Source organism: Bombina bombina, chromosome 3, assembly GCF_027579735.1.
Source record: "Bombina bombina isolate aBomBom1 chromosome 3, aBomBom1.pri, whole genome shotgun sequence".
Lineage (NCBI taxonomy): Eukaryota > Metazoa > Chordata > Amphibia > Anura > Bombinatoridae > Bombina > Bombina bombina.
In genome coordinates, this window is record NC_069501.1 from 163,471,815 (window position 1) to 163,543,903 (window position 72,089).

At 40.1% G+C, this 72,089-nt stretch overlaps 1 protein-coding gene across 1 annotated transcript; it reads right to left on the reverse strand.

Annotated features, from left to right (window-relative positions):
- Window positions 1-15,297: 15,297 nt before the first annotated feature.
- LOC128652256 (uncharacterized) lies at window positions 15,298-37,571 on the reverse strand. The gene is made up of 6 exons (XM_053705192.1): window positions 37,443-37,571; window positions 36,695-36,827; window positions 23,014-23,147; window positions 18,875-20,546; window positions 16,214-16,374; window positions 15,298-15,425 (listed from the first exon to the last, which is right to left on the reverse strand). The coding sequence occupies exons 1-6, from the start codon at window positions 37,569-37,571 to the stop codon at window positions 15,408-15,410; spliced, it is 2,247 nt and encodes a 748-aa protein (XP_053561167.1). The 3' UTR covers window positions 15,298-15,407.
- Window positions 37,572-72,089: the final 34,518 nt, after the last annotated feature.

Below are 72,089 nucleotides of genomic sequence, written 5' to 3' on the forward strand. Positions count from 1 at the left end.
AATATAATTATTATTTATAGTGTAGCTATATTAGGGTTTATTTTAAAGGTAAGTATTTAGTTTTAAATAGGATTAACTTAGTTAATAATAGCAATATTATTTAGATTTATTTAATTAATATTTAAGTTAGGGGGGTGTTAGGGTTAGTGTTAGACTTAGGTTTAGGGGTTAATAATTTTATTACAGTGGCGGCAGTGTAGTGGGGGGCAGGATGGGGGTTAATAAATTTATTATAGGTGGCGACGGTGTAGGGGGGGCAGGATAGGGGTTAATAAATTTAATATAGGTTGCGGCGGGTTCAGGGAGCGGCGGTTTAGGGGTTAAACTATTTATTTGCGGCGAGGTGCGGGATCAGCAGGATAGGGGTTAATAACTTTATTATAGAGGGCGACGGTATAGGGGGGGCAGGATAGGGGTTACTAGGTATAATGTAGGTGGCAGCGATGTCCGGGAGCGGCGGTTTAGGGGTTAATACATTTATAAGACTTGCGGCGGGGTCTAGGAGCGGCGGTTTAGGGGTCAGTAACTTTATTTAGTTGCGGGGGGCTCCGGGGGCGCCGGTATAGGTGGTAGAACAGTGTAGTTTAGTGTGAGTGCTTAGTGACAGGCTAGCAAGAAAGCTGTCAAACAGCCGAAGAGCAGCGAGATCGGATGAGTGAAAACTCTCACAGTCCGCTGCTCATCGCCCCGCGGCTTTTTGACAGCTTTACTTGATAACTTAGGCGAATTTTTTCAGGTCCGCGGCGGCGATGTGAGGCAAGCTTAGGCGGGCGTATTGGGTCGACGAAGGCAGGAAAGTTGACACGTTGATAACTACCCCCCTATTTGTGCTCCCAGTTATGACAATATTTATTTCGGCTGGTTGGAGCAGAAGTTTGTCTTTGGTGAACAACATAATAAATATAATGAACATGTTTTACTGTTGCTCAGGTATACTGACGATGTGCTCATTTTGTGGAGAGGAGAAGTGACCCTGTTTAAGCAGTTAATGGATGAACTTAACAGCAATGAAATCAATCAACTAATATCATATAGCCCTTTTTTGCCTTTTTTGTAATGTGACTATATCTATGCAATGTGATTACAAAAGGCACAATCTCCCCTTTTTTTCTCTTCTGTTATACATGTTCTGTTAAACATAGTGATATGGGTCATGTTTTTGCAAAAGATTGTGATTGGACCTGATTCATATATCTATAAATACCTTCACTTACTTCTACATCTTTATATCTTTGATAAGAACCTTAGGACACACTCACCAGTATAAAATTAGTCACCTCCCTACTCTTGTGGGAAAATATAGTAATAAATGTACCTCTGTGGCAAACTACTGTTATTGCCATATTGATCCATGTGTGATAAATATCTAATGCATTTCCTTTATCTTGGTTAACTGTTAATATATATTCATGGTAGGAATGTGTTCACATATGTGGCGTGGTATTACAATTGGCGTGGTATTTTTTTTTTCCATAAGCCAAAACTCCGCTAGCGTTAAGCTTTTTGCGCCATTTGGGTTGTGCTGGTATCCTGGTTCCCCAAAAACTTATTTTGCACTATCGTTAACTCGAATACCGCAAAAAAAATTAAGCTTTCATATGCGCATGCATGTATTACCCCATAGAGATCAATGGAGATAAAAGGGAATTAAAACCAAACACCCAAGATCACGCAAATTCCTTCATATTTTCACATTCGCCATAGTCAATTGGAAAAAAAATTGTTGGGAAAAAAATTGTTGGAAAAAAATATATATCTATCGCACAAACAACATAGCATATTTGCATTAACAAATGTTAAATATTTACAGTAAATACATAGGGGCATATTTATCAAGCTCTGTATGGAGCTTGAAGCCCCGTGTTTCTGGCGAGCCTTCAGACTCGCCAGAAACACCAGTTATGAAGCAGCGGTCTAAAGACTGCTGCTCCATAACCTGTCCGCCTGATCTGAGGATTGATTGACACCCCCCTTCTAGCAGCCGATTGGCCGCTAATCTGCAGGGGGCGGCATTGCACCAGCAGTTCACAAGAGCTGCTGGTGTAATGCTGAATATGGAGAGCGTATTGCTCTCTGCATTCAGCGAGGTCTGTCGGACCTGATCAGCAATGTCGGATCATGTCCGACAGGCCTTTCATAAATAGGGGCCATAGTTAATATCTTTATAAAATATGAATATTGCATAAAAATGTTTTATCATGTTTTATCATCTTTAGCAATGTATATGTATGTGTCTCAATATTAAAGCCATTTGCCTGTCTTTTATTTCTAACACCAGAGATCTCTAATCTTTGGGCCCTTATAACTTTTTTGTCTAATATTTTTTTTTTTTTATATATATTTTTTATTAGACAGTGTTAATATACGTGTAACTGTACTTTTTAATGTATTTTTGATGGGTTTTATGAACCTTTTTGTTTCTGAAAACAGTTTTACACATTTTTGAGATTTTGGTAATGATTGAAGTGTAAAGGGAGATTGTAAAGGGTTATGTGTAAACATGTAGCATCAGATATAGTAATAATTGACATGGTAATCTCAATGGTATGATTCACCCATTCTTATTTTTCAAGTACGATGCGGTTACTGTTTACCCACACTGAGATATGTCATTATTATTATTTATTTATAAAGCGCCAACAGATTCCGCAACACTGCTCATGGGTACAGAAAAAAAGTACAACGGAGAAACAATATAATAAAAGACAACATTTTACAGACAAATATAGGGGGAATTGAGGGCCCTATTCCCAAGTGAACTTACAATCTAGATGGGTAGGAGGATGGGAAACAGCAGGTGGGGACTGCAAAGGTGAGAATGATATTGTGAAGAGATAGATGAGGGCAACTGTTAGGTAAGTGAAATTCATTTGTTACTGAGTCGGTTATAAGCTTCCCTGAACAAAAAAGGTCTTTAGGGAACGTTTAAAAAGGACAGGTTAGGGGAAAGTCTGATAGTTCGAGGAAGTGCGTTCCAGAGGGTTGGTGCTGCATGAGAGAAGTCCTGTAGTCTAGCATGAGAGGAGGTGATGGTAGAGGACGCAAGGAGCAGGTCATTGTTGGATCTTAGGGGGCGGGCTGGAGTATATTTGCTGATGAGAAATACCCACATGGGCTCTGTTATTATGAGCCGATTAAGAGGAGGGTGTGTCTGGCACAGATGACTGTGATTGGACTATCCAATAGGTGTGTTCATGCCTACTCCAAGTTAATTGACTAGCTCATTCTTTAAATACACAGAGAACTGGGCAGCTGCCGCCTTTGACAAAGCAGTGGCGAACCGCACTGCTACTCTGATCTATGATTTTGTTTCAATGATATCTGCTACATTCATAACACACTCAGCATAGCGCTCTGTAATAATCTTCTATCTAATAAGTCTAGGCTGACCATATTGCCGCTTTAAAAAGGGACACATATGAAAAATACATATGTCAGGGTTCTTATACAAAACATTTCTTTAAACAGCCCTGAAAATAGCCCTGACATATGTATTTTTCATATGTGTCCCTTTTTAAAGCGGCAATATAGTCACCCTAAATAAGTCTCATTTGGAACTCTAGATTAAATTTGAATCTAATATTGGTTATTTATTCAATAAGCGAAATTAGATATTCTCTGTATTCAAGGCCACTTTTACAGGGGAAAACTACAACACATTCTTCAACATTATATTTTGAATTTTAACTTGCATATTTCCTATGGTTCTGCAGTACAATTTCACACTGAGATTTAATTAAGTGCTTGGGTGCTCTATGGTAAAGAATTTTCTAAAAAAAATAATAATATTTATTTTGGAGATTAATAGCCCTGTTTCTATTTAAGGTTTAATATCCGTTTACAGAGATTTTGAATATATTTTTTTCTTGTGTTGCTTCTAAAAAAAGAACAAATGTATTTTTTAGATGTTTACATATACATGATAGAAATGTCTTTGTGTTTATGTCCTTATAAAGGGACATGACATTTATAATTAAAATGTTATGATTTAGACAGAGCTCACTATATTAAAAAACAACAACTTTATAATGTATTTACATTATCAAATTAACCTCTGCATGCTCTCATGGAAAGGAACAAAGTTTTAAAGTATCTAGAACATGCAGTACAAATTTAAGGAAAATGCACAATAATACAGTAAAATAGCTGCAATTTAACAGTTACCCCTAATAAGTATTTAAGACAACAGACATGAATAGACTTATTAAATATATATATATATACCTCCTAAAAAAGTACAAAACTGCACATAGTGTAGTATATTTAGCTACTTTTATTTGTGCATAATTAACCTTCAGAAAATCTTCCATAAAGGATCATGTACACAACTGTGGAAACGTATTGACACTGGTTAGGTCTCTTTCTGCACAGAGAAGAAGCAGCTCCAGTTTGAGGCTTGACAAAGGCCCCATAACAGAACAAAACACAAAAGTTATCAAGAATGTCATAAGAGCCCCAAAAAGTTATCTAAGGTGGCACAGAGAGAATTGAAAAAAGAACATTTCAAATATAAAAAATTCTTAAATATCTATCAAAAATACAAACAAACACACAATTGTAAGAATGTTCTGAGCAAACAACAGATGTTTCTAAGTGACAACTTGGTGAAAGTCCCCATAGAGCTCCAGTTTAATACTCTGGACATAGGGCCCCATGTATTAAAAGGCAGACAGAAAGCTTCTCAACTTGCGAACTAACAACTATAAATTAACACAAAGAAAGGGATCCACATAGAGTAATACTTTAAATCACATTCCCCTGTAATTGATGGATAGTAGTGGTTACTGAGAAAAGATAGAGAGTTCTCAGCATCTTTTTGCCAAGGAGTCATCTGGAAGCACTTAGGGACCAAGGGATCATTTAGAGATTCTGGCTGGACAGGCAATCTATACTGATGCCTTACAGTGAGGTCACATAAAAAGGGACAAATATGAAAAATACATATGTCAGGGTTCTTATACAAAACATTTCTTTAAACAGCCCTGAAAATAGCCCTGACATATGTATTTTTCATATGTGTCCCTTTTTAAAGCGGCAATATAGTCACCCTAAATAAGTCTCATTTGGAACTCTAGATTAAATTTGAATCTAATATTGGTTATTTATTCAATAAGCGAAATTAGATATTCTCTGTATTCAAGGCCACTTTTACAGGGGAAAACTACAACACATTCTTCAACATTATATTTTGAATTTTAACTTGCATATTTCCTATGGTTCTGCAGTACAATTTCACACTGAGATTTAATTAAGTGCTTGGGTGCTCTATGGTAAAGAATTTTCTAAAAAAAATAATAATATTTATTTTGGAGATTAATAGCCCTGTTTCTATTTAAGGTTTAATATCCGTTTACAGAGATTTTGAATATATTTTTTTCTTGTGTTGCTTCTAAAAAAAGAACAAATGTATTTTTTAGATGTTTACATATACATGATAGAAATGTCTTTGTGTTTATGTCCTTATAAAGGGACATGACATTTATAATTAAAATGTTATGATTTAGACAGAGCTCACTATATTAAAAAACAACAACTTTATAATGTATTTACATTATCAAATTAACCTCTGCATGCTCTCATGGAAAGGAACAAAGTTTTAAAGTATCTAGAACATGCAGTACAAATTTAAGGAAAATGCACAATAATACAGTAAAATAGCTGCAATTTAACAGTTACCCCTAATAAGTATTTAAGACAACAGACATGAATAGAATTATTAAATATATATATATATATATACCTCCTAAAAAAGTACAAAACTGCACATAGTGTAGTATATTTAGCTACTTTTATTTGTGCATAATTAACCTTCAGAAAATCTTCCATAAAGGATCATGTACACAACTGTGGAAACGTATTGACACTGGTTAGGTCTCTTTCTGCACAGAGAAGAAGCAGCTCCAGTTTGAGGCTTGACAAAGGCCCCATAACAGAACAAAACACAAAAGTTATCAAGAATGTCATAAGAGCCCCAAAAAGTTATCTAAGGTGGCACAGAGAGAATTGAAAAAAGAACATTTCAAATATAAAAAATTCTTAAATATCTATCAAAAATACAAACAAACACACAATTGTAAGAATGTTCTGAGCAAACAACAGATGTTTCTAAGTGACAACTTGGTGAAAGTCCCCATAGAGCTCCAGTTTAATACTCTGGACATAGGGCCCCATGTATTAAAAGGCAGACAGAAAGCTTCTCAACTTGCGAACTAACAACTATAAATTAACACAAAGAAAGGGATCCACATAGAGTAATACTTTAAATCACATTCCCCTGTAATTGATGGATAGTAGTGGTTACTGAGAAAAGATGGAGAGTTCTCAGCATCTTTTTGCCAAGGAGTCATCTGGAAGCACTTAGGGATCAAGGGATCATTTAGAGATTCTGGCTGGACAGGCAATCTATACTGATGCCTTACAGTGAGGTCAGTGAAGCTCTAGAGCCAATAATTTTGCAGTCACAGACCTTCTTTGGACTCTTTAAACTACTTTCTAAGGTCCATTTTTTGCCATCTAGTAGTTCCAGTCAGTTTTGGGCATCTTTGTTGGAATGAGTCAGTTTAATTTTTCATGCCATCTGATTGCTGTTTTAAATGTACTGTTTACTATTCTTTCATTGTATGTATGTATACCTAACACACCAGAACTTATATTATATAATATAACCTCTTATTTCCTGTTACAATGATGTCTCTCACACCATATAAATCACATGTGGTTCCACATTTGTTTTGCAATTAGGTAAATAATGATAACTATTGATGATAGTGATGATAACTTTGCATATTCACATCAATCGAAACTCATTAGTTTTCACCTCAATTTTGATACAAAGAACTTTAAAGGGACAGTCAAGTCCAAAAAAACCTTTCATGATTTAAATAGGGCATGCAATTTTAAACAACTTCCCAATTTACTTTTATCACCAATTTTGCTTTTTTCTCTTGGTATTCTTAGTTGAAAGCTAAAACTAGGAGGTTCATATGCTAATTTCTTAGACCTTGAAGACTGCCTCTAATCTGAATGCATTTTGACCACTAGAGGGCATTTGTTCACATGTTTCATATAGATAACATTGAGCTCAGGCACGTAAAGTGACCTAGGACTGAGCACTGATTGGCTAAACTGCATGTCTGTCAAAAGAACTGAAATAAGGGGGCAGTCAGCAGAAGCTTAGATACAAGATAATTACAGAGGTAAAAAGTATATTAATATAACTGTGTTGGTTGTGCAAAACTGGGGAACGAGTAATAAAGGGATTATCTTTCTTTTTAAACAACAAAAATTCTGGTGTTGACTGTCCCTTTAAGTGTGTTTTTTTTTTTTTAGTGGTGGGTTTGGGGTGTTAGAAAAAAAAAACGGCACTGAAAAGTTCCTTTACATTGCGGTCTATATGTGGCTGTGTTATTTTTTTAAATATATATACGTATATGCTTATATACATATACTGTATATGTATGTGTTAATGTGTGTATATAGACATATAAACACATAAATATATGTGTATATAAGCATATACATTTATATTTAGATTTGCGGCCCCTCGTCGCACGACTTAACCCCTTTGCTGCGCTATTTCTCATGCTGTGTCTTACGGCATTAGAACGAGGCTCCCATTGGAGTCTATGGAACTCGCTCATGTTTGCATTGCACCTCACTTGTAATACCAGCAAACATTTGCATTCACCGGTATTACTCAGTTGAGCTCAAATATCTATTTCACGTAAGTGATATTTTGCACTCAACTTGTAATCTGGCTCTTAGTGGTTATTGTTTTGGCTCTTTAACATTCAGATGCTGGATATCAAGTACATCAACAACTGAACATTGGAAACTGATGCCCATAAATATGTTTTGAAGTTTAGGATAACCTCTATTTGGATGCTAAGATTCAAACATTAGAATAACACATTCTATACCCAAATGTTATATTTGATATTAAATAATACATTTCATAAATGGTAAATTAAAAATATTCAACATACATTGAAAATAAAGAAAAGTAGCCAATATGCTATTTTGTTTTCAAATATGCTGAACCCTTTATCTTTCTACTAAAAAATCAGAAATATCTTATATAGTGCTCTGAATTCCAGTTAAAAAAAATGAGAAATACTTTATGACTAAAGCATTTTTAAATAGTATTTTACACTGAAAAAACATAAATGTAGTCTACTAGTTTTTGTTTTAGAAAAGGAATTGATGCGCACTGTCGGACCATAAAACATTTTGGCTGCAAAATTTACAAAGGATAAAAAAAAATCATGTTGTTGTTTGGCATGCGCCGTATTAAAATTTCTATAAAACCCCATTGTTGCATTCTGATTGTTTTTTATGCCATTTAAAGGATACACACCGAAAAAAATATTTTATCTGAAAAGTGCAATGTCTACTGAAAAACTGCACTGTATGACTTGTCTGGCTAAGTTAAAGAAAGACTAGCGATATTGATGTTTAAATGCAAAGATTGCTAACTTTTAATAACAGCCAGATCTCAGGGGGGAGAAAAGGCTCACTACTCACCTTGACAAGATGGGAGGTGTGTGACTTGAATGCCAGATCTAATTACAACACTCTATATGAAATACACTGTTCATGATAAGCATTTTGCAGTAACTATTAATTAGTCTGGCTTGCTATCTCTACAAATCACAACAATCAGTTGCCCTCATTAATCATTTCCACAATCTGAAATTGATATAAAGTTTTAAAATTATTGATAATAAAAAAAGAAATCAATAACCCGCATCCTAATCCATCAAAAGCACCATGCAAACATATAGTAACGTAAAGTAAAAATGTGTAAAGGGACATTGCAGACTAAATTGAACTGCACACATTAGTGCAACATTTTGAATAGAAGCATTTTTGCAATAAACTTGTACCAGCAACAAGGCTTCTATCTAGATATGCTCTGTTCACCAGCATTTTAAGCAGAAAATGTGCTCATAGAGGCAGTTGTACCTTTTGTCACATGGCCAATGAGTTTACATGATGCAAGCTGACACTGATTCTCTGAGCAGACACACTGTGCTGGTGTAGTTATTAGTGTAGGGAGCATACCTAGGTATTCTTCATGTGTACCGGTACATAGTAGTGATAATATCTAACATCACTTTTATAATAATAATAAATGGACATAATCATGTTGTACTAATTGAATATTAATGTTGTATACAGAGCTCCTACGTGGAAGTCATTATTGGCTCCACTTTTACTTTCAACTATAATCAACATCGCGTTAGTTATATTCTTGTAGATAGATGTTGAAAGATCAAGAGCTCAAAGCTAAAGATTGCAAGACTTGATTAGTACTTTTATATTATGTTTTAGAATCTCTATGCCATCTGCTAATATAGATGATTTACATACAGACTTTTTTCATGCATTACAGTTTTGATGATTTTTTAAAGTAGAAATGAAACTTTCATGAATCAGATAGAACATGTATTTTTAAACAACTTTACAATTTACTCACCTAATAAATTTTTGTTCAGAACAGCCAATAGAATGCGAGTTCAATACGATTGGCTGTTTGGATCAGCCAATCGGATTGAACTTCAATCTGATTGGCTGATTGCATCAGCCAATCAGCTTTTTTCTACCTTAATTCTGATTGGCTGATAGAATTCTATCAGCCAATCGGAATTGAATGGACGCCATCTTGGATGACGTCCCTTAAAGGAACCCTCATTCGTCGTTAGTCCATCGGTAGAAGAGGATGGCTCCGCGTCGGCTCCTTTAAAGATAGCTCTGCTCCGCTCCGGATGGATGAAGATTGAAGACGCTGCCTGAATGAACACTTCTACCGGATGGAGGACCTCTTCTTGCCCCGCTTGGATGAAGACTTCTACCGGATGATGGACCTCCTCTGCGCACCTTGGATGAAGAATTCGGCTCGGCTGAGTGAAGACGACTCAAGGTAGGGAGATCTTCAGGGGGTTAGCAATAGGTTTTTTTAAGGGGGGTTTGGGTGGGTTAGAGTAGGGGTATGTGGGTGGTGGGTTGTAATGTTGGGGGGGTATTGTATTTTTATTTTCATGCAGAAGAGCTGATTACTTTTGTATTTTAGAATAGGGTAGGGAATTTCTTATTTTGGGGGGCTTTTTTATTTTATTAGGGGGCTTAGATTAGGTGTAATTAGTTTAAACTGCTTGTAATTCTTTTTTATTTTTTGTAATTTAGTGGGGGGTTTTTTGTATTATAGAATAGTTTATTTTATTGTATTTCATTTTATGTAATTGTAGGTAATTTATTTAATTAATTTAATGATAGTGTAGTGTTAGGTTTAATTGTAACTTAGGTTAGGATTTATTTTACAGGTAATTTTGTACTTAGTTTAACTAGGTAGCTATTAAATAGTTATTAACTATTTAATAGCTATTGTACCTAGTTAAAGTAAATACAAAGTTGCCTGTAAAATAAATATAAATCCTAAAATAGCTACAATGTAACTATTAGTTATATTGTAGCTATATTAGAGTTTATTTTATAGGTAAGTATTTAGTTTTAAATAGGAATAATTTAGTTAATTTAGGAATATTATTTCGTTTGATTTAAATTATATTTAACTTAGGGGGGTGTTAGGGTTAGGGTTAGAGTTAGGTTTAGGGGTTAATACATTTTTTATAGTGGCGGCGAGGTCCGGTCGGCAGATTAGGGGTTAATAAGTGTAGTTAGGTAGCGGCGACGTTGGGGGGGCAGATTAGGGGTTAATAAATATAATATAGGTGTCGGCGGTGTTAGGGGCAGCAGATTAGGGGTTCATAGGGATAATGTAGGTGGCGGCGGTGTCCGGTCGGCAGATTAGGGGTTAAAACATTTTATTACAGTGGCAGCGATGTGGGGGGGCCTCGGTTTAGGGGTACATAGGTAGTTTATGGGTGCTAGTGTACTTTAGAGCACAGTAGTTAAGAGCTTTATATTCCGGCGTTAGCCCATAAAGCTCTTAACTACTGACTTTTTTTTGCGGTTGGATTCTTGTCGGTAGAGGCTCTACCGCTCACTTCTCCCAAGACTCCAAATACCAGCGTTAGGCAGATCCCATTGAAAAGATAGGATACGCAATTGGCGTAAGGGGATCTGTGGTAGCCTGGAATCGTGGTAGGGCAGTTAGCGGTAGACCTGTACCTGCCTGACTCTAAATACCAGCGGGCAGCCAAAAGCAGCATTAGGACCCCTTAACGCTGCTTTTGACGGCTAACGCAGAACTCTAAATCTAGGTGTAAGTACAGGGAGTGCAGAATTATTAGGCAAATGAGTATTTTGACCACATCATCCTCTTTATGCATGTTGTCTTACTCCAAGCTGTATAGGCTCGAAAGCCTACTACCAATTAAGCATATTAGGTGATGTGCATCTCTGTAATGAGAAGGGGTGTGGTCTAATGACATCAACACCCTATATCAGGTGTGCATAATTATTAGGCAACTTCCTTTCCTTTGGCAAAATGGGCCAAAAGAAGGACTTGACAGGCTCAGAAAAGTCAAAAATAGTGAGATATCTTGCAGAGGGATGCAGCACTCTTAAAATTGCAAAGCTTCTGAAGCGTGATCATTGAACAATCAAGCGTTTCATTCAAAATAGTCAACAGGGTTGCAAGAAGCATGTGGAAAAACCAAGGCGCAAAATAACTGCCCATGAACTGAGAAAAGTCAAGCGTGCAGCTGCCAAGATGCCACTTGCCACCAGTTTGGCCATATTTCAGAGCTGCAACATCACTGGAGTGCCCAAAAGCACAAGGTGTGCAATACTCAGAGACATGGCCAAGGTAAGAAAGGCTGAAAGACGACCACCACTGAACAAGACACACAAGCTGAAACGTCAAGACTGGGCCAAGAAATATCTCAAGACTGATTTTTCTAAGGTTTTATGGACTGATGAATGGGAGTGAGTCTTGATGGGCCAGATGGATGGGCCTGTGGCTGGATTGGTAAAGGGCAGAGAGCTCCAGTCTGACTCAGACGCCAGCAAGGTGGAGGTGGAGTACTGGTTTGGGCTGGTATCATCAAAGATGAGCTTGTGGGGACTTTTCGGGTTGAGGATGGAGTCAAGCTCAACTCCCAGTCCTACTGACAGTTTCTGGAAGACACCTTCTTCAAGCAGTGGTACAGGAAGAAGTCTGCATCCTTCAAGAAAAACATGATTTTCATGCAGGACAATGCTCCATCACATGCGTCCAAGTACTCCACAGCGTGGCTGGCAAGAAAGGGTATAAAAGAAGAAAATCTAATGACATGGCCTCCTTGTTCACCTGATCTGAACCCCATTGAGAACCTGTGGTCCATCATCAAATGTGAGATTTACAAGGAGGGAAAACAGTACACCTCTCTGAACAGTGTCTGGGAGGCTGTGGTTGCTGCTGCACGCAATGTTGATGGTGAACAGATCAAAACACTGACAGAATCCATGGATGGCAGGCTTTTGAGTGTCCTTGCAAAGAAAGGTGGCTATATTGGTCACTGATTTGTTTTTGTTTTGTTTTTGAATGTCAGAAATGTATATTTGTGAATGTTGAGATGTTATATTGGTTTCACTGGTAAAAATAAATCATTGAAATAGGTATATATTTGTTTTTTGTTAAGTTGCCTAATAATTATGTACAGTAATAGTCACCTGCACACACAGATATCCCCCTAAAATATATATAACTAAAAACAAACTAAAAACTACTTCCAAAACTATTCAGCTTTGATATTAATGAGATTTTTGGGTTCATTGAGAACATGGTTGTTGTTCAATAATAAAATTAATCCTCAAAAATACAACTTGCCTAATAATTCTGCACTCCCTGTATTTACAATGGGTAGTTTTGATACCGTAAGGGTTTGATTTGTTTACTTCCGGGTGACACTAGTGGGAAACCGGATGTGATGTATTGTTGGCGCCTTTTTTGAACAGGAAGTAGGAGGTTACTGTGTATTAGTTTACTTATTTAAACTTGTGTGTTACTGTACACTTTATGTTCTGAGGAAGGGGAGGTTTACTCCCCGAAACGTCAATAAATTTGACTCACTTTGAAGAAATCCTGTTTGTTTGCTGTTATTGCGAAGCTATTATATTTACACAGAACATTCAGGTGGTTGGCCTTAGGAGGGCGGATTCACATCAAGTGTGGCTATATATATATATATATATATATATATATATATATATTTTTATATATATATATATATATATATATATATATATATATATAAATATATATATATCAGTGTAACATTTGGTGCAACTTTTTATTTAGCCCTAACCCTTTACACGAGAACCTCAGTCGATCTAACACAATGAGCCCAAATTTAGTTTGCGTTTACTTTCAACTTGTAATATGCGCACATGATGGCAAAGGTGCAATATTTTAATATCATGTGCGTGCCACTTGTAATTTAGGTGAAATGCTTGTGCAATATTAAATTCAGATAGCGTATTATGTCCGCCTTCAGCAATGTCCAGTGGACATGATTCCCTACAGCAAATCAACTGATACAGTATATGGAGCCCCTGGGGTTTTAAGGGATTAAATGCTTACCGGATCCTTCTTCACAGAGGAGAGGATTTAACATAACTTAATTAAATAACTATGTACATGAGAATGTAGTGCGAAATAACCACAGACAAACTTTTTATGGGAAAAATTTTGTGACCGTCACAGGCCATAAAATTTTATTAACCTAACAAACTAGATAGAACTGATAGAACTGAAAATATATATGGCGGCATAGAGATCAGCTACCCAGAACAGCAGGAGATCACCGGCCCAACGGGAACAGCAGCAGAGGAGTCTCTGCCCTAAGGAGATGACGCTGAGGGGTTGCAGAGATCACGTGACCATCCCTCAAAAGGGAGGAAGGAGGGTTACCGTCACGTGCACGTGAGGGCCTACCCTCCTCCCCGGAAGTCTGGCCATCACTCACCCCTAGCGACCTTCTCCTGCGCAACCGGACCGAGGATCTCCCGCCGCCAGGGTGAAAAAAGATCTTCCACCTAGATAAGGATTCCCTGTTACCAAGCCGTGTAAACCGCATAACAGGGAGAGGAGATCCATATCCTACAGTAATGGCTTATTGGGCCTAGGGTGAGTAGCCATAGCCCTGCCATTAAGGTGCCGTCGAAAATACAACATCATTAAAACATTACAAAAGGGGAAGGGAGGGAGGGAAAAAACTGCTTCAGCCAGGATCCGGAGAAGAAGAGGAAGTTGCAAGGGAGAACTTGGCTTATCTACTGGTAAGGAGGGGCCTACCCTAAATTGCAACAATGTTGCACCCAGCACCTTCCCTCTCTCTTCTAACCCACTCTCCTACAGCCTTAACCCTTAGACTGCTCCAGGCTTATACTAAGCCCTACACTGCATTAAGGGATTAAATGCTTACCGGATCCTTCTTCACAGAGGAGAGGATTTAACATAACTTAATTAAATAACTATGTACATGAGAATGTAGTGCGAAATAACCACAGACAAACTTTTTATGGGAAAAATTTTGTGACCGTCACAGGCCATAAAATTTTATTAACCTAACAAACTAGATAGAACTGATAGAACTGAAAATATATATGGCGGCATAGAGATCAGCTACCCAGAACAGCAGGAGATCACCGGCCCAACGGGAACAGCAGCAGAGGAGTCTCTGCCCTAAGGAGATGACGCTGAGGGGTTGCAGAGATCACGTGACCATCCCTCAAAAGGGAGGAAGGAGGGTTACCGTCACGTGCACGTGAGGGCCTACCCTCCTCCCCGGAAGTCTGGCCATCACTCACCCCTAGCGACCTTCTCCTGCGCAACCGGACCGAGGATCTCCCGCCACAAGGAAGCATTTTAATGGTACCCTTGCCGCCAACGCACAACCCGATTTACAGGAGGGGTAACAGAGCTCTCTGAATGTCCCCTATGAATAAATCCAGCCCCACATCAGAAAGGTGAACTTTATCCCTTCTATATAGCTCGGTTCTATCAGCCGAAATGGCTTCGTGCCGTACCACGAAGCCACCTGACCCAGTGACGGTTTTCGCTACAGACGCATTGATCTTCTTCCTAACCCGGTATGCCGCCGTATGGGCCGACATATGCCTCCAGTGGAGACGGGGTATTATATGGGACCACCCTATCAGGACCCCCGGGATGCGTACTCTTAGCCACCCAATGTCTGCCTGCATAACCTTAATCAACTGTAAAACTGGTATGGCCCCCACATCGTTACCCCCTAGGTGAAGAATAATAATGTGAGGCTTCCCCCAGCGTACCAGGGCCTCAGATATGGTTCCTGCTAATTGGGGCCAGCACATCCCCCTATCACCCAACCACCTAACGGATGCCTTGTTGGAAGGGAGACCTAGGGATTGGCCAAATGGGAGGGACGCACAGCGTAGGGAGGCCCAGTGGACAAAGGAGTGGCCCACAATCCAGATTCGCTTCACCCCGGGGGTAGTGCCTGTGGAGACAAACATTTTAGTATCCTGAATTAACATCTAAACATTAAACAATTGGACGGACATAGGTTCTGAAACAATTGGACCGCCAACGCCCAATACGTTTTATGTCCTCGCACGAGGAGCCCGCTTGCGCAGCGTTAGTCGCGGCCCCTATGCGAAAAGAGTGCGGGGCCAGTCTGCTAGCGTCCAGCCCCGCCTGGACTGCCGCCAATTTTAGGACCCTACCGAACTGAAATTTGGAAAGGGATCTGCCGTCCGCATGGACCAGGAATTGCCCCGGGCCAGGCGGCCTTTGAGCCAGGTAAAGATTAACGCAGTTAACCGGGCAGCATGCGCTGTTCACCTGAGGGTGAACGGGGATCCAGGTTCCCTTACCTTCCTGATCTGTCTTTGATCGCGGCAGAAAAAGAAGTAAGGAATCAGGGGCAGCTCTAACATGTTGCAATTGTATACCTGCCCCAGACGCCTGCTTGGAGGGTGCTACTACCTCACTAACTCTAAGAGCGGCGGCAAAGGCCAGATTAAACGCAGTTTTGAAGAGTAGGGCTTCAAAATCTGATCTACAGACCACGTCGAGCGCCAAGAGCAAACGCTCCAGGCGGTCGCGGGTGATGGGTTCGCGCGTGTCTATTTTCCGCTGCTGCGATCTGCCCCAACCCTTGATCACCTGCCTAATAAAAAAGGAATTGGTTGGGTCAGGAATGGCTAATGCCCTATAGAAAAATGAGAGGGCGGCCAATTTGGATTGTATTGCCCCCTGACGGGCCCCAGAGGCATGCAAACTCACCAGCCAATCATGTAAGTTGTCCCTAGACCCCTGAGCAGCGTCGGCTCCCCTGGACGCACAGAAATTGTCCCATTCAGACCACATGCGGGCATAGGCGTGCCAAGTGGATGGTGCTAAGGAGGAGCGGACCAACGGCAGTAAGGCTATCCAGGAAGGACGAGCTGCCAAAGGAAATCAGGACAGCGTAAGCCCACGGCTGCAGCTGTGGGGGCTAACTTGCGAAATGTCGCCCATTCGAATCGTGACAGGGCGTCAGCTACAACATTGTCGACGCCCGGGACATGACGGGCCTGGAACTGGATGTTAAGGTCCAGACAGCGCAACACCAGGTGGCGCAGCAAGGTAATGACCTTTGCTGAGGTGGCTGACAAGTTATTGATCGCAAAGACAACACTGATGTTGTCTGTCCAGAACACAACAGTCCCGTTCGACAACTTCCCACCCCACAGCTCGACCGCCAAGACCACGGGGAATAGCTCCAGGAGAGTCAGGTTTCGAGTAAGGCCCGCCGGGGCCCAGGACTCCGGCCAGGGCTCCGCGCTCCACTCTCCCTGGAAATAGGCCCCGTAACCGTGCGATCCAGCTGCGTCAGTGAAAAGGTGCAGTAACTGGCTAGACATGGGAGGGGTACGCCAGACCCGAATCCCGTTAAATCGCGTGAGAAACTGTTCCCAGACTACCAGGTCAGCCAGCAATTCACTCCCTAGGGTTATCTTTGATTTCGGGTTTGACCTACCACTAAGCTGTCTTTCCAGTCTACGGTTAAAAACCCGACCCATGGGGATAACTCTGCAAGCGAAATTAAGCAAACCTAACAGGGATTGTAACTGTTTCAGGGAAATAACTGCATTAGAGACTGCCGCTCTGACCGCCTCAAGCATGCCCTGAACTTTATCAGGTGGCAACCTACAGAGCCGAGCCTGGGTGTCGATTTCGATTCCCAGGAAGACTAAACAGGACGCGGGGCCTTGCGTTTTGTCCTCTGCTAGGGGCACCCCGAAATGTCTCATGACGCTGCGCATGATGTTCATTGTGGATAAACAATCATCGGAGCCTGCCCTCCCTACAATGAGAAAATCGTCCAGGTAGTGTGCTATGGGATCGCTGCCCACTTCTGAAGCTACGACCCAATGAAGGAAACTACTGAACGCTTCAAACAAGGCGCATGACAAAGAGCAGCCCATGGGCAGGCAGCGATCCACGTAGTACACACCTGCAAACTTACAACCCATTAGATGGAAAACTGAGGGGTGGAGTGGAAGAAGCCTAAATGCCGACTCAATGTCTAGTTTCGCCAATAGAGCACCATGACCCGCCCTCCTGACCAGGTCTAGTGCGCTATCAAAGGATTGATAGCGCACCGAGCTGAGTTGGGGGTCAATGGCATCATTGACTGAGCTACCTTTTGGGTACGACAGGTGCTGAATGAGGCGAAACTTCCCTGGCTCTTTCTTGGGAACCACCCCCAACGGGGAAATGACCAAATCAGGTAAAGGTGGGGCAGCAAAGGGGCCCGCCATTCGCCCTAAAGTCACTTCTTTATTAATTTTATCCCTCACTACTTGGGGGTGTTGGTATGCTGAAATAAGGTTCCTATTAAATCTCTTACCCTTGATTTGCCTAAATGTGGGGATATGAAAACCAAATGAAAAAACCCTCCCATAACATACGTGCCGCCGCCTGGTCTGGGTAACCCCACAACCATGGTGCCATGGCATGTACATTAATTGGCGTTTCCGCCTTTCTGGCCCAAGTTTGCTGAAGGGGGCTTATTGGCCTGGTCCCTTCGCTTGATGCAGTCACTGCCAGGGTGTGGACCAGAGCAGTACCTGCAGACATGTCTGAAGGTGCATGCGCTACCCTTGTCGCATTTTTTGTCCTGGAAGGGCCAGCAGGTTCCCCCCCGTTTCCTGCTTCTGGTATTGCGAAAGGACTGCTGCGCTGATTGCTGAGTTGAAGTTGCAGCAGCGGGTGCACCCCCTTTTGGGTCCATTCGCTGCCACAACTGGTTATCAGTAGAGTCAAATGTCAGGGAAGGATTTCCTGCCATTTTCCTCCTGAACTCAGCATCATATTCCCTCCACACACCTTCACTGTGATTACGCTGAATCCAGTGAATAGTGTCCGTGTATTTTAGGATAGGCAAACTCTGGGAGGGGTACTTTTCGATATAACAGGAGGAAAAAACCCTGAAGCACTGGAGCCACTCATCAAAAGTGTCTGGGCGTTTAAATTTTTTAGGCCCTGTTCCCTCAGCGCTCTTCTCTCTCTGCCTATACGCCTCCACCGAAAGGTCAAATATATTAACATATTTTCCACGGTGGATTCTACTGACCACCTTTTTGCGCAGGTGTCTATGCAATGAGTATATTTTTCCTGGGCTTGCGTCCCCGTAAAGGGCTGCTCGCCTTTCGGAGATGGCCCTGGTAGGGAGAGGTTCAGCTGGCACCTCTGTAGATGGGTTTTGCGGGGCGGGGTTACTGGCGCTATCCTGCTTAGTATCTGGCTTGACCCCCCTCTTTAAAATTTTCTTAATCATTCTAAACATTTTCTTCTGACCTGCCCCTTGTAAACCCAAGGAAGAGTCAGTCTCAGACCCTGAGTCAGAAGAGGATGAGTCAGAGGAAGAAAGGTCATTGTGTGTAAATAAAGCATTCTCACCGTGACTAATGGCAGGAGGTCCCTGACCCATGCTGGAAACGGGCTGGCCTGCTGGCTGGTTTTGGAGGGCGAGTCCTGAAGACCCTTGCTGTGCAGTGGAAGTGGTGGCTGCTGCTCCTGCTGTAATGCTGCCTGGTACTCCTGCATCCGCCCCACTCATGACTGTGGCAGTGTTGGTCCGTGTTTTTGCTGCACTTTGTGATCCAATTGCCCCCTGCAAAAGAGAAAGAATTTGGCGAGCACTTTGCCCAATGGATGTGTCTGGATTATCAGTAGCAAGGGGTGGATGAGCTATATGAAGTGGTGTATGAAATCCCTGACTCACTGACTGTCCATTCGCAGATGTCTGAGCATTCACACCCTGCTGGTCTACAATAGGGTTATGGCATGCCTGGCTTATTGATTGTGCATGGTTTAATGAGTGTGCATGAGCGCCCTGCGTGGCTGCCATGGGGGAGTGGATACCCTGATCAAGGGGTTGTACTCCTTGTATGCCTAAAGTAATGGGATGTTGTAGCTGGCTTAAAGATTGCACATTCGCATTATGTATGCCAACCAGGGGTGTATTATATCCCTGAGGAGCTGCTTGTACGTTCACACCATTCAAAGCCGCATTCACACCAATGGGGGATGGTAAATGATGAGATGGTAAATGATGCTCAATGTTTTGATTAACATGCATACTTTGAACATTGCCTTGATTCACATGCAGGCTATTATTAGACACAATATCATGCGGCTGAGCGGCCGCTTGCACTAAACCACTATCAGCCCTGTGTGGGTTAATAATATCGGGAGCGGCCTGCTGAACGGCATTTGCGTTATCTCCCATTTGTATAAACTGTAATGGCCTCATTGCCCTGGAAGGGTTAACTCTGCGTGTCCCCCTACCCCTATCACTGGCTATCTGCCTGGTACTACCTCTTATGATGGAGCGACCCCTTTGATGCCCCTGAGGATTAACATTCAAATGTGCCGTTCGCTTGCGCAGTTTGCTTGCGCTGCTAATGCCCCTCCGACCCCCCACTGATAACCCGCCAACGGCCAAGGACGGCTCTCGGTGCTCACCTGCAAGTGGCGTTGCCCCGGGAGCCGATGTCCTTGTGACCGCGCGGGAATCTGCCAAGCCGGAAGTGCCGATGTCCGCTTCCGGTGACGTCACTAACATGGCGTTGACACCGGAAGTCGGACCCGGACCACGCGGCTGGCGAAGGAGATCACTAGGCCCCGGGGGGAGCAGCATAGGCCCTGAGATGGCATGGGCCTCGGGTATGGTGCGACCAGGGGCAAGTCCGGGTGTTGAGGGCTGAGGGGCCATGTTCCGGCCGGGCTGGGGACCGCGTGTTGCCACGTGTGGTGCCTCAATGAGGGGTGTGAAAGGGCGATGCCTGCTGGGGGTAGTTAAAGCAGGATCCGGATCCTGACTAGAAGGATCAGGAGGGAAAACAGCTGGTGTGACACTGGGCCCTGGGGAGGCTGCAGCCATAGCGGATATTATGTTTTTCAATAGGTCAGAAACTGCTGACATAGCAGCAGGGGGTACAGCACTTAAAAATGAGGCCTGTACACTATCAAGAGGTAAATTAGCCTGCTGGGTCTGCAATGCTTGAGGTCTGGGGGATTCCTGAGCTAACTCAATATCAATAGATCCCTGCTCTTCCACATTATGAACCTGGGCTGACACAACAGTAGTATATTGAGTTGGGGGAATGATATCTAAATCATCCTCAGAAATAGATTGAAAACTTATCTTTATTTTTTCTTTTGCAGGTGCAGGAGGTTCCTGTTCCGACTGGTAACGTCTGGGAGGCAGAGTAGAACGCCTGGAACGATGCATAGCTGCACTGGTGATGACAGAACTGCTAAGAAAAAACTGTTTCAGCCAGGATCCGGAGAAGAAGAGGAAGTTGCAAGGGAGAACTTGGCTTATCTACTGGTAAGGAGGGGCCTACCCTAAATTGCAACAATGTTGCACCCAGCACCTTCCCTCTCTCTTCTAACCCACTCTCCTACAGCCTTAACCCTTAGACTGCTCCAGGCTTATACTAAGCCCTACACTGCATTTCTGTTCAGCTGAATTCTGACAAAAATATTTGTTTATTAACGGAAAAGTTTTAATCCAAATGAATGAAGAAACTGATTTAGTGCTGTACCATCAGTTGTTGTTTTTTTTTTTTTTTTTCTTTTGTTTTGTTTTTTGTTTATTTATTAAAATGGCTGCATGTATTGCATTTTGAAATGAGCGTGAAAAATATAGATTTTTTTGCACCTTGCAGAATACAAATGCACGTATATATATATATATATATATATATATATATATATATATATATATATATATATATATAAAAAAACAAGTCCAGTATTAATCGCACACTCCAACGTATACAACTCCCTGGAGCACTGCTAAACACTGATACAGAGATCCAGACTATATCCCAGAGCTGGCCTGAATCCTCAAAATATACAGCAGGCCTACACAGGTAAGTGGCAAAAAATCAGCTTTTTCTTAGAAAAAAATATGAATTGGCCTGTTGCCAAATGTTTCAGCTCACGTTGGAGCTTTCCTCACGTGGAGGCCCAAGTAGACATAAAGTGCAAAGCAATAAAACATCCTTATATACCCTTATAAAGCACAAATTAAACCCACCTGTGTGAATCAATCTCCAGAGCAAACACATCGTTTGCACTGTTTATAGGCCACGCCCATCACTAGCCGCCCCTATTATTAACGTCATCAGCATCAGACACAGTTACCAAGGCAACCTGTAAACACCACTGGGCACCAATGATCCATACACAATCGTCATGAAGACACACCCACCAGGGCATGTACTGCTATCTGTCATAACTCTTATCAGATCAGCCCACAGTATTATGTACAGGATTACGTAGGCAAACAGTATTAATAACAAAATGAGAGTTCTGGAGACAGAGTCAGAGCAACTTATAATCCTACATATTGTGTACTTATATACAAACAAGCTGCATTAGGCATTCGAGCATTCTAGCTAGATAGTGATGCAAAGCATAAGCACATTTAACAGACTCTCTTGATATTACATTAACTAAATATTGTGCAATATACTTAATTAATTCTAGCATCATAATAAAACACTTATGGAGATTTACACATTGCTGTGTCTATACCTGATGGAGCCATAACCATCTGTATTTGCAGCATTTCACATCATTTCATGTCCCAAGAAATAGGTAGAAACATATGCCCATATCAGCATAAGAGTACTGAGGACTTAGATACCCATAAGAGTCCATAATAATAAGCAAATCAAAACTTGATTGTAGTCTTCATCCACATTAGTCTGTTATTGTCTGGCACTAGGTAAACAATAGCAGCACGCATAAACAGCACTACTATTCAGTCACCTTGGGGACATAGTGTCCAGACATGTAGTCTTGATTGTAGTATCCATCCTCATAGTTAAATGGACAGTCTACTCAAAATTAAACTTTCATGATTCAGATAGGGCGTGTAATTTTAAACAACTTTCCAATTTACTTCTATTATCTAATTTGCTCAATTCTTTAGATATCCTTTGTTGAAAAAATAGCAATGCACATGTCTGAGCCAATCACACGAGGCCTCTATGTGCAGCAACCAATAAGCAGCTACTGAGCATATCTAGATATGCTTTTCAGCAAGTGATATCAAGAGAATGAAGCAAATTAGATAATAGAAGTAAATTAGAAAGTTGTTTAAAATGGCATGCTCTTTCTAAATCATGAAAGAAAAAATGTGGGTTTCATGTCCCTTTAAGTTGTAAAAAAAACACTCAACTATCTATAGCAGCAAGCATAATCAACACTGCTATTCAATCCCCTCGTTTCAGGGGTGGTAGATGATCAATTAGCATAGTTCTCGGTGAGGAGATTGAGTGTCCAGCCTGCACAAAATGCCTTGCTACAGGTTAATCTGAATCTCCTTTGTCAATAGCCGACTTATGGTTTGCAAGTCTTTCTCTGAATGAAGTTGTCGTTTTACCAATATAGCAAAGGGAACACGGACAAATCAACATATATATAACGTATTCTGATGTGCATGTTAATCTGTGTTGAATGTTGAACACATTATTAGTATGGAGATACACAATTGCCACATCAGAAACATCCCAGTTTACCCTTGGGTAACCATGTCTATTTTCTGTAACAGTGCATAGGATCCGCAAGGACCAGTAAGTCTCAAAAGGTAAAGTGTTGTCTGACTGGATAATGGACCAGTTGTCTTTCACCACCAACTCCACAAACTGAGATGCTGGGGTGTACGTAGTGATATAATTGAGACATACATCTGGTTCCTTAGATTTCCTAATAATAGTTGAATTGATGAGTTGTTTCGGATATGCTCTGGATAAAAACTTTCTTGACATCTCTTCCAGTTGAGTAATTTTATGGGTATATAGGATGTTATTGCGTACAACCCGTAGGAACTGAGAAGAGCTTACCCCATTCTTTTGAAAGCTAGGATGATAGCTGTTTTAATGCAAGATAGAATTCGTATCTGTTGTTTTATTGTATAGTGTGGTTTGTAGTGAACATCCCTCACTGCTGACTGATTTAAAGATTTCTAGGTCAAGAAAAAGTATCGTGGCTAGATCTGCTTCAATCTTGAATCTAATTTGTATAACCCAGATATATATTTGTATAATCTCTCATCATTGATGAGAAGAGCAGTTGACTGGTTAGGGGAAACAGAATACTTTTATGATTAGAATACAGAAACAGAATACATTAGAAAAAATAACCGTCAGGAATTAGTGTTGCATACAGATTTGTCAGATATAGACAGTAAAATTAAGAATAATATCATGTATAAATATATTCTGAAAGCATGGAATATAACTAGTAAGATTCTTCAATTCTCATCCAAAAGCTCAATATTTTTACCCATAAAAGGGAACCCAGAATTTGGTCCTGGAAGAGATAACGCTATTTTCACAGAATGGGGGAGAAGGGGGATAACTAAAATAGGGGACTTACTAGACCCATTAAAAAAATCAATATGTACATTTGATGAATTAAAGTATAAGTATAATTTACCTGAGTCGCATAACTATGCATACATTCAAATATCACATTATATAATAAACATCATTAAAACATATTCATCCTTTATATGGGAATGTCATCCCTTACAAAATATGGTAGAAGATTTAAAAAAAAAAAATGTTCATATTCAGGATTATACAAATCATTAATAAAATAAAATTTAACTAATATAAGGGGAAAGATGATAGAAGGTTGGCAAAAAGAAGCCTCCATACATTTAAATGTGTTAGAAATGGAAAAAAGTTTGAAAACTATTATAGCCACCACATATGATTCATATTTTAGGGAATCGCAGATTAAAATATTACATAGATACTATATAACACCAAAAATTGCCTCAAAATGGTTTAAATGTGAAAAGAGATGTATTAGATGCAACTATATGGAGCCTAATTTAAAACATCTTCTATGGGATTGCCCAAAAATAAAACAATTCTGGGCAAAGATTAGTTTTTGGGCGAGTAAGGTTTTTGGTATAACATCACCCTAAGTTTCTTGAATATAATACTTGCATTAAATAGTCAAGTCAAAAGGAAAATGTAAAAATGATGACTATGTGTAATACTCCTGACCAATATAAAATTGGTTTTGTTGCTCTTGTGTTTTAAGTCTCAGCAAAATGGTTATATTTACTAAGATCATAAACTGTGAGCTAATTAGTAACAAATACAGTAATGAATGACACTGGAAAAGAAACAACGTGTGTTTATTATAACACAGGTTTCCTATGAGCAGTGTTAGAATAGCAGTCTCAAGTTTCTGCTTAATGACTTGGTTAGAGGTATAATGTTCAGCAGGAATAATCACTTCAACAAGTTGTAACAGGTGTTTCAATAGTATCGCAAACAAACTTCACACACTCTCACTGGATTAAAATATTTACAAGTCCCACACATTCTTTCACATCCTTTTGGAAGCATATATGAATATATCTGGTTGTTCAGTTACAGGTTAGTACGAATAGTGCTTACGAGTTCTTAGAGGATTTATCGGCATATAATCTTACCACTTCAGTCTCTAAGTAAGCGATCACAGTACCTTTGTCTTGGGAGGAATATACCTGATGTGAGAAAAGATCCGGAGGTTTGTTTGTCCGACAGCGTGTGGAGAAGTGAGAAGCCGATGAGAGTGTGACTTACTTCCGGTTGCGGTTAGGATGATCCGATACACAGCTGATGCTGGAATCTCACACAGAGCTAAATATTGCGGCTGCAAAAAAGGCTGAATAGCTGAATGTGATAAAGGTTGATTTGAATAAACCTCAAGGTGTAAAACCTAGTAAAGGTTATAACAAGCTGAATAATTCAAAGGATAAATAAACAGAGACCTGGTCTTAAGAACTATGAATATAAAGCTAAACTCTTAACAGAGCAGGCTTAAACAAAGTACATCAATTAACAGGCAGTTTGAATATGGCAATGTGAGGTTTAAATAGGGTTTGGCTGTTGGTAGGAGGGATCAGTCCTTAAAGGTATATTACATCTCCCCCCCGTTAAGGAATCACCCCCGGTGATTCAGGGTGAGGTTTAGATGGGTAACGGAGATGAAAACGCCTAAGGAGTCTTGGAGCGTTAATCTCCGAGTGATGTTGCCAAGAATTCTCTTCTGGTCCATAACCCTTCCATTGAATCAGATATTCCAATCTCCTTCTCCTAATGCGAGAATCTAGGATTCTTTCTACCTCAAACTCTTCTTGATTGTTTAGGAGTATGGGAGGAGGAACTGTCAAATCTAATCTGTTTCGGTCTGAAGTATACGGTTTTAATAATGAGACATGAAATGTATTATGTATTTTGTAATGTTGTGGTAGCTTTAATCTCACTGCATTAAGATTGATGATCTTGTCAATTGAAAAAGGTCCTATATACTGATTAGCTAATTTTTTACTTGGTATCTGTAACCTTAGATATTTAGTAGAAAGAAGTACCTGATCACCTAACTTATAGTCTGGTGAGGGTCTGTGTCTTTGGTCATAATAATGTTTTTGTCTGTCTTTAGCTTGAACGAGGTGTGCCTTTATTTGTTCTAATCGATCTTGTAAGGTGTTGAGATAAGTTGTAGCACCTGGAGAATTGACTGGAGTATTTGAAAGAGTGATTGATGTGGGGTGATAACCATATGTGGCAAAAAATGGGGACATCTTTGTTGAAGAGGATAGAGAGTTATTGTATGAAAATTCTGCCAAAGGGAGGTATGTTACCCAATCATCTTGTAAATGTGTAATATAACACCTGAGGTACTGTTCTAACGTTTGATTTAATCGTTCGGTTAACCCATTGGTTTGTGGGTGGAATGCTGTGGAGTATCGTGTGTCAATCTTTAGTGACTTACAGAGTGATCTCCAAAAAGCGGAGGTGAATTGAGTACCCCTGTCAGTTATAATGGTAGATGGTAAACCATGTAGGCGAACAATAGCTCTAATGAATGCTTTTGCTGTTATAAAGGCACTAGGAAGAGCCTTTAAAGGTGTGAAGTGAGCTAATTTGGTTAATTGATCTACTACAACAAATATTGTATTATAATGTTGTGAATCTGGTAAATCAACAATGAAGTCCATGGATATGGTACTCCATGGTCTATCAGGAATCGGCAGTGACGTCAGGTAACCTATAGGTTTCCTATGCTCAGCCTTGTTTCTGGCACAGACATCACAGCCTATGACGTAGTTAGAAATAGTCTTTTCCATATGAGGCCACCAAAAGTTCCTTTTAGTTAACTCAATGGTCTTTTGGATTCCTGTATGTCCAGATAATACATTGTCATGGGTATTGTTCAATATGAGTTGTCGTTGAGACTCAGGAATGAATAATCTTCCATTATGGTAAAATAATCCTGTTGTTGAATCCTTAACGCACTCTGGTGGTATTGAAGTCTCATCTTTCAGAGCTGATAATATTTCAGTCTCTAAACCAGTGAGTGCTCCCAAAAATTTTTCATCTGGTATAATTGGTGTTGAGATGTGTTGTGGCAAACTGGAATCAAACTGTCTTGATAAAGCGTCAGCTTTCGCATTTGCACTTCCTGGTCGGTATGTTATTAAAAAGTTGAACCGATCCATAAAAAGTGCCCATCTTACTTGACGAGAAGAAAGTGTCTTGTTAGTCCTTAAGTATTCTAGGTTCTTATGATCGGTATAAATCAGAAAGGGTTCTTTAGTTCCTTCTAAGAGGTGTCGCCAATGTTCTAGTGAACGTTTTATAGCTAGTAACTCTTTGTCACCAACAGAATAATTACTTTCGGCTGGTAAGAAAGTCTTTGAATAGAAAGCAATGGGATGAATCAGTTTGGTGTCCCTGCTCTGTTGTGACAATACTGCTCCAATTCCAGAATTGGAAGCATCTACTTCCAATATGAATGCTTGATTGTAGTCTGGCAAAGTTAAAACTGGTGCTGAGGTGAATAGCTCTTTTAGCTTAGTAAAAGCTTCTTGGGACTCTTTTGTCCAACAGAATTTATGATTGATACTAGTTAGTTGAGATAGTGGTTTTACAACTGAGGAAAACCCTTTGATAAATTTCCTGTAAAAATTTGCAAACCCCAGAAACCTCTGGAGTGAGCGTGTGGTAGTGGGTTTTGGCCATTCTATAATAGCCTGAATCTTTTGTTGATCCATCTCAATCTTGTTGGGTTTTAGAATATAACCCAGGAATTTTATTTCTGATGTATGAAAGATACATTTTTCTAACTTAGCATATAACTTATTTTGTCTAAGTCTAGTTAAAACCCAACGAACGTGTTTCTCATGTTCAGCCATATTTTTTGAATATATTAAGATATCATCCAAATAGATTATGACGCAAACATCTGTGAGATCGTGGAATATCTCATTTATGAAATGCTGGAAGGTTGCCGGAGCATTGCATAATCCGAAGGGCATAACGTTATATTGGAACAATCCGTATCTGGTGCGGAAAGCAGTCTTCCACTCATCACCCTTCTTGATACGGATTAGATTATAAGCTCCTTTTAAATCCAGTTTTGAAAATACAGTGGCCCCCGTAAGTCTTTCTAGTAACTCAGGGATTAAAGGGAGTGGATATCGGTTCTTTACTGTGATCTTATTTAGAGCTCTGTAGTCGATAATTGGACGTAAAGTTCCATCTTTGTTTTTTACAAAGAATATCCCAGCCGCTGCTGGAGAGGTTGAATGAGTAATGAAACCCTTTCTCAGATTATCATCCAAATAGGTACGTAAATCTTGGAGCTCATTTTGGTTCATTGGATAAATTTTGCCATGAGGTATTTGTGATCCTGGAATAATGTCAATGGGGCAGTCAAATGCTCTATGTGGAGGCAAATTTTCAGCTTCTTTCAAATCGAATACGTCTGCCAGATCCTGATATACACATGGAATACCCTGCTCCATAGTAGCTATAGAACAGTGAGGATAACAAGTCTTAGTACAATAGGTTGAGTTTAGGTTTACTGTGTTTTGTGTCCAATCTATTTCAGGATTATGAATAACTAACCATGTATAACCTAAGATGACTGAGTGCTGTGCTATAGGTATAATATCAAAAGTTACATATTCAGTGTGTGCCTTGGATGTGGTTATTAAAAGTGGTATGGTGTGATGAGTGATTGGTCCATTCTGAATGAATGCACCATCAATTAACTTCACAAAAACTGGGTTTGTTTTGCACACAGTGGGTATTTTATTCTTTTTTACATAATCAGTGTCAATATAATTTCCAGTCGCCCCAGAATCTATTAGTCCTTCAGTCTGTAGGTTGTCTTGATCCCACTGTAAGGAAAGGTGAATAGTTAGATGTTGTGTCTTAGAGGTGTTATATATTTGTTTGATAGATTCTGTCTTACCCTTTCTTTGTTTTGATAGTAATGGACATTCACTAACAGAGTGTTCCTTATGTGCACAATATAAACAGAGATTTGACAATCTTCGTCTTATCTTTTCTTCTGAGGTAAGTGGACCCCTTATAGTTCCTATTTCCATAGGTATAGGGTTAGATAAAGTCTTTTCTTGTGATGTAGGTGAGGGATAAGTGCGTCTAGAGAGTGTCTCATAAACTGATTTTTCTACTTTGCGCTCTCTTAGACGTCTGTCCAGAGTAATGCAGACTTTTATGAGAGCTGATAATGTCTCAGGCATTTCTATTCGTGAGAGTTCATCTTTTAAGCTCTCAGATAATCCCAGCCTGAACTGATTTCTGAGGCTGAGCTCATTCCATTTGGAGTCTGAAGCCCACATCTGAAAGTCAGTGATGAACTCTTCCACGGTTCTTTTGTCCTGTTTAAGAGCTCGCAGTTTGGTCTCTGCGTTAATCTGTGTGTTAGTGTCCTCATATAAGATAGACATTGCAGAGAAAAAATCCTGCAATGAATCCATTACAGGATCGTTTGTTTCATACAGCCTATTGGCCCATGTTCTAGGTTCCCCCAGTAAGTAAGATATAGTAGTGCAAACTTTTATTCTCTCACTATGGTAAGTCCTAGGTCTCAAAGTAAATAACAAATTGCATGCATTTTTGAAATCTCTGAAAACTGATCGTTTACCTGAAAAGGGAGTAGGAGGCTGAATTTGAGGTTCAGGAGTAGCCTGCTCCTTAGGGGTTAAACATTCCTTTAGTAAGGCTTTTAAAACTGTATTCTCTGCTTGTACCTCTATTAAGCCACGTGCAAGGTAATCCAACTTTTTATGTATGTTAGAGAATTCATTCTGAATCTCTTGTGCTTCCATGGCTTAAAGAGTAAACAAACAGATATTTTTGGCCTGTTAATACTGTAATACTCCTGACCAATATAAAATTGGTTTTGTTGCTCTTGTGTTTTAAGTCTCAGCAAAATGGTTATATTTACTAAGATCATAAACTGTGAGCTAATTAGTAACAAATACAGTAATGAATGACACTGGAAAAGAAACAACGTGTGTTTATTATAACACAGGTTTCCTATGAGCAGTGTTAGAATAGCAGTCTCAAGTTTCTGCTTAATGACTTGGTTAGAGGTATAATGTTCAGCAGGAATAATCACTTCAACAAGTTGTAACAGGTGTTTCAATAGTATCGCAAACAAACTTCACACACTCTCACTGGATTAAAATATTTACAAGTCCCACACATTCTTTCACATCCTTTTGGAAGCATATATGAATAACTGGTTGTTCAGTTACAGGTTAGTACGAATAGTGCTTACGAGTTCTTAGAGGATTTATCGGCATATAATCTTACCACTTCAGTCTCTAAGTAAGCGATCACAGTACCTTTGTCTTGGGAGGAATATACCTGATGTGAGAAAAGATCCGGAGGTTTGTTTGTCCGACAGCGTGTGGAGAAGTGAGAAGCCGATGAGAGTGTGACTTACTTCCGGTTGCGGTTAGGATGATCCGATACACAGCTGATGCTGGAATCTCACACAGAGCTAAATATTGCGGCTGCAAAAAAGGCTGAATAGCTGAATGTGATAAAGGTTGATTTGAATAAACCTCAAGGTGTAAAACCTAGTAAAGGTTATAACAAGCTGAATAATTCAAAGGATAAATAAACAGAGACCTGGTCTTAAGAACTATGAATATAAAGCTAAACTCTTAACAGAGCAGGCTTAAACAAAGTACATCAATTAACAGGCAGTTTGAATATGGCAATGTGAGGTTTAAATAGGGTTTGGCTGTTGGTAGGAGGGATCAGTCCTTAAAGGTATATTACACTATGATAATTTTGTCAGGAAGGAAATGTATAATGAGTAGATGGATTCTAAAGAAAGGTCCTAGTATGAAGGAATTCCAGAACATTTTGTTGGTACAATTAAAAATATAGAACTATTTGATACAATGTATGACAGGGATTTTAGAATTAAGTAGTATAAAAAAAAATGGAGTGGCTTTATAGATAATCTAGAATTGCATATGAAATGTAAAATTATGACGCAATTTAGGGATTTATTTTAACCAGGACTATATTTGGAACGAATTAGGTTCTGGAAGGGAAATACTCCCGAAATATGGAGTTATCTATGCACTTTAGTGATAGGAATTAACTGTATGGAGTGATGGTTAAGAGTTTAAGGGTTAGGTAATATGTTTATAAAAACTGATATGGGAATAAATGTTTTATGAAAGTTATTATTGATTGAGTCAGTACTGGTGCAAATGATATATCATGTGCATAGGAAGGTTACATTACATCAAGAAATTATTATGCAATTTTAAGTAGTAAATATATATGAACTTATATTAATGTTGGACATGTATTTTTATTGTTATTGGCAATATCTATATCTATGTATATGTATGTGATTGTTTATACAATGGAATTTTCATTAAAAAAAATGGTAGATTCTAAAGTGTTAAGACCCTCAAACCATAAGATAAGGGCTTCTTTCGTGCCTCTCCATATTAAAAAGACATCATCAATGTAGCGGCGGGAAAAATAAAATGGACTCATGTCTTTGAAAAAAAAATATTATTTTCTTCATATTTAGCCATGTATAAATTGGCATATGCCAGGGCCACATTTGACCCCATGGCAGTACCAAGAATTTGGAGGTAGTAACCTTCCTCAAAACGAAAATATTTTTTTTCAAGATATAGTTCCAAAAGTTGGATTACAAATTCAATAGGTGATCTGCTATACACATTGCTTTCAGTCAGTATACATCTGACCATTTCAATTCCATGTTTGTGTGGGATAACCTTGTAGAGACTCACTACATCCATGGTTACAAGTAGGTCAGTCTCCCTAATGTCTGTCAGGGATTTTAGGAGATTAATGAGCTCAAATGAGTCTTTCAAGTAGGATAGAGTGTTTTGTACCACAGGTTGGAGGTGAAAGTCTAGAAATTCGGCAATAGGCTGAAGTAAAGAGTCTCGGGCAGATACAATAGGATGCCCCGGAGGCTTAATAAGGGATATGTGTATCTTTGGTAATAGATATAAGATTGGACAAATCAGTTTGTTCACACATAAATAAGAATACACATCTTCATCTATAAAATTTGCCTAAAGAGCTAGACTTAGCACCTCATTAACCTGTTTCATAAAGGTACAAATTGGGTTAAAAGTGAGTCTACGATATGTAATCCCATCATTAAGTTGTTTCAAAGCTTCATCTCTGTACTCTGCATAGTCCAACACTACTATGGCACCACCCTTATCTGCGGGGCGGATGACAATAGAGGGGTCCTTTGATAAGGCTTGGCTAGCATTTAGTTCACCTGCATTCAAATTCTTCTAAGTCTTGCCAATATTTTTATGAGTGTTGGACAGTGCAGAAGAACAGAGACAATGGAATGTTTTGATGGATGTATGGGTATTGGCAGGTTCAAAGTTGCTTGCAGCTTTTAATGGTTTAAGTACATAAGGTGCATGCTTTTTTTTTTAAAGCACGCAATTTCAGCTGCCTCTGAAACCTACCAAGATCCACAAACACATCAAAAACTATTAAAGGCGCACTTTTATCATTGCCATATAGCCATCTATATACACGTTTGTCCCTGTAATCATTTTCTACCATTGTAAACTTTTTGTTTTTAAAGACCAAAATGTCCTGTTTATACTTGGCTACCTGTGTGGTAAGTTTTGTAAGCCAGTCAGTGTTAGTGTCTTCTACCACAATTTGTAGTAAGTTTGTTTTTACTGTTGCAATTTATATCTAAACAGCTTGTTTTAATCTTGTCACCTCCTCTATTACCAGTAACATTAAATCATGTGAGCACTTATTTAGGATACCACACCAGCGTCTACAGAATTCCAAATTAGTGGGTCCTAGAATGGGTATATTTCTAACCCTAAATCCCCTGGGTATATATTTCTGTTTATGATACTTAGGCCTAGATTTGGAGTTCGGCGGTAGCCGTCAAAACCAGCGTTAGAGGCTCCTAACGCTGGTTTTGGCCGCCCGCTGGTATTTGGAGTCAGTGATTAAAGGGTCTAACGCTCACTTTTCAGCCGCGACTTTTCTATACCGCAGATCCCCCTACGCCATTTGCGTAGCCTATCTTTTCAATGGGATCTTTCTAATGCTGGTATTTAGAGTCGTTTCTGAAGTGAGCGTTAGAGCTCTAACGACAAGATTCCAGCCGCCTGAAAATAGCAGGAGTTAAGAGCTTTCTGGCTAACGCCAGTTCATAAAGCTCTTAACTACTGTACCCTAAAGTACACTAACACCCATAAACTACCTATGTACCCCTAAACCGAGGTCACCCCACATCGCCGCCACTCGATTTAAATTTTTAACCCCTAATCTGCCGACCGCCACCTACGTTATACTTATGTACCCCTAATCTGCTGCCCCTAACCCCGCCGACCCCTGTATTACATTTATTAACCCCTAACTTGCCCCCCACAACGTCGCCGCCAGCTACTTAAAATAATTAACCCCTAATCTTCCGACCGCAAATCGCCGCCACCTACGTTATCCCTATGTACCCCTAATCTGCTACCCCTAACACCGCCGACCCCTATATTATATTTATTAACCCCTAATCTGCCCCCCTCAACGTCGCCGACACCTGCCTACACTTATTAACCCCTAATCTGCCGAGCGGACCTGAGCGCTACTATAATAAAGTTATGAACCCCTAACCCGCCTCACTAACCCTATAATAAATAGTATTAACCCCTAATCTGCCCTCCCTAACATCGCCGACACCTAACTTCAATTATTAACCCCTAATCTGCCGACCGGAGCTCACCGCTATTCTAATAAATGTATTAACCCCTAAAGCTAAGTCTAACCCTAACACTAACACCCCCCTAAGTTAAATATAATTTTTATCTAACTAAATAAATTAACTCTTATTAAATAAATTATTCCTATTTAAAGCTAAATACTTACCTGTAAAATAAATCCTAATATAGCTACAATATAAATTATAATTATATTATAGCTATTTTAGGATTAATATTTATTTTACAGGCAACTTTGTAATTATTTTAACCAGGTACAATAGCTATTAAATAGTTAAGAACTATTTAATAGTTACCTAGTTAAAATAATAACAAATTTACCTGTAAAATAAATCCTAACCTAAGTTACAATTAAACCTAACACTAGACTATCAATAAAATAATTAAATAAACTACCTACAATTACCTACAATTAACCTAACACTACACTATCAATAAATAAATTAAACACAATTCCTACAAATAAATACAATTAAATAAACTAGCTAAAGTACAAAAAATAAAAAAGGACTAAGTTACAGAAAATAAAAAAATATTTACAAACATAATAAAAATATTACAACAATTTTAAACTAATTACACCTACTCTAAGCCCCCTAATAAAATAACAAAGCCCCCCAAAATAAAAAATTCCCTACCCTATTCTAAATTAAAAAAGTTACAAGCTCTTTTACCTTACCAGCCCTGAACAGGGCCCTTTGCGGGGCATGCCCCAAGAATTTCAGCTCTTTTGCCTGTAAAAGAATAAATACAATACCCCCCCCCCAACATTACAACCCACCACCCACATACCCCTAATCTAACCCAAACCCCCCTTAAATAAACCTAACACTAAGCCCCTGAAGATCTTCCTACCTTGTCTTCACCATACCAGGTTCACCGATCCGTCCTGAAGAGCTAGCTAAAGTACAAAAAATAAAAAAGAACTAAGTTACAGAAAATAAAAAAATATTTACAAACATAATAAAAATATTACAACAATTTTAAACGAATTACACCTACTCTAAGCCCCCTAATAAAATAACAAAGCCCCCCAAAATAAAAAATTCCCTACCCTATTCTAAATTAAAAAAGTTACAAGCTCTTTTACCTTACCAGCCAATCGGAATTCGAGGGACGCCATCTTGGATGACGTCCCTTAAAGGAACAGTCATTCGTCGTTCAGTCGTCGGTCCGGATGGATGTTCCGCGCTGGAGGTCTTCAGGATCCTGCCGCTTCGCTCCGGATGGAAGACCATAGAAGATGCCGCCTGGATGATGACTTCAATCGGATGGAAGATCCTCTTCTGCCCCGCTTGGATGAAGACTTTGACCGGATCATGGACCTCTTCAGCCCCCGCTTGGGCTTGGATCAGGACATCGGAGGAGCTCTTCAGGACGGATCGGTGAACCTGGTATGGTGAAGACAAGGTAGGAAGATCTTCAGGGGCTTAGTGTTAGGTTTATTTAAGGGGGGTTTGGGTTAGATTAGGGGTATGTGGGTGGTGGGTTGTAATGTTGGGGGGGGGGTATTGTATTTATTCTTTTACAGGCAAAAGAGCTGAAATTCTTGGGGCATGCCCCGCAAAGGGCACTGTTCAGGGCTGGTAAGGTAAAAGAGCTTGTAACTTTTTTAATTTAGAATAGGGTAGGGAATTTTTTATTTTGGGGGGCTTTGTTATTTTATTAGGGGGCTTAGAGTAGGTGTAATTAGTTTAAAATTGTTGTAATATTTTTATTATGTTTGTAAATATTTTTTTATTTTCTGTAACTTAGTTCTTTTTTATTTTTTGTACTTTAGCTAGTTTATTTAATTGTATTTATTTGTAGGAATTGTGTTTAATTAATTTATTGATAGTGTAGTGTTAGGTTAATTGTAGGTAATTGTAGGTAGTTTATTTAATTATTTTATTGATAGTCTAGTGTTAGGTTTAATTATATCTTAGGTTAGGATTTATTTTACAGGTAAATTTGTTATTATTTTAACTAGGTAACTATTAAATAGTTCTTAACTATTTAATAGCTATTGTACCTGGTTAAAATAATTACAAAGTTGCCTGTAAAATAAATATTAATCCTAAAATAGCTATAATATAATTATAATTTATATTGTAGCTATATTAGGATTTATTTTACAGGTAAGTATTTAGCTTTAAATAGGAATCATTTATTTAATAAGAGTTAATTTATTTCGTTAGATAAAAATTATATTTAAGTTAGGGGGGTGTTAGTGTTAGGGTTAGACTTAGCTTTAGGGGTTAATACATTTATTAGAATAGCGGTGAGGTCCGCTCGGCAGATTAGGGGTTAATAATTGAAGCTATGTGTCGGCGATGTTAGGGAGGGCAGATTAGGGGTTAATACTATTTATGATAGGGTTAGTGAGGCGGATTAGGGGTTAATAACTTTATTATAGTAGCGCTCAGGTCCGCTCGGCAGATTAGGGGTTAATAAGTGTAGGCAGGTGTCGGCGACGTTGAGGGGGGCAGATTAGGGGTTAATAAATATAATATAGGGGTCGGCGATGTTAGGGCAGCAGATTAGGGGTACATAGGGATAACGTAGGTGGCGGCGGTTTACGGAGCGGCAGATTAGGGGTTTAAAAAAATATGCAGGGGTCAGCGATAGCGGGGGCGGCAGATTAGGGGTTAATAAGTGTAAGGGTAGGGGTGTTTAGACTCGGGGTACATGTTAGAGTGTTAGGTGCAGACGTAGGAAGTGTTTCCCCATAGGAAACAATGGGGCTGCGTTAGGAGCTGAACGCTGCTTTTTTGCAGGTGTTAGGTTTTTTTTCAGCTCAAACAGCCCCATTGTTTCCTATGGGGGAATCGTGCACGAGCACGTTTTTGAGGCCGGCCGCGTCCGTAAGCAACTCTGGTATCGAGAGTTGCATTTGCGGTAAAAATGCTCTACGCTCCTTTTTTGGAGCCTAACGCAGCATTTGTTTGAACTCTCGATACCAGAGTTAATTTTATGGTGCGGCCAGAAAAAATCCCGCGGAACGTTAACAGCCCTTTTACCGCCGAACTCCAAATCTAGGCCTTAGAGAGGTAAACAGCATATAAATGGAAATCAATTTCTTTTTTTTTCAAGATGTTGAAATTTATGAAAAACATTAGTGGGGGTCTCACCTCTTGTCTCCTGCAGTTCCTGCAGGTCAGCCTCACATCGGATGCGTGCTGCATCCTCCTCAGTAAACGCTAAGTCCTCAATATCATCAAATAAAATTTGTCTTATAGGAGTCCTAGTGGGTGTTTCCATTTCCTGGGTAGTAGAAATCACAAATATGGGTAAATGTCCTTTTCAATGCTATCCACTCAGCATATACATTTTCCACAAGTATATATATATTCATCTGTGAAATGGGGTGCACATTTCCAATTCCAATTCTTATTTATGTGTGGACAAACTGATTTGTCCAATCTTATATCTATTACTAAAGATACACAAATCCCTTATTAAGCCCCTGGGGCATCCTATTGTATCTGCCTGAGGTTCTTTACTTCAGCCTATTGCCAAATTTCTAGACTTTCACCTCCAACCTGTGGTACAAAACACTCTATCCTACTTTAACGTTTTTAATCTCCTAAAATCCCTGACAGGCATTAGGGAGACTGACCTACTTGTAACCAAGTAGGTCAGTCTTTTATCTTTAACCTCTTGTTCACTAACTATTCTTTGTACCCTGAGCAGTTGACTCTTGGGCAATAATTCTATCAATCCTTTGGGATGAAAACTATTGTACTTTAGGAGGGTGTTTTTATCCATCTCTTTGGTATAAATATCTATATTCAGTTTATTAACACCCTTAGTTACTCCTGTGTCCAAAAATGTGATAGTTTCCTCACTATATGACAATGTAAATTGTAATCCACTAACCATAGAATTAAGCTCATGTGTAAACTTTTCCAGGGTTTCAATGCTGCCCCACCATATGCCAAACACATCATCAATGTAGCTCCACCACACTGATCCATGTGTCTTGAACAATAGATTCTCATAGACCATTCTCTCTTCAAAGTTTTTCATCCCAAAGGATTGATAGAATCATTGCCCAAGAGCTAACTGCTCAGGGTACAAATAATAGTTAGAGAACAAGAGGTTAAAGATAAAACACTCTTAGAGATGACAAATAAATTCTTGAAAAGGGGTTACCCTCTTAGTTTAATCAATAAAAAATCAACAAAATTCAGGACCCTATTCAAAGAAAGAGTAAGATCAATAACATGGATAGACTAGTGTTTGTTTCACAATACAATCCACACAGTAATATAATATCTAAAGCCATAAGGAAACACTGGCACATCCTAAGTGATTGTAATCAACACATAGATCATTTTAAGGAACCTCCACTCATGACCTATAGAAGGGTTAAAAGCATACGTGACCATTTAGTAAAAAGTGATATAGGGACACATCGTAGAGATACACAATCCCACATTGGAAGTAGGAGAAATGGCAGCTATCTCTGTCTGTATCTCTGGTTGTGTGAGTTGCAACTCTATAATAAAAGGTCCAAATTTTTTCCATCCCCATAGTGGTAAACATTTTAACATTAAGGGATTCTACTCCTGCAACAGTAATTTTGTGGTTTATCTCATTAAATGTCCATGTTCCCTTTACTATTTAGGGGAGACCACACAAAAGTTCAAAGACAGACTAAGTCAACATCGCTCAAATATAAGGAGAAAAAATTTAGAAGCACCACTTTCAAAACATTTCTTGGAACATGGACATAGCATAAGTCAGCTCAGGTGGCAGGTTATAGAACAAATACAGATACCCAGAAATGGAATGGATAGGGAAAAATTATTAAAACAGAAAGAAATGTGGTGGATCCATAGATTAGAGACCCTCATACCCAAGGGACTCAATAGGGATTTTGACCTATCCTGTTTCTTTTGAATTGATTCAATGTATACTTACAATAAAGTGTTGACACAACTTCCTTCAATTTTCTTACATTTACACTTGAACACATATACTTAATCTCCTGAAGGGAAATTTACCTATGTACTTAAATAGACATAGATTTATTTACATCACAGTGTTTAGCAGTGAATCTAAATGGTATTTAGTAAATAGTGAAAACTTTATGTTTAATTATTTGAAATTAACTATTTAGTGAGAAAAAAAAGTACTCTCAATAAATGAGAAATTGACTTATTGATATAGCCATTCTGCATAGGTTTGTTACATTGTTTTTATATTGTTGCATATACTAATATAAATGTTATACAGATGTTATACAAAAGAATAACCTCTAGATGGAGCCAAACTGTGTTTGGCGCCAAACTGTGTTTAAAAAGACATTCAGATGTGTATGTACTTTTAGCATGACTAAGGGGTTAAGCCCCAAAACGTTGCTTTTAATGTAACCCAATAAAAGTTTTTTCAAGCATAATTCAGTGCTGGTGCTTATCTGTATACTATATTGTCATAGGGGTACATGCAGCTCACCCTATACACCGTGCACTATTTCACTTTGAAGTGCTGTATCCCACTGAACTGACTTACCTATACTTAAGCAGTGATAGATCGTTTGGAGGAGGCTTACATAGGTGCAGAACTTGCGCCACAGACGTCCGGACCAGCATCAGGAGATGGAAGCGTGCGGCGGTGACGTCAGCGCCGCACGCATCTGACCCAACACAGCCCCTGGCAACGAGCAGGGAAGGAGACGCTGCACCCCTAGCAACAGCTAGAGTGGCGCAGCGTGACAAGTATAGGGTGAATTAAATTTTCAAATTACTCTTTTTGTTTGTTTGTTTTTGCATTTTCCATACTGTCCCAACTTTTTTTGGAATTCAGGTTGTATATTCAATAAACAGCTGCCACTCTCTGGATTTTCCAAGTGCTATATTTTGGACAAAACAAACTAGTGACGTTTTGGTGGTCTCAGCCCATTTACTAATCATCCAATGACAAATTATATGTTAAGTATCACAAATCAATATATAAGGCAATATTGATTTATTTTATTTATTTATAAAATATTTTACCAGGAAAGATACATTGAGATTTCTCTCATATTCAAGTATGTCCTGGGACCACAAAAAGTGCACAGTATAGAGGAAGAGATATAAACATAAAGCAAATTCACAAAAAATGTGTACATAATATTGAGCCCTATGATATTTACAGATTACAACTGAAGTATTAACAATCACTATATCCATCCATATAAACAACACCACAATCTGTATATACCTATTTCTATATGCCAAAAATTAATTGGTGGAATTCATAATTTTAAAGCTCATATACATAGAAAAAACTTTCTGGGGTAGATTACAAGTGGAGTGCAAAATATTGCTTTTGCAAAAGTGATATTTGCGCTCCACTGAGTAATACCAATGTACGCAAATGTGCGCTGGTATTACAAGTTGAGCCCAATGCGAATGAGAGCTTGCATTCACATTTTCACATTACTGGGAAGCATTGAGCTCATGTAACATAGTAGATAACATAGTAACATAGTAGATAAGGTTGAAAAAAGACTGAAGTCCATCGAGTTCAACCTATACAAATCTAAAATACTTACAAAAAGCTCCAGTTAAGCTTAAATAACCCCATTAAAATGTGACCCATTTAATACTAGCAATCATATCCATGAATTTTGTTTATATACAGAAATTTATCCAGACTATTTTTAAATGTATCTATGGTATTGGCATTCACTACCTCCTTTGGTAATGAGTTCCACAATTTTATTGCTCTTACAGTGAAAAAACGTTTCCGTTGCAGGAGATTAAATCTCCTTTCCTTCCATGTGCTCCAATGAGACACCGTATGAGAACTAGCAAAGCAATGGTAGCAAATTGTAAATATATATGTATATGAATATATGCATATATATTTATGTGTTTATATGTGTATATACACATATTAATACATAAATATATATGAATATAAGCATATACATATATATTTACAGGGAACACACAGCTCCCATACACCGCCATGTAAAGGCACTTTTTAATGCGATTTTTTTTCTAACACCCACATGGCCAACTTTAAACTCTCATAACTGCTTATTGCAGTTATTTTATTTTAAAAATAAGGATTCCACTATATAACACTTATTTTTTGGGGCATTTGGTGCACATTTATAAAATTAACCAGTGATTAGTGATGTCGCGAACCTAAAATTTTCGGTTTGCTAACCACGGACTCGAACTTCCGGTATTGTTCGTGAACGAGCGAACCGCGCGAACCGCCATTGAATTCAATAGGCAGGCGAACTTTAAAACCTACAAGGACTCTTTCTGGCCACAATAGTGATGGAAAAGTTGTTTCAAGGGTACTAACACCTGGACTGTTGCATGCTGGAGGGGGATCCCTGGCAAAACTCCCATGGAAAATTACATGGTTGATGCAGAGTCTGCTTTTAAGCCATAATGGGTCTAAATCAACTAACATTCCCAAAGTGGCTGTCTCAAAACATCCCGGACAGAAGATAGATTGATAGTGATAGATAGGATAGATAGATATACATATATTGATAGTTAGATAGAATCGATAGAAGAGAAATAGATAAATTTGTTAGATATATAATTACCCTAATAAATTCTAATAATCAAACATGCGTTCTTGGACCCAACTAGCTTGTGTCAATTAGTACTTTTCTTAGCACTTTAATCCCTGTTCCCCCCCCCCCTATCGGGGGAGTTCTATATGGCCTGCCAGATTACCCTGAAAAATTATAATAATAAGACATGTGGTCTGCTACCTATTTTAACGAGGTTGTGTTTTAAGTACTACCATTCTTAGCACTTTAATCTCTGTAACTCCCCCTATTTGGTGAGGTCTATACGGCCTGGATGATTACCCATACAAAATATTATAATAAGACATCTGCTCTTGGTCTGCGACCCATGGTAACTATGTTGTGTTAATTAGTAATGTCCTTCGCATTTTAATAGCTGTTACTCATACTCACCCTATCGGTGGAGGTCTATATGGCCTGCATGATTACCCTTACAAAATATAACAACCAAACATATGCTCTGGGACCCATGGTGAGTAGGTTGTGTTAAGTAGTACTGTTCTTTGCATTTTCATACCTGTTACAACACCAAACGGTGGCAGGTCTATCTGGCCTTCATGATTAGCTGCACCCAAACCCAAAAAAAAGCTGAGTGGTCTTAGACTAACACCCATGGCTAACTCTGTTGTTTCAATTAGTACTATTCTTAGCACTTTCATCCCTGTTACGGGCGGTCTACATGGCCATCATGATTAGCCGAACAAAATACTACAATCCAACCTTTGCTCAGTCTTCATAGGCCCTTCATTGTCTGTATTTTGATAGTACAGTTCTTATTATTTTTATAGCTGATACAACACCGAATGTTGTCAGCTCTATATGGCCTGCATTATTAGCTGCACCCAATACAAAAATAAATCCAAGAGGTCTTGGATTAACACCCATGGCTAACTCTGTTGTTTCAAGTAATACTATTCTTAGCACTTTCATCTCATCATCCCTGTTACTTCCAGGACTCTCGGTGGTGGTGGTCTACATGGCCATCATGATTAGCCTAACTAAATACTACAATCCAACCTTGGCTCAGTCTTCCTAAGGCCCTTCATTGGCTGTATTTTGGTAGTACTGTTCTTATTACTACATGGTGGTCTACATGGCCATCATGATTAGCCTAACCAAATACTACAATCCAACCTTGGCTCAGTCTTCCTAAGGCCCTTCATTGGCTGTATTTTGGTAGTACTGTTCTTATTAGTTTAATAGCTGATACGACACCGAATGTTGTCAGCTCTATATGGCCTGCATGAATAGCCGCTCCCAAAGCCAAAAAAAAGACAAGCGGTTTTGCACTAACACCCATGGCTAACTCTGTTGCTTCAAGTTCTAATATTCTTAGCTATTTCATCTCATCATCCCTGTTACTTCCAGGACTCTCGGTGGTGGTCTACATGGCCATCATGATTAGCCTAACCAAATACTACAATCCAACCTTGGCCCAGTCTTCCTAAGGCCCTTCATTGGCTGTATTTTGGTAGTACTGTTCTTATTAGTTTAATAGCTGATACAACACCAAATGTTTTCAGCTCTATATGGCCTGCATGAATAGCCGCACCCAAAGCCAAAAAAAAGCCAAGCGGTTTTGTACTAACACCCATGGCTAACTCTGTTGTTTCAAGTTCTACTATTCTTAGCTCTTTCATCTCATCATCCCTGTTACTTCCAGGACTCTCGGTGGTGGTGGTCTAAATGGCCATCATGATTAGCCTAACCAAATACTACAATCCAACCTTGGCCCAGTCTTCCTAAGGCCCTTCATTGGCTGTATTTTGGTAGTACTGTTCTTATTAGTTTAATAGCTGATACGACACCGAATGTTGTCAGCTCTATATGGCCTGCATGAATAGCCGCACCCAAAGCCAAAAAAAAGCCAAGCGGTTTTGCACTAACACCCATGGCTATCTCTGTTGTTTCAAGTTCTACTATTCTTAGCTCTTTAATCTCATCATCCCTGTTACTTACAGGACTCTCGGTGGTGGTGGTCTACATGGCCATCATGATTAGCCTAACCAAATACTACAATCCAACCTTGGCTCAGTCTTCCTAAGGCCCTTCATTGGCTGTATTTTGGTAGTACTGTTCTTATTAGTTTAATAGCTGATACGACACCGAATGTTGTCAGCTCTATATGGCCTGCATGAATAGCCGCACCCAAAGCCAAAAAAAAGCCAAGCGGTTTTGCACTAACACCCATGGCTAACTCTGTTGTTTCAAGTTCTACTATTCTTAGCTCTTTCATCTCATCATCCCTGTTACTTACAGGACTCTCGGTGGTGGTGGTCTACATGGCCATCATGATTAGCCTAACCAAATACTACAATCCAACCTTGGCTCAGTCTTCCTAAGGCCCTTCATTGGCTGTATTTTGGTAGTACTGTCATCCTTTTGAATAATAGATTACAGGAAAGGCATTGATTTTAGAATCCCAGAGATCATTTATATGACCCGTGAAATAAAAAAAAAAATTCATTAGATACCCGTTACACAATTATTTATCCTCAGGCCTTTTTAATACAAGGGTCCCGGAGCCTCAACCGAAACAACAGCCTGAAAGATGAGATATGTCATCCTTTTGAATAAAAGATTACAGTAAAGGCGTTGATTTTAGAAACCCACAGATCATTATTTGCAACCGTGAAATTAGAAAAAAACATTGATTACACAGCCGTGACACTTATTTATGCTCAGGCCTTTTTAATACGAGGGTCCCGGAGCCTCAACCGAAACAACAGCATGAAAGAGGAGATATGTCATCCTTTTGAATAAAAGATTACAGTAAAGGCATTGATTTTAGAAACCCACAGATCATTATTTGCAACCGTGAAATTAGAAAAAAACATTGATTACACAGCCGTGACACTTATTTATGCTCAGGCTGTTTTAATACAAGGGTCCCGGAGCCTCAACCGAAACAACAGCATGAAAGAGGAGATATGTCATCCTTTTGAATAAAAGATTACAGTAAAGGCATTGATTTTAGAAACCCACAGATCATTATTTGCAACCGTGAAATTAGAAAAAAACATTGATTACACAGCCGTGACACTTATTTATGCTCAGGCCTTTTTAATACGAGGGTCCCGGAGCCTCAACCGAAACAACAGCATGAAAGAGGAGATATGTCATCCTTTTGAATAAACGATTACAGTAAAGGCATTGATTTTAGAAACCCACAGATCATTATTTGCAACCGTGAAATTAGAAAAAAACATTGATTACACAGCCGTGAAACTTATTTATGCTCAGGCCTTTTTAATACGAGGGTCCCGGAGCCTCAACCGAAACAACAGCATGAAAGAGGAGATATGTCATCCTTTTGAATAAAAGATTACAGTAAAGGCATTGATGTTAGAAACCCACAGATCATTATTTGCAACCGTGAAATTAGAAAGAAACATTCATTAGACACCGGTTACACTTATTTATCCTCAGGCCTTGTTAATAAGAGGGTCCCGGAGCCGCAACTGAAACAACAGCATGAAAGAGGACATATGTCATCCTTTTGAATTATAGATTACAGGAAAGGCATTGATTTTAGAAACACTGAGATCATTACTTGCAACCGGGAAATAAAAAAAAACATTGAACAGACACCCAGTACACTTTATTATCCATAGGCCTTTTCAGCAGAGGCTCCAGGACCCTCAACAAAAACAAGAGCAGGGAGCTGGGCATAGGAGTACAATGGAGTGTGACAATAATAATCTGAAGGTGAAGATTGCATAGTTGTGGCATTTTAATTTTGTTATCGGGGGAACTAAGGCCTAGATTTGGAGTTCGGCGGTAGCCGTCAAAACCAGCGTTAGAGGCTCCTAACGCTGGTTTTGGGCGCCCGCTGGTATTTGGAGTCAGTGATTAAAGGGTCTAACGCTCACTTTTCAGCCGCGACTTTTCCATACCGCAGATCCCCCTACGCCATTTGCGTATCCTATCTTTTCAATGGGATCTTTCTAACGCTGGGATTTAGAGTCGTTTCTGAAGTGAGCGTTAGAGCTCTAACGACAAGACTCCAGCCGCCTGAAAATAGCAGGAGTTAAGAGCTTTCTGGGCTAACGCCGGTTCATAAAGCTCTTAACTACTGTACCCTAAAGTACACTAACACCCATAAACTACCTATGTACCCCTAAACCGAGGTCCCCCCACACCGCCGCCACTCGATTAAAATTTTTAACCCCTAATCTGCCGACCGCCACCTACGTTATACTTATGTACCCCTAATCTGCTGCCCCTAACCCCGCCGACCCCTGTATTACATTTATTAACCCCTAACTTGCCCCCCACAACGTCGCCGCCAGCTACTTAAAATAATTAACCCCTAATCTTCCGACCGCAAAGCGCCGCCACCTACGTTATCCCTATGTACCCCTAATCTGCTGCCCTAACATCGCCGACCCCTATATTATATTTATTAACCCCTAATCTGCCCCCCTCAACGTCGCCGACACCTGCCTACACTTATTAACCCCTAATCTGCCGAGCGGACCTGAGCGCTACTATAATAAATGTATTAACCCCTAATCCGCCTCACTAACCCTATCATAAATAGTATTAACCCCTAATCTGCCCTCCCTAACATCGCCGACACCTAACTTCAATTATTAACCCCTAATCTGCCGACCGGAGCTCACCGCTATTCTAATAAATGGATTAACCCCTAAAGCTAAGTCTAACCCTAACACTAACACCCCCCTAAGTTAAATATAATTTTTATCTAACGAAATAAATTAACTCTTATTAAATAAATTATTCCTATTTAAAGCTAAATACTTACCTGTAAAATAAATCCTAATATAGCTACAATATAAATTATAATTATATTATAGCTATTTTAGGATTAATATTTATTTTACAGGCAACTTTGTATTTATTTTAACCAGGTACAATAGCTATTAAATAGTTAAGAACTATTTAATAGTTACCTAGTTAAAATAATAACAAATTTACCTGTAAAATAAATCCTAACCTAAGTTATAATTAAACCTAACACTACCCTATCAATAAAATAATTAAACACAATTCCTACAAATAAATACAATTAAATAAACTAGCTAAAGTACAAAAAATAAAAAAGAACTAATTACAGAAAATAAAAAAATATTTACAAACATAAGAAAAATATTACAACAATTTTAAACTAATTACACCTACTCTAAGCCCCCTAATAAAATAACAAAGCCCCCCAAAATAAAAAATTCCCTACCCTATTCTAAATTAAAAAAGTTACAAGCTCTTTTACCTTACCAGCCCTGAACAGGGCCCTTTGCGGGGCATGCCCCAAGAATTTCAGCTCTTTTGCCTGTAAAAGAATAAATACAATACCCCCCCCCCAACATTACAACCCACCACCCACATACCCCTAATCTAACCCAAACCCCCCTTAAATAAACCTAACACTAATCCCCTGAAGATCTTCCTACCTTGTCTTCACCATCCAGGTATCACCGATCCGTCCTGGCTCCAAGATCTTCATCCAACCCAAGCGGGGGTTGGCGATCCATAATCCGGTCCAGAAGAGGCTCCAAAGTCTTCCTCCTATCCGGCAAGAAGAGGACATCCGGACCGGCAAACATCTTCTCCAAGCGGCATCTTCGATCTTCTTCCATCCGGAGCGAAGCGGCAGGATCCTGAAGACCTCCAGCGCGGAACATCCATCCGGACCGACGACTGAACGACGAATGACTGTTCCTTTAAGGGACGTCATCCAAGATGGCGTCCCTCGAATTCCGATTGGCTGATAGGATTCTATCAGCCAATCGGAATTAAGGTAGGAATTTTCTGATTGGCTGATGGAATCAGCCAATCAGAATCAAGTTCAATCCGATTGGCTGATCCAATAGAATGCAAGCTCAATCTGATTGGCTGATTGGATCAGCCAATCGGATTGAACTTGATTCTGATTGGCTGATTCCATCAGCCAATCAGAAAATTCCTACCTTAATTCCGATTGGCTGATAGAATCCTATCAGCCAATCGGAATTCGAGGGACGCCATCTTGGATGACGTCCCTTAAAGGAACAGTCATTCGTCGTTCAGTCGTCGGTCCGGATGGATGTTCCGCGCTAGAGGTCTTCAGGATCCTGCCGCTTCGCTCCGGATGGAAGAAGATCGAAGATGCCGCTTGGAGAAGATGTTTGCCGGTCCGGATGTCCTCTTCTTGCCGGATAGGAGGAAGACTTTGGAGCCTCTTCTGGACCGGATTATGGATCGCCAACCCCCGCTTGGGTTGGATGAAGATCTTGGAGCCAGGACGGATCGGTGATACCTGGATGGTGAAGACAAGGTAGGAAGATCTTCAGGGGCTTAGTTTTAGGTTTATTTAAGGGGGGTTTGGGTTAGATTAGGGGTATGTGGGTGGTGGGTTGTAATGTTGGGGGGGGGGGTATTGTATGTTTTTTTTTACAGGCAAAAGAGCTGAAATTCTTGGGGCATGCCCCGCAAAGGGCCCTGTTCAGGGCTGGTAAGGTAAAAGAGCTTGTAACTTTTTTAATTTAGAATAGGGTAGGGAATTTTTTATTTTGGGGGGCTTTGTTATTTTATTAGGGGGCTTAGAGTAGGTGTAATTAGTTTAAAATTGTTGTAATATTTTTCTTATGTTTGTAAATATTTTTTTATTTTCTGTAACTTAGTTCTTTTTTATTTTTTGTACTTTAGCTAGTTTATTTAATTGTATTTATTTGTAGGAATTGTGTTTAATTAATTTATTGATAGTGTAGTGTTAGGTTAATTGTAGGTAATTGTAGGTAGTTTATTTAATTATTTTATTGATAGGGTAGTGTTAGGTTTAATTATAACTTAGGTTAGGATTTATTTTACAGGTAAATTTGTTATTATTTTAACTAGGTAACTATTAAATAGTTCTTAACTATTTAATAGCTATTGTACCTGGTTAAAATAATTACAAAGTTGCCTTTAAAATAAATATTAATCCTAAAATAGCTATAATATAATTATAATTTATATTGTAGCTATATTAGGATTTATTTTACAGGTAAGTATTTAGCTTTAAATAGGAATAAGTTATTTAATAAGAGTTAATTTATTTCGTTAGATAAATATTATATTTAACTTAGGGGGGTGTTAGTGTTAGGGTTAGACTTAGCTTTAGGGGTTAATCCATTTATTAGAATAGCGGTGAGCTCCGATCGGAAGATTAGGGGTTAATAATTGAAGTTAGGTGTCGGCGATGTTAGGGAGGGCAGATTAGGGGTTAATACTATTTATGATAGGGTTAGTGAGGCGGATTAGGGGTTAATAACTTTATTATAGTAGCGCTCAGGTCCGCTCGGCAGATTAGGGGTTAATAAGTGTAGGCAGGTGTCGGCGACGTTGTGGGGGGCAGGTTAGGGGTTAATAAATATAATATAGGGGTCGGCGGTGTTAGGGGTAGCAGATTAGGGGTACATAGGGATAACGTAGGTGGCGGCGGTTTACGGAGCGGCAGATTAGGGGTTTAAAAAAATATGCAGAGGTCAGCGATAGCGGGGGCGGCAGATTAGGGGTTAATAAGTGTAAGGCTAGGGGTGTTTAGACTCGGGGTACATGTTAGAGTGTTAGGTGCAGACGTAGGAAGTGTTTCCCCATAGGAAACAATGGGGCTGCGTTAGGAGCTGAACGCTGCTTTTTTGCAGGTGTTAGGTTTTTTTTCAGCTCAAACAGCCCCATTGTTTCCTATGGGAGAATCGTGCACGAGCACGTTTTTGAGGCCGGCCGCGTCCGTAAGCAACTCTGGTATCGAGAGTTGCATTTGCGGTAAAAATGCTCTACGCTCCTTTTTTGGAGCCTAACGCAGCATTTGTTTGAACTCTCGATACCAGAGTTAATTTTATGGTGCGGCCAGAAAAAAGCCCGCGGAGCGTTAACAGCCCTTTTACCGCCGAACTCCAAATCTAGGCCTTAGTACTTGCAATGACCTTGCTCTGGTGAATCCATATTGCAAATGTGTTATTTAAGGCACTGTTTGTCTATATTTTTGAATATCAGCATTTGGTAAATGAAGCTCAACTTAAGGCTGGTGAGAAACGACCTTTCTTCTGGCTGTTTGCAAATGTTGTGGCTCTGGACAAACATGTGAATAAGGGGCCATCAGCCATATTCTGCACGCAACCCCTTTGATGATTGACGATAAACATGTGTCACCTGCAAGCAGAGCTTGTTACTTCTGTCTAAATCATCTTCCTGGTATGGACAGGCCACTGTTTCCCACAGCAAGTACGAATTTTGAAATACAAGATTGTCTTGAGTATGGTAGGAAACCAAAGTTTATTTAATTCTGTACTATCTATCACCACAAAAAATGAACTTCTTGAAGCAACGAAAATGCCAGCAATTTCATGTGCTTATGGATGACAAGGACGTCCTGTCCTGTGGTGCACAGAGATGGAGACGATTTTTGCCCTCCCTGTACACTACCCAGATGTCTCAAACATCACCAGAAACACAATACAGCCACTCTTGTGAAGTTCCTGGAGTGTTCCGGTAGCCATCTCTTTGTGCTCCTAAAGGAATACTTTATCAGTGTTTTTGTATACATCCAACAACAGCTTCGGAGACTGTGGTGACGCACATGTTATTTACTGTTGTTCCAGCTGTGGCAATATCAATTGGCATGAAAAAGTTAAGATTTGTGGGTGGCGGAGCCTATAGCTGTTGCGGTAGGACGTGTGTTTGAGGAGCTCCAGGTCTTACAAGTTAATTTGGAGTTTGTTTTCAACCTTTATTTAATTTTCTTTTTGGGATTCATAGTCACACTTTCTGGGGCTATCCAAGAGGAGCCTGGTAAAAGCAGTAGTAGTCACCCCTTATATCAACGGGTACGGAGACCTGTTTTTTGCATTTCCAATATTGCGCCGGTCCACAAACTAATCCTGAATGAAAAAAAAACCTTAAAATTTGGACTAGTGACGCACATTTTATGCACGCTGTGGCAATTGCAATTTGCAATAAAAATAATCTGCTAACAACAAGGCCTTTTTAATAAGATTAAGAGTCTCCCATAGCCTCAACAGAAACAACAGCATGAAAGAGGACATATGGCATCCTTGTGACTAATAGATTACAGGAAAGGCATTGATTTTAGAAAGCCGGAGATAATTTATTGCAACCGGGAAATCTAAAAAAAAAAATGGATTAGACAACCAGGACACTTATTTATCCTTAGGCCTTTTAAGCATAGGCTCCAGGACCCTCAACAAAACCAGCAGCAGGAAAGAGGACATATGGCATACTTTTGTAAATTAGATTACAGGAAAGGCATTGATTTTAGAAACACAGAGATCATTTATATGACCAGTCAAATAGAAAAAAAAAATGATTGGACACCCAGTACACTTATTTATCCTTAGTCCTTTTTAATACGAGGGTCCCAGAGCCTCAACAGAAACAACAGCATGAAAGAGGACATATGTCATCCTTTTGAATAATAGATTACAGGAAAGGCATTGTTTTTAGAATCCCACAGATTATTTATATGACCCGTGAAATAGAAAAAAACATTGATTAGACACTCAGTACACTTATTTATCCATAGGCCTTTTTATCAGAGGCTCCAGGACCCTCAACAAAAACAAGAGCAGGGAGGTGGGCATAGGAGTACAATGGAGTGTGACAATAATAATGTGAAGGGGAAGATTGCGGAGTTGTGTCATTTTAATTTTGTTATTGTGGGAAATACTTGCAATGACCTTGCTCTGGTGAATCTATATTGCAAATGTGTTTTTTAAGGCACTGTTTGTCTATTTTTTGAATATCAGCATTTGGTAATTGAAGCTCAACTTAAGGCTGGTGAGAACCGACCTCTCTTCTGGCTGTTTGCAAATGTTGTTGCTCTGGACAAACATGTGAATAAGGGGCCATCAGCCATATTCTGCACGCAACCCCTTTGATGAGTGACGATAAACATGTGTCACCTGCAATCAGAGCCCGTTACTTCTGTCTAAATCTTCTTCCTGCTATGGACAGCCCACTGTTTCCCACAGCAAGTCCGAAGCTTGAACTACAAGATTGTCTTGAGTATGGTAGGAAACCAAAGTTTATTTTATTCTGTACTATCACCACAAAAACTGAACTTCTTGAAGCAATGAAAATGCCAGCAATTTCATGTGCTTATGGATGACAAGAACGTCCTGTCCTGTGGTGCACAGAGATGGAGACGATTATTGCCCTCCCTGTACACTACCCAGATGTCTACAACATCACCGGAAACACAAGACAGCCACTGTTTTGAAGTTCCTGGAGTGTTCTGGTAGCCATCTCTTTGCGCCCCAAAAGGAATTCTTTATTGTTGTTTTTGTATACATCCGACAATAGCTTCGGAGACTGTGGTGACGCACATGTTAGTTACTGTTGTTCCAGCTGTGGCAATATCAATTGGCATTAAAAAGGTAAGATTTGGGTGGGCGGAGCCTATAGCTGTTGCGGTAGGATGTGTGTTTGAGGAGCTCCAGGTCTTACAATTTACTTAGGAGTAATTTTTCAACCTTAAATTTAATTTTATTTTTGGGATTCATACTCACACTGGTAAAAGCACTAGTAGTCACCTCTTATATCAACGGGTACCGAGACCTGTTTTTTGCCTTTCCAATATTGCGCCGTACCCCAAACTAATCCTGAATGAAAAAAAAAAATTCAAATTTGGACTAGTGACGCACATTTTATGCTTGCTGTGGCAATTGCAATTTGCAATAAAAATAATCTGCTAACAACAACCACTACCTACGACCACACCTGACTCCTGAAGTCATGCTTCAGTTATTAAGTCAAGTTAAATTAATTTTTTTTTTCTTTATTATGTGCAGCAGAGGCTCCAGGACCGTTGACAAAACCAGCAGCAGCAAAGAGGACATATGGCATCCTTTTGAAAAAATGATTATAGGAAAGGCATTGATTTCAGAAACACAGAGATCATTATTTGCAACCGGTAAATCGAAAAAAACATTGATTAGACACCCAGTACACTTATTTTTCATTAGGCCTTTTTAATAAGAGGCTCCCGGAGCCTCAACCGAAACAACAGCATCAAAAATACATATGGCATCCTTGTGAATAATAGATTACTGGAAAGGTATTGATTTTAGAAACCCGTGGATAATTTTTTGCAAACGTGAAATCTAAAAAAACATAGATTATACACCCAGTACACTTCTTTATCCTTAGGCCTTTTTAGAAGAGTCTCCCGTAGCCTCAACAGAAACAACAGCATGAAAGAGGACATATGGCATCCTTGTGACTAATAGATTACAGGAAAGGCATTGATTTTAGAAACCCGGAGATAATTTATTGCAACCGGGAAATCTAAAAAAAAATGGATTAGACAACCAGGACACTTATTTATCCTTAGGCCTTAGTAGCAGAAGCTCCAGGACCCTCAACAAAACCAGCAGCATGAAAGAGGACATATGGCATCCTTTAGAAAATTAGATTACAGGAAAGGCATTGATTTTAGAAACACAGAGATCATTAGTTGCAACCGTGAAATCGCAAAAAACTTCGATTATACACCAAGTACACTTATTTATCCTTAGGCCTTTTTAGCAGAGGCTACAGGACCCTCCACAAAACCAGCAGCATGAAAGAGGACATATGGCATCCTTTAGAAAATTAGATTTCAGGAAAGGCATTGATTTTAGAAACACAGAGATCATTAGTTGCAACTGTGAAATCTAAAAAAACATAGATTATACACCCAGTACACTTCTTTATCCTTAGGCCTTTTTAGAAGAGTGTCCCGGAGCCTCAACAGAAAGAACAGCATGAAAGAGGACATATGGCATCCTTTTGAAAAATAGATTACAGGAAAGGCATTGATTTTAGAAAGACAGAAAAAATTTGTTACAAACGGGAAATCTAAAAAAACATTGAATAGACACCCAGTACACTTCTTTATCCTTCGGCCTTTTTAGCAGAGGCTCCAGGACACTCAACAAAACCAGCAGTAGGAAAGAGGACATATGGCATCCTTTGTGAAAAAAAAGATTATAGGAAAGGCATTGATTTTAGAAACCCATGGATAATTTGTTGCAACCGTGAATTAGAATCAAAAAAATTGATTGGATGGACACCCAGTACAATTCTTTCTCCCTAGGCCTTTTTATAAGAGGGTCCAGGACCCTCAAACAAAACACCAGCAGGAAAGGGGACATATGGCATACTTTTGAACAATAGAGTAAGAGTACAGGAAAGGCATTGATTTTAGAAACCCATAGATAATTTTTTGCAAATGTAAATTTGAATAAAAAAAATTATTCGATGGACACCCAGTACACCTCTTTCTCCTTAGGCCTTTTTATAAGAGGGTCCGGACCCTAAAAAAAAACACCAGCAGGAAAGAGGACATATGGCATACTTTTGAAAATTAGATTACAGGAAAGGCATTGATTTTAGAAACACAGAGATCAGTTATATGACCCGGGAAATAGAAAAAAAACATTGATTGAACACCCAGTACACTTCTTTATCCTTAGTCCTTTTTATAAGAGTGTCCCGGAGCCTCAACAGAAAGAACAGCATGAAATAGGACATATGGCATCCTTTTGAAAAATAGATTACAGGAAAGGCATTGATTTTTGAAAGACAGAAAAAATTAGTTACAGCTGGGAAATCTAAAAAAAACATTGAATAGACACCCATTACACTTCTTTATCCTTAGGCCTTTTTAGCAGAGGCTCCAGGACACTCAACAAAACCAGCAGTAGGAAAGAGGACATATGGCATCCTTTGTGAAAAAAAGATAATAGGAAAGGCATTGATTTTAGAAACCCGGGGATAATTTTTTGCAACTGTGAATTTTAACTAAAAAAAATGATTGGATGGACACCCAGTACAATTCTTTATCCATAAGGCCTTTTTATAAGAGGGTCCAGGACCCTCAAACAAAAAACCAGCAGGAAAGAGGACATATGGCATACTTTTGAACAATAGTAAAGGAAAGGCATTGATTTTAGTAACCCATAGAAATTTTTTTTTAAATGGAAATTTGAATAAAAAAAAAAGATTCGATGGACAGCCAGTACACCTCTTTCTCCTTAGGCATTTTTATAAGAGGGTCCTGGACCCTCAAAAAAAAACACCAGCAGGAAAGAGGACATATGGCATACTTTTGAACAATAGAGTACAGGAAAGGCATTTATTTTAGAAACCCATAGATAATTTTTTGCAAATGGAAATTTGAATAAAAAAAATGATTCGATGGACACTCAGTACACCTCTTTCTCCTTAGGCCTTTTTATAAGAGGGTCCTGGATTCTCAAAAAAAAACACCAGCAGGAAAGAGGACGTATGGCATCCTTTTGAAAAATAGAGTACAGGTACAGCATTGATTTTACAAACCCAGAGATCATTTTGGTCAATTGTTAAATAGAAAAATAAAAATGAGTGGCCAACCAGTACACCTCTTTCTCCTTAGGCCTTTTTATAAGAGGGTCCTGGACACTCAAAAAAAACACCAGCAGGAAAGAGGACGTATGGCATCCTTTTGAACAATAGAGTACAGGTATGGCATTGATTTTACAAAACCTTAGATCATTTTGGTCAAATGAGAAATAGAAAATAAAAATGAGTGGACACCCAGAACACCTCTTTCACCTTAGGCCTTTTTATAAGAGTGTCCAGGACCCTCAAAGAAAATACCAGCAGGAAAGAGAACATATGGCATACTTTGGAACAATAGAGTACTGGTACGGCATTGATTTGTGAAACCCACAGATCATTGTTTGTAAAAGTGAAATAGCCCCAAAAACCATGCTTAGACTCCCACTCCAGGTCGTTCTCCTTCAGCTTTTTTATAAGAGGGTCCAGCACCCTCAACAGAAACAACTGCAGGAAACACCACCACATATACCATCCTTTTGCACAAGCAAGTACAGGTATGGCATCCATTTTAGAAACCCAAAGATAATTGAGAGGAACCAGGAACATTTTTCTAAAAACTGGATGTGGCACCCATTACTACAGGTCGCTCTCCTTCAGCCTTTTTATATCATGGGCACGACCCGTAACAGGCACATCAGCATGAAACACAACATATGCCACCCTTTTGCACAATAGAGTACAGGTATGGCATAGATGGAACACAGAGATAATTTAGAGCAACCAAGAGACGGATAAAGATGCTTGGTCGGTCCTACTCTTTCAAATTTGTTGCATTTTGCGTTCAATTGAATGGTCCACCGGATATGAGTGGTGTGTAAAGTTGTACAATTTGTAACAGTTTAATCACTAGTGTTATGTGCCTTATTTTTTTATTTGAGTTTTGTACCCACAGAGATGCAGCAGAGGTCAGAAAAATTAGGAATGTACAAATGACTGAAAAATTGGGGTATTGTTGTAGCAACTGCTGTAGCAGCGGCCAGAAAAATCGATGTTTGTAAAACATTTATAAAGTGCCCTAAAAGCTTGTGGCTTGAACACTAGTTGTTGGCGGATAAGTCAAGCACGTCCTCCGTCTTTATAACCAAAAAGCCTGTGTACCAGTTGTAGCCCAAGCCAGCTCATATCATCATCAGTAGTTTTTTATTCAAATGTATCGCCCAATGTCAGTCCCTTCGGGATCCAGCCCTCATTCATTTTTATAAAAGTGAGATAGTCAAGGCTTTTTTGACCTAGGCGACTTCTCTTCTCAGTGACAAAACCTCCTGCTGCACTAAAAGTCCTTTCGGACAGGACACTTGAAGCGGGGCAGGCCAGAAGTTCCATTGCAAATTGGGATAGCTCAGGCCACAAGTCCAGCCTGCACACCCAGTAGTCAAGGGGTCCATCGCTCCTGAGAGTGTCGAGATCCGCAGTTAAAGCTAGGTAGTCTGCTACCTGTCGGTTGAGTCTTTCTCTAAGGCTGGATCCCGAAAGGCTCTGATGGTGCATGGGAGTTAAAAAGGTACGCATGTCCTCCATCAACAAGACGTCAGGAAAGCACCCGGTCCTTGCCGCCGTGGTCGTGGGAGGAGGAGGATTAATTTCATCTCTTCCCCTGTTACATTCCCGTGGTGCTGTGACATCACCCTTATACGCTGTGTAAAGCATAGTTTTTAATTTATTATGAAAATGCTCCATCCTTTCCGACTTGCTGGAATTTGGTAACATTTCAGGCACTTTATGCTTATACCGGGGGTCGAGGACCGTGGACACCCAGTACAGGTCGTTCTCCTTCAGCTTTTTTATACGAGGGTCCCTCAACAGGCACGACAGCATGAAAGAACCCATTTGAACAAGGTTGGATGCTGAGCTAATCATGTCGCGTTCCTCCTCCTCACTGATCTCACTGATGGTATCTTCTTCCCCCCAGCCACGTACAACACCACGGGTACCAGAGAGGTGACAACAACGAGCACCCTGGGATGCCTGTTCTCGGTCTTCCTCCTCCTCCTCCTCCTCCTCCTCAAAGCCACATTCCTCCTCTGACTCCTCTTCCTCACAATCCTCTTCCTGCGTTGCCGCAGGTCCAGCAAGTGATGCTGATTCGGCTGTTTGCGGGAGTGATGGACACCACAACTCTTCCGCTTCCTCTTCATGCTCATCTACTGCCTGATCCAGCACTCTTCGCAAGGCACGCTCCAGGAAGAAAACAAATGGTATGATGTCGCTGATGGTGCCTTCGGTGCAACTGACAAGGTTTGTCACCTCCTCAAATCAAGCACCTCACTGGCAGGTTGTTTCGACGCTGGATATCAGACAAGTGCGCCATGGCCGTGTAGGAACGCCTGAAATGGCCACACACCTTCCTGGCCTGCTTCAGGACGTCCTGTAAGCCTGAGTACTTATGGACAAATAGTTGTACAATCAGATTACACACATGTGCCATGCACGGCACATGTGTCAACTTGCCCAATTTCAATGCCGCCACCAAATTACTTCCATTGTCAGAAACAACCTTGCCAATCTCCAGTTGGTGCGGAGTCAGCCACTGATCCACCTGTGCGTTCAGGGCGGTCAGGAGTGCTGGTGCGGTGTGACTCTCCGCTTTCAGGCAAGTCAACCCCAAGACGGCGTGACACTGCCGTACCCGGGATGTAGCATAGCACCTGGGGAGCTGGGGGGGTGCCATAGATGTGGAGCAAGACACAGAAGTTGAAGAGGACTCAGCCGAGGAAGATGTTATGGAAGAGGATGAAGTAGGAGGAGTAGAGGAGGTAGCAGCAGGCCTGCCTGCAAGTCGTGGCGGTGTCACCAACTCTTCTGCAGGAGCCACGCATTCCATGCTTGTCAGAAGTCAGCAGGTTTACCCAATGCGCAGTGTAGGTGATATACCTGCCCTGACCATGCTTTGCAGACCAGCTATCCGTGGTCATATGGACCCTTGCCCCAATGCTGTGTGCCAGACATGCCATAACTTCCTTTCTCACAACAGAGTACAGGTTTGGGATTGCCTTTTGTGAAAAGAAATTTCTGCCAGGTACCTTCCACTGCGGTGTCCCAATAGATACAAATTTTTTGAAAGCATCAGACTCCACCAGCTTGTATGGTAAAAGCTGGCGGGCTAAGAGTTCAGACAAGCCAGCTATCAGATGCCGGGCAAGGGGGTGACTTGGAGAAATTGGCTTCTTATGCTCAAACATGTCCTTTACAGACACCTGACTGTGGGCAGATGACCAGGAACTGCTACGTAAGAGAGACTGAGTGGAGGATGGTTGAGAGGGGGCAAGGAGGACAGCACTGGTTGACGTGGCTGAAGATGCTGGAGCAGGAGGAGGAGGGCGGCTTTCACTTTGTGTGCTGCTTCTACTCATGTGTTCTTCCCATCGGCCTTTGTGATGGGAGACCATGTGCTTTCGCAAAGCAGTTGTACCTAGGTGGCTGTTGGACTTCTCACGATTCAGTTTCTTTTGGCACAGGTTGCAAATGGCATCGCTGTTGTCAGAGGCAGACACACAAAAAAAATGCCACACTGCTGAGCTCTGCGATGACGGCATTCTGGTGGTGGCAACAGCATGTGTTTATGGGCGTCGGCGGGCTGTCTGGCTGACCCCTGGTGACGATGCATGCTGTCTGACTGTGCCACTAGCTCTTTGAGACGACCTCCCCATGCTTCCAAATCGTCTCCTCCTCCTCCTCTCTGTCTCCCCATCTGAACTTTCCCCCTCTTCTTCTTCTCTTCTAGCAGGCACCCACGTGACATCCACCAACACATCATCATCAACCGCTTCACTTGTATCTGAAACATCAAGAAAGGAAGCAGCAGCAGGTACAACATCATCATCATCATCACACTGTACCTCCATGTCGGTAATGCTGCCTGACTGAGACTGATCACTATTATCTACATCCTCTGTCAATGATGGCTGTGCATCACTCATTTCTTCAAAATGATGTGTCAATAACTCCTGTGACAGATCAAGTGAAGCGGCTGTGGTGCTAGTGTTGGTGATGGCGACAGGCAGCGGAGTGGCACTGGTCACTTGAGACCTGCCCAAAGCACAGCTGGACTTAGATGGTGCGTCAAGGTTAGAAGGACTAGCAGCAGAAGCTGAAGAAGATTGGGTTTCCTGTGTTAGCCATTCAACTAGGTCCTCCTCAGAAGTTTTTGCATCCCCCCTGGCACCCGGCGTCTGAACAATGTGCATATTTGTAGGGTCTAAAGGAATCAGAGCACCACGACCACGACCACGGAACCTGCGGGGTGGCCTGCCTCTGCCTGTCATTTTTTTTTTAAATGGACACTAACAATACTATTACACCAATTGAGTGGTGGAACTGTGAAAGTGGGCACAGTATACGCTGTGAGACTGACAACAACAAAAAAGACAGATGTTTTAAAAATCACAAATTGTAAATTTTTTGAAATATTACTAGTACTGTGGCAACAAATATGATTGTTTGGCACTATTTGGCAAATGAGCCTGTCTGGCACACACGCTGGGAGAAAGGAAACTGCAATTCAATGGCACTAGGAGACTGAAGAATCACAGTCAAAACAGTTAGGATTAACAAAAATTCCAATCCTGTTACAATAAATATGAGTGGTGGCACTAATTGGCTAGTTGGGACTGGCACACAGGCAGGCAGGCAGGAGGAAAATGCAATTCAAGGGCACTAGTAGACTGCAGATTGACAGTCAAAACAGTGTTGATTGACAAATTTTGCAATACTGTTAAAAGAAATATGATTGCTAGCACTAATTGGATAGTTGGGCCTGGCACACAGGCTGGCAGGCAGTAGAAAAGTGCAATTCAATGGCACAAGCAAAATAAGGATTAAGATCAACAATAAAGATTTTTTTTATTTTAATTAGTAACTATACTGTGACAACAATTAGGATTGGTGTAAATAGTTGGCAAGTAGGCCTGGCACACAGGCTTGGGAGGCTGTAGAATAGTGCAATTCAAAGGCACGAGCAAACTGAGGGTTAAGATCATAAACAATAAAGATTGTTTTAATTGTAATTAGTAACTATACTGTGACAAAATATTTGGATTGGTGTAAATAGTTGGCAAGACGGCCTGGCACAAAAGGATGGCAGGCAGGAGGGAGATGCAATTCAAGGACACTAGGAGACTGATTACTGACAGTCTAAACAGTGATGATTGACAATTTTTGCAATACTGTTAACAGAAATATGATTGCTGACAACAATTGGCTAGGTAGGACTGGCTCACAGCAGGCTGCAAGGCAGGAGGAAAGTGCTATTCAATGGCACCAGCAAACTGACGATTCAAATCACAGCAACTATTACCAAAAATTTTAATTTTTAATTATTAGAATACTGTCACAACAAATATGATTGGTGTAAATATTTTTTAAGTAGGCCTGGCACACAGGCTTGGAAGGCTGTAGAAAAGTGCAATTCAAAGGCACAAGCAAACTGAGGATTAAGATCATCAATAATAAAGATTTTTTTAATTTTAATTAGTAACTATACTGTGACAAAAAATTTGGATTGGTGTAAATAGTTGGCAAGACGGCCTGGCACAAAAGGATGGCAGGCAGGAGGGAGATGCAATTCAAGGAAACTAGGAGACTGATTACTGACAGTCCAAACAGTGATGATTGAAAATTTTTGCAATACTGTTAACAGAAATATGATTGCTGACAACAATTGGCTAGGTGGGCCTGGCTCACAGCAGGCTGCAAGGCAGGAGGAAAGTGCTATTCAATGGCACCAGCAAACTGAGGATTCAAATCACAGTAACTATTACCAAAAATTTTAATTTTTAATTATTAGAATACTGTCACAACAAATATGATTGGTGTGAATATTTTTTAAGTAGGCCTGGCACACAGGCTTGGAAGGCTGTAGAAAAGTACAATTCAAAGGCACGAGCAAACTGAGGGTTAAGATCATCAACAATAAAGATTTTTTTAATTTTAATTAGTAACTATACTGTGACAAAAAATTAGGATTGGTGTAAATAGTTGGCAAGACGGCCTGGCACAAAAGGATGGCAGGCAGGAGGGAGATGCAATTCAAGGACACTAGGAGACTGATTACTGACAGTCTAAACAGTGATGATTGACAATTTTTGCAATACTGTTAACAGAAATATGATTGCTGACAACAATTGGCTAGGTGGGCCTGGCTCACAGCAGGCTGCAAGGCAGGAGGAAAGTGCTATTCAATGGCACCAGCAAACTGACGATTCAAATCACAGCAACTATTACCAAAAATTTTAATTTTTAATTATTAGAATACTGTCACAACAAATATGATTGGTGTAAATATTTTTTAAGTAGGCCTGGCACACAGGCTTGGAAGGCTGTAGAAAAGTGAAATTCAAAGGCACGAGCAAACTGAGGATTAAGATCATCAACAATAAAGATTTTTTTAATTTTAATTAGTAACTATACTGTGACAAAAAATTTGGATTGGTGTAAATAGTTGGCAAGACGGCCTGGCACAAAAGGATGTCAGGCAGGAGGGAGATGCAATTCAAGGAAACTAGGAGACTGATTACTGACAGTCTAAACAGTGATGATTGACAATTTTTGCAATACTGTTAACAGAAATATGATTGCTGACAACAATTGGCTAGGTGGGTCTGGCTCACAGCAGGCTGCAACGCAGGAGGAAAGTGCTATTCAATGGCACCAGCAAACTGAGGATTCAAATCACAGCAACTATTACCAACAATTTTAATTTTTAATTATTAGAATACTGTCACAACAAATATGATTGGTGTAAATATTTTTTAAGTAGGCTGGCACACAGGCTTGGAAGGCTGTAGAAAAGTGCAATTCAAAGGCACGAGCAAACTGAGGGTTAAGATCCTTGCTCAGAGAGGAATTGCCTGGTATTTTGGCGCTCGACTGACCGTAATAGGCGGGATCAGACTGATATACTACAGGAAAGTTCTACTCTGTGAAAAGCATTGCTGGGCTAAAAGAAGTTGCACCCAGGTGTTAAATCGCCATAGAACAGGTTAACAATGGTATTGAGCTGGTTGTTCGTTCCTGTGAGTGCATTTCTCTCTGTGTGTATTTAGTCTCCCTATGGGAAAAAGGGGAAACCAGACGTGGACTCCTTGCTCAGTGTGCTTAGAGGAATACTGCTACACCTCACTGACGAGGCCCAATGAAGGCCGAAACGATCGTCTGGGGTTGCTTTGTTCCTTGCTCAGAGAGGAATTGCCTGGTATTTTGGCGCTGGACTGACCGTAATAGGCGGGATCAGACTGATATACTACAGGAAAGTTCTACTCTGTGAAAAGCATTGCTGGGCTAAAAGAAATTGCACCCAGGTGGTAAATCGCCATAGAACAGGCTAACAATGGTATTGAGCTGGTTGTTCGTTCCTGTGAGTGCATTTCTCTCTGTGTGTATTTAGTCTCCCTATGGGAAAAAGGGGAAACCAGACGTGGACTCCTTGCTCAGTGTGCTTAGAGGAATACTGCTACACCTCACTGACGAGGCCCAATGAAGGCCGAAACGATCGTCTGGGGTTGCTTTGTTCCTTGCTCAGAGAGGAATTGCCTGGTATTTCGGCGCTGGACTGACCGTAATAGGCGGGATCAGACTGATATACTACAGGAAAGTTCTACTCTGTGAAAAGCATTGCTGGGCTAAAAGAAGTTGCACCCAGGTGGTAAATCGCCATAGAACAGGCTAACAATGGTATTGAGCTGGTTGTTCGTTCCTGTGAGTGCATTTCTCTCTGTGTGTATTTAGTCTCCCTATGGGAAAAAAAAGGGGAAACCAGACGTGGACTCCTTGCTCAGTGTGCTTAGAGGAATACTGCTACACCTCACTGACGAGGCCCAATGAAGGCCGAAACGATCATCTGGGGTTGCTTTGTTCCTTGCTCAGAGAGGAATTGCCTGGTATTTCGGCGCTGGACTGACCATAATAGGCGGGATCAGACTGATATACTACAGGAAAGTTCTACTCTGTGAAAAGCATTGCTGGGCTAAAAGAAGTTGCACCCAGGTGGTAAATCGCCATAGAACAGGCAAACAATGGTATTGAGCTGGTTGTTCATTCCTGTGAGTGCATTTCTCTCTGTGTGTAATTGGCTAGGTGGGCCTGGCTCACAGCAGGCTGCAAGGCAGGAGGAAAGTGCTATTCAATGTCACCAGCAAACTTAAGATTCAAATCACAGCAACTATTACCAAAAATTTTAATTTTTAATTATTAGAATACTGTCACAACAAATATGATTGGTGTAAATATTTTTTAAGTAGGCCTGGCACACAGGCTTGGAAGGCTGTAGAAAAGTGCAATTCAAAGGCAAGAGCAAACTGAGGGTTAAGATCATCAACAATAAAGATTTTTTTAATTTTAATTAGTAACTATACTGTGACAAAAAATTAGGATTGGTGTAAATAGTTGGCAAGACGGCCTGGCACAAAAGGATGGCAGGCAGGAGGGAGATGCAATTCAAGGACACTAGGAGACTGATTACTGACAGTCTAAACAGTGATGATTGACAATTTTTGCAATACTGTTAACAGAAATATGATTGCTGACAACAATTGGCTAGGTGGGCCTGGCTCACAGCAGGCTGCAAGGCAGGAGGAAAGTGCTATTCAATGGCACCAGCAAACTGACGATTCAAATCACAACAACTATTACCAAAAATTTTAATTTTTAATTATTAGAATACTGTCACAACAAATATGATTGGTGTAAATATTTTTTAAGTAGGCCTGCCACACAGGCTTGGAAGGCTGTAGAAAAGTGCAATTCAAAGGCACAAGCAAACTGAGGATTAAGATCAACACTAAAAAATGTTTTTATTTAAATTAATAACTATACTGTCTGACTGTGACAACAATTATGATTGGTGTAAATAGTTGGCTAGACGGCCTGGCACAAAAGGCTGGCAGTGGCAGGCAGGAGGTAAATGAAATTCAATGGCACTAGGAGACTGAATATTTGCAGTCCAAAAAATTATGGTTTTTTTTTTATTACTGTTACAAGAATTGTGATAGGTGCCACTAATTGGCTACTTGGGCCTGGCAGACAGGCTGGCAGATATGAGTCGTGGATGGTAGGTAGGGCAGCAATTTAACACAGTATGCTGTGTAAGTGACAAAAACACAGGACTGATAGAAAATTAAGTTACATTACACTAGCAAAATATTTAAACATTTTAGATTTTAATATTAAAATTATGTTAAGAAGTGCAATGCACATATGACTCTATGAGTGGTCGCACTGGCTGGCTGCTACGTAGGGCAGCAATTATAACAACAGTATGCTGTGTAAGTCAGATAGACAGTTAGACACAGGCCTGATAGAAAATACAATTAGATTACACTAGCATAATGATTTAAAGCCTTTTTTTTGGAAATTTTAAGAAAAAGGTTAAGCACATACATATGAGTCGTGGCTGATAGCCTTGTAAGGGCAGCTATTAAAAACAGTAGGCTCTTTATGTTGGATACACACACGCCTGATAGAAAATACTATTAGATTACACTAGAAAAATGATTGAAATTATTTTTTTGGGGGGGAAATTAAAAAAAGGTTAAACACATATGAGTCGTGGCTCATAGACTAGGGAGGGCAGCAAGTAAACACAGTAGGCTCTCTATGTCAGCAAAACACACAGGCCGGATTGAAAATTATATTACATTACACTAGCAAACAAATTTAAACTTTTTTTTTTATATATTAAAATTAAGGTGAAAGAAAAATAGATATGAGTGCTGGGTGGCTGCCTGGCACAGACCAATTAACCAAAAGACTGAAAAAAAGAGGTATATTAATGCTGAGTGAGCCTGACAGACAAAGGCATGATAGTAAATGTAATTAGATTACACTAGAAAAATATTTTTTTTGTGTTTTTTTTTTTTAAATTAAAAATAATGTTATAAACGGATATTAACACTGGTGGCTGCTGGCTGACACAGAGCAATGAACCAGAGTATATGCTGTGTGACACTGGCCTGATAAAAAATGAAAAAAAATTACACTAGAAAAATAATTATATTTTTGGGTTAGTTAAATTTAAACTAATGTTGTTAGGGAGATATCAGTGGTGGCAGCAGTCACAGCATATGCTGTGAGCCTTAAACACACAGCTGAAAGCCAGGCAAATGCTAATAAAAAAAAAAACGAAAAAAAAAAAAAAACGGCACGAAATATAGCCCTAAAAAGGGCTTTTTGGGGTGCTGTGCTTGCAGCAGAGATGAGTGGAGTCCTTCTGGACTGTAAATACACTAGCCTAGCTATGTTTTTCCTATTAATGTCAGGAGCAAAAACACAACACGTCCTCTCATTAAAAAAGCAAGGTTGTTATGAGTCTAAAATGGCGGATTCCGAGTAGCTGGGAGTGTCTGTGAGGGAGTGTCTGATGTTGATTGGCTCTAATGTGTCAGGCGGCTGTGACATAAAGGGTCAAAGTTTCCACAATGATGACACATAGGGGCGGATCGAACATCGCCATGTGTTTGCCCACAAACACGAACGCGAACAACCTATGTTCGATGTGAACCGTTCGCGGGCGAACAGTTTGGGACATCACTACCAGTGATCTGATCTCTGATTAATTTTATAAGAACTTGTAATGGCTGGTTATTTATCTTGCGTCTGCAAACGTGCAAATTTGCCCATTTGCAGGCATAAGATAAATAGTGATGTCGCGAACCTAAAAATTTGGGTTCGCGAATAGCGAACGCGAACTTCCCCAAAAGTTTGCAAACCGGCGAACCGGGCGAACCGCCATTGACTTCAATGGGCAGGCAAATTTTAAAACCCACAGGGACTCTTTCTGGCCACAATAGTGATGGGAAAGTTGTTTCAAGGGAACTAACACCTGGACTGTGGCATGCCGGAGGGGGATCCATGGCAAAACTCCCATAGAAAATTACATAGTTGATGCAGAGTCTAGTTTTAAGCTATAAAGGGCATAAATCACCTAAAATTCCTAAATTGTTTGGAATAACGTGCTTTAAAACATCAGGTATGATGTTGTATCGATCAGGTAGTGTAAGGGTTACGCCCGCTTCACAGTGGCAGACCAAACTCCGGCAGCGGGTACAACATCATCATCATCACACCGTACGCCCATGTGTGTAATGCTGACTGAGACATATCCCTGTTATCTACATCCTCTTGCAATAATGGTTGCGCATCAATCATTTCTTCCAACTGATGTGTAAATAACTCCTCCGACAGATCAAGTGAAGCGGCTGTGGTGCTAGTGTTGGTGGTGGCGGCAGGTGGGCGAGTGGTAACTTGAGAGGTGCCCGAAGCTAAGCTGGAGGAGGATGGTGCGTCAAGGTTCCGAGCGGAAGCTGTAGAAGATTGGGTGTCCTGTGTTAGCCAGTCAACTATGTCCTCAGAAATGTTCGAGTTCGGGGTACGTGGCCTCTGAACACTGGGCATTATTCTAGGGCCAAAGGGAATCACAGCACCACGAACACGACGGCCCCTGCGGGGTGGCCTGCCTCTGCCTGTCATTTTTTTTTTCGATTGGTGGTACTATGCGTGCAAGCTACTGTGACAACAGATAAGAGTAGCACTGTGCACTGGCAGAAGTTGGAAGAGTAGATGCTGTAGGCCTGACATTACAGTCAAAATTGTATTTTTTTTTAAATGTACACTACTGTTACACCAGATATGAGTTGCACTGGTGTGACACTGTGCCCTGGCAGGCACTGAAACGCACACGTGTGAAGGAAACTGACTGCTATTATTTAACACAGTCAAAAAAGTGTTGGTTTTTTTTAAATCTACACTACTGTTACACCAGATATGAGTTGCACTGGGGTGACACTGTGCCCTGGCAGGCAGGCCCTGAAACGCACACATGTGAAGGAAACTGACAGCTATTATTTAACACAGTCAAAAAAGTTTTTTTTTTTTTTAAATGTACACTACTGTTACACCAGATATGAGTTGCACTAAGGTGACACTGTGCCCTGGCAGGCACTGAAATGCACACGTGTGAAGGAAACTGACTGCTATTATTTAACACAGTCAAAAAAGTGTTGTTTTTTTTAAATCTACACTACTGTTACACCAGATATGAGTTGCACTGGGGTGACACTGTGCCCTGGCAGGCAGGCACTGAAACGCACACATGTGAAGGAAACTGACTGCTATTATTTAACACAGTCAAAAAAGGCAGCCCCGGATGGAGCGAAGTTGGAAGGAGGGGCTTTTGACCCCATGGCAGGCCTTAAGCAGGGATAGGTGGTTGTAGCTTTGGGGGTGGAGCCTCGGCTAGGTTAGTGTGGTGAGGCAGGAAGTTAGGTTCATCTTACTTCCGGACCGGTTAGGAGCAGGAGCAGCTCCCGCCCTCCCTTCCCTGTTTTGTTTACGGCAGGGGAGTTCTTTTGGCGGTGTTTTTGATGTTTAGAACTTTTTTTTTTTTTTTAAATATTTTTTTTTATTGAGGTTTTTTGCGTATAACATACATAAAACACAATACACCATTTTGTAAAAAGAACAAAATACAGAATACAAACATAGTTACACGAAAAATTACGGAGATCATACAATAGCTTGGTGAAAGATTAGTGAAACCTCAAATTTTTCAATAATATATCACATGTGACTGACCTGTTAGAAACAAAGATTCAGGCCCTATGGGCCAAAAATATGAAATATAATAGCTATCTGATGGTCAGGAGTCAAGCTCGTTAGGAGCTTCAAAGTTTATCATGCGTAGCTGGCCTATGAGGAGCTTTGTTTTAGGCCCAATGGACCTAGAGTATAGGAAATAATAGGTAACATATGACCAGAAATCTAGATCTTTAAAAGCTTCAAACAGAGCATGAATACATGTGTAATAGGTGGGGGAAGGGGGATATTCAGCGGGTAAGCACCGCTATGTATATTAGGGAGAGAGTGGAGGGCGGAGCCATAGGAATATAGGAGTATAGTAAGAGACTTGGAGGGGCCTATTAATCATGTTAATGTAGCAAAGTAAATGGACTAAGATATCTAGTTACCCAGTCCTGAATTATTAGTCATGTGAACATGTGGCATATGCCTGCCACTTGGGAGCCTTTGCTTAACTAATATAATGAGGCTATCTTATAATATATTAGAAGGGATCATTGACATGGCAATCCTATAGTACATAAGAAAACTATCCCAGTGTCTACATGTAAAGGGTCTATGACTGTATTAGCCTAAATCTGCTTTAGAGTCTACACAGATATGTCTATATGTATAAATTGTTTGCTGCATACTTAGGTTACACTACGGCTAAGGCAAGAGAGTAGGAAGGAAACTCCTCAGCTTTTCTGCAGCTCAAGATGTAAAGCCAGAAATTTTTATATCTCCCTGAGCTAGGGTTATTAAGACAATGTCTCAGTGTATACCCTGCACAAAAGGGGAATAGAAGGTGTAAATTAAGAGTACTGTAGTCTTACGGTTATCTCTATGTAATATGTGTAACTCTTATGTAGGAGACTGAGGTATACAACAAGTGGGAGAACCCTTATCCTAAAGTTTAAAACCTAATAAAGAGGTTACTATCAATACAGAACTATAACTCAAGTATGTAATATGACCAAAGTTTCATCAACTAACCAGAAAACCAGATATTGACATTTGTAGCGTAGAACTTCAAGAATGCTAGGGGTGTTATAACTAAGTCAGATAGCTGAGGGTATAGTAGTACATAAATAGTGTCACGTCTTCAAATACTCAGTGGTTTCAGAAGTCCATGAACTGAATATTGAATTATAGCATCTCTGCCACAGGATAGCACCTGTTATAATTGTCTCACGCAGAATATTGAGATTTAAAATTAGAGATAACGACAAAATACATAAGTATACTGGATAGGTGCTATTCTAGAGCAGACATTTACATATATCATGTAGAGCACTATAAGCTAAACGCAACTGGCTTCCCATCCATCTATCTAATATACATAAAAACTTTACTGTCAGCTCAGACCTTTTATCATACATTTGTACATAAACATATTTCTGACTTCCACTATGAAAATAGATTTAAGCTCAATGTAATGGAGCTAGTAACTCTGAGGAGAGTTATGTGACTAATAGGAAAGTCTAATGCAATTCAGATACAATCATCAAGTGTGCCAAACACAAAATTAAACATACATTTGTCATATACGTAACCTCTCTTTTACAGGTAAAGTACATTGTCTTATGTAGCTTCATATAGAAGTATAGGTGCAAAGTAGTTCCCAACAGGGGATCAACGTATGTAAGATAACTTAAGAGGTGGCTTGTATCTGCTGCAGAACAAGGTAATTGCAGAGATATACTGTCAGACCTCAAGGTCGCCATTTTAGATAAAATTTTACACATAACAGAGAGCAGATGTTGTTGAACATTGAGAGCAGGTAATGAGAGATATAAAAACACAAAACACACCATAGGCTTGAATTACAAATATATAGATATGCAATTGACAATAGGATGACCCTGTAATTTTGGGCAGCATACTAAAACAATCAACATTAAATTAAAGGGTTCTTAGGGGATAAATAAGTCAGAGAGAGTTGGGCATACTCATAGTCTTCCTTTCTATGTTTCATGTAGCTGAATATGATTCTTCCTTTCCATATCTTAAGCTGGACAATGAATATTCAAACAATTCTAAATTTATAACAACCTATGTCAGCCCTACATACTAGTATAAGTTGCATAAGTGTAAAGGTATTGTTAAGAGAAACACATTTTACCCTTCTGCTTCTATGAGCCCTCTGTAGACATTTTAAGTTTAAAATTCAGATAAACATACAGGAACAATAGCGAAACCCCTGGGAGAATTTGAGTATGTGAATAGGCTAATAACTTAGTCACAATATAGAAGGAAACTTAACAGTGGGTAAGGTATTCTATAAGAAATAGAGGGCATGTCTATATATCTAATAAATAGTATAATGTAATTGTATCTGTAAGTATCAGGCTGCCCAACTAAATACAATTAGGGACTGAGTGTTTATACCAATTCGGGTACCCACACAAAGACATTAATAAAATGTTAGGGGGGATATCCCCACATGTAGAGAGAAGGCAGTGTCTTAATTTTAGGATTCAGCATCAAGTCCAGACAAATAGCAAGGAGCTTACATGAAAATAACATAAATACCAAAGCTCAGTGTCATAGGCATAAGAGAGCCACGTGAACTTAAAATACAATTAGGGACTGAGTGTTTATACCAATTCGGGTACCCTCACATAGACATTAATAAAATGTTAGGGGGGATATCCCCACATGCAGAGAGAAGGCAGTGTCTTAATTTTAGGATTCAGCATCAAGTCCCGACAAATAACAAGGAACTTACATGAAAATAATAAAATGAAAAACTTGAAGATACAAACGATATAAAGCAAATGTCCAGGTACAAGCAAAGAGAGAAGCTATCTGCGTGACATAAATTCTCCAAACCAGTCAAGCAGTCAATTGCAAATTTCCAGGTTAGCAGGGTATTTCAGTGTGCAAAGACACATCCAGCCTATGTCTATCCTACACCTTTTTTCGTTATGTGGGAGGTATATGTCTCAGTAATCCGTATCTTCTGGCTTCTCAAGCAACCTGACAAGAGTGAGTTACTGTCAGCGTCCATTACAGATGGGCTCCCGAACCCTGGATTTTGCAAACTACCCAGGTCATAATTGATAGCCATCCTGAGTGCCCAGTCACTGTCCACCCGGTCTCTATGCCATTTGTAGAGGATGTGGTTAGTTTCCTGTACGCGCCCGCCGGGACTGGCCGCATCCCGCCGGAGCGCGCCCAGGCCTGTACAAGCGAGCTGTATCTGGGCATGGAGGACCCCATCATAAGGTGAAGACTTACATAGAGGCTTCCGGCAATCTATCGGGGTAGGTTTAGCTAGCGACTGCACCTCTTCTCTGCTGTATGGCGATCTGTCTACGCTGAGTAGCGGCACCGCCTCGTCTGTCAGTACAGCCGTAGTACGGATCTTTAGTAATCTACTCGTCGCTATCTCCTGCATTAATGGGAGCAGCGTGAACGGTAGTTCCGTTTCCAGCTTAGCAGATGTGGTGGCAAATAAGGTGGATGGGCTGACGTCATCCCGTATGCCCTCATGCTCTTCTTGGGAATATAGGTTCCCGTCTTGTGTCCGGATCTCTGGCTTTCTCATAGCTGACCTTAGGTTGGCTGATAAGTCTTCATAGCTGGCAGTCAATTTCAGATTGAACTTCCATATAGCCTCATAAATATCTGCCGAAACTGTCTCCATGTTTGTCTCCGTATCTTTAGTAGGCCTCATAAGCCTGTATGTGGTATTGAAGGCAGACTGATATAAATATTCAGGAAGATAACTTTCCAATAGCTTAGGTTCAGTCCTGCATGCTCAAAATTAAGTTTTTGGGGCAAACTGCATTAAAGATGCTGCAATTTACCGTTATTTTACAAAGGTTTCAGCAGGAGCTCTCTAACATGCGTCCTCTCTGCTTGGCTGTTGGCTCCGCCCCCGATGTTTAGAACTTTAAGATTTAATACGGGTACCTCCTGTGGTTTCAGGAGAGGTTAGCAAATGTTGACTTGATAAAGTTTACAAGAGTTATTGAGCCCCTACGGGGCAAGCACTAATGTTTGTTACTTGGTAACCAATACGGTTTCAAGTGTTTAATTGTTATTTATCTATTACATGTTTATAATAAATCGGCTGCGGCCTTTTCAACCCCAAGTGATTGTGTTAGTCTTTTATTTATTAAAAGGGGGGTTTTGGTTTCAGGGTTAAGAGAGCCTAATTATGGGGTCAAGTGTTTTATTTTTTAAATGTACACTACTGTTACACCAGATATGAGTTGCACTAAGGTGACACTGTGCCCTGGCAGGCACTGAAATGCACACGTGTGAAGGAAACTGACTGCTATTATTTAACACAGTCAAAAAAGTGTTGTTTTTTTTAAATCTACACTACTGTTACACCAGATATGAGTTGCACTGGGGTGACACTGTGCCCTGGCAGGCAGGCAGGCACTGAAACGCACACGTGTGAAGGAAACTGACTGCTATTATTGCATCTACTCTGCCAACTTCTGTCAGTGCACAGTGCTACTCATATCTGTTGTCACAGTAGCTTGCACGCATAGTACCACCAATTGAAAAAAAAAATTACAGGCAGAGGCAGGCCACCCCGCAGGGGCCGTCGTGTTCGTGGTGCTGTGATTCCCTTTGGCCCTAGAATAATGCCCAGTGTTCAGAGGCCACGTACCCCGAACTCGAACATTTCTGAGGACAAAGTTGACTGGCTAACACAGGACACCCAATCTTCTACAGCTTCCGCTCGGAACCTTGACGCACCATCCTCCTCCAGCTTAGCTTCGGGCATCCTCTACTGTCCTTGACATGCGGTATTCCATAAGATGAAAGTAAAAGTAGTAATTCTGAAGAGCGGCTTGTAAACACACAGCTCTAACATCAGCTCGTCTCTTCGTAACTGTACATCTCCACCACATGACCAGCTGAGGACCAATCAGTGTCCGATACTCACAAGTTCCAGATGTCACCGGCTAGGGGCCCCGGGGGTAGAGACAGCTGGAAAAAATTGTGCACGCTGATAGGCAGGCAAACGGGGGCTCAAAGAAGTGGAGCAGATCCCTGAAATCCGCTATTAAACATAGAAAAAAAGAGTCCAGATGAGCAACAGG

What these genes read in the sequence shown, in the direction of transcription:
- LOC128652256 (XM_053705192.1), bottom strand. Translation starts at nt 37,571, where the DNA reads ATGGTCTATGAGAATCTATTGTTCAAGACACATGGATCAGTGTGGTGG. An exon ending in GGAACTGCAGGAGACAAGAG is followed by an intron (nt 23,148 to 36,694) that starts GTGAGACCCCCA and finishes CGTACACCCCAG; the next exon opens with CATCTCAGTTTGTGGAGTTG. An exon ending in ATAGACATGGTTACCCAAGG is followed by an intron (nt 20,547 to 23,013) that starts GTAAACTGGGAT and finishes GTGTCAGCCCAG; the next exon opens with GTTCATAATGTGGAAGAGCA.